The sequence below is a fragment of the Mytilus galloprovincialis genome, chromosome 6 (genome assembly GCF_965363235.1).
Source record: "Mytilus galloprovincialis chromosome 6, xbMytGall1.hap1.1, whole genome shotgun sequence".
NCBI classification, from domain to species: Eukaryota; Metazoa; Mollusca; class Bivalvia; order Mytilida; family Mytilidae; genus Mytilus; species Mytilus galloprovincialis.
Window position 1 is genome coordinate 71,016,428 of NC_134843.1, and position 72,089 is coordinate 71,088,516.

The following is a 72,089-nucleotide window of genomic DNA, read 5'->3' on the forward strand; positions in this document are numbered from 1 at the left end:
TTTGTGAAAATTTATCTATTATTTATAAATTTACAAATATCTCGAAGCTAATTTCGATAATTGAAGTAAAACCACATACATAAAGATCCATAAAACCATAAATTGGACACATTCATTTACTTTTAAAGCCCATACAAGTAGATGTGAACAATTCAAATTAACCAACTTCGCCTTGTTTACCTTTGTTAACAAAGAGTTTCATTTCTTTTGTTTGATTTCAACTGAGTGTTCGCTGTAATATCTTGCTCAATGTAAGTTTTAGTATTCATTGATGGTTTACTCTTTAATTACTCGTTCTTAGATTGGGGTATATTTGTTCGTAGAGTACTTGTGACTACAGTTCAGCAAACTCACTGAAATAGTTTGTTGAAATAATTTTCCAGTTTGCCCAAGTTTCTTCTCTAAGTCTTTAAACTGAATTTTCTTAGTCTTAGATATGGTTTCTTTGCACAGATTGTTCAGTCATCCAACATAATTTATAATAGGTAAACCCAGTGTTTTGAGAATAGTGACTTTGTCAATCATGCTTAATTGCTCTTTTTTTCCTAATCATCTATTAGTTTTGACAATTTTTCCGACTGTTTCTCTATATTCAGTTTATCCAATTATTTCCGGTCAGCTATGATTCCAAGGCTGTTTACGTAATATTTACAATTTTTACGTCAAATTGTCTGTGCAATGTTTGGTATAAAACAAGGAGATGAAGTATGATTGCAAATGAGACAGATTACCACCAAAGGTCAAATAAAGTGAATATAGTAAAACAACTATGGGCAACCGCGCGACCTTCAACAATGAGAACAAACCAATACCCCAAGGTTGGATATAAAATATCCCGACATTAAAAATATGAAACAATTCAAATGAGAAAATTAACAGCCTAATGTGTACGAATTTTTTTTTTACGAATTTACAAAATACTTATATAACAGAAAAGAACCAACGACTGGACTACATGCTCCTGACTTGGGACAGGCATATTCTATGGAGTCGGAGTTAAACATATTTATATGCTCTCAACCCTTCACAGTAATGTTATAGTAAAACATAAAACAGACACACAAACTAGTTGAAAAAAAGTTTACGTTTACCTAGCCATATGCCTTAATTTTGGTTCTATAGAGATAAACATTGCCATAAAAGCGCGAGGTGACTATGTTAAACGCATCTATCCCATCGAACTAGAGATAAAAGATACAACATATAAAGTTAAGTCGGCCTCATATCTTGACTCACATTTAGAAATAGACAATGAGGGTTAGTTATTTTCACGATAAAAGAGATGATTTCAGCTTCCCAATTGTAAATTTTCCATTTTTAAGAAGCAATATTCCAGCAGCGCCTGCATACGGAGTATATATTTCCCCATTGATACGGTACTCCCGTGCTTGTATATTCTATCATTATTTCTTTGATAGAGGGTTACTGCTCACAAGCTATTAAACCAAGAGTTACAAACGGTGTAGTTGAAATTATCTCTTCGTAAATTTTACGGACGCCATGACGAGTTGGTTGACTATTATGTAATAACCGTTTCACAGATGATATCGGATATGTTCTTATGTCGAAACTACCATCCCCTTCCCTTTTCATGAATGTGAACTTCCAAATGAGACTATTTACCGGGTTTGTAATAACACGAGCAACACGACGGGTGCAACAAGTGGAGCAGAATTTGATTACCCTACCGGAGCACCTGATATCGCCCCCAGATTTTGGTGGGACTCGTGTTGCTTAGTCTTTAGTTTTCTTTTTTGTGTCATGTATACTATTAATTGTCTGTTTGTCTTTTTCATTTTTAACCATGGCATTGTTAGTTTATTTTCGATATACGAGTTTGACTGTCCCTTTTTGCAAGCTACAAAAAACAACGTTTAACCCATCATGTTTTTTTTAAATGTCCTGAACCAAATCAGGAAAATGGCGATTGCTATCTTTTAGTTCGTTTCTGTGTGTTGTATTGTCGTATGTTTTTGTAGCATTTCAGTGGTTATGTTTTTTTCTTTATTTTCCTCTGATAGTTGATGTGTTTCCCTTGGTTAAGTTTGTTTTCTCTTAATCGATGTATGACTTTCGAACAGCGGTATACTACTGTTGGCTGTTTCGAAGTCGAGAGAAAGATTTAAAATGTTCAACTGCAATAAGTGCATGCTTTATTTCATCTTCGGAATTTAAAAAAAGAGTTTTTTTCGTTTTCTAGTTGTGAAATATTTAGACCATGAGGTGCTTTTTTAAAAAAATATTGTACTGCAAGCAATTAACTCAACAAATAAAACAAACAATAAAACGTTTATAGTCGAAGGTTTCAAAGATTTACAAATTATTTATAATGCTTCCTTTTAAGTCATGATTTAGGGTTTAGACCCACCTCTAAAATGAATCATTAATTCCACATTTCCACAATAAAATCTTATTCCAGTGAATCAAATGCTAAGGAAAGGCAAAAAAAAAATAAAATAAAGCTGCTTCAGTATAAAAAATTCAGAACAAATTATCATGTCTATACATTGACTTTTTATATATCAATTTTGGTCTTTAATGATTATTAATGATATGATTTTTTATGTCTTTGTACTAAGGTATATGTTATTAATTTCACATATGTATCTTATTAAGTTATTTTGCGGTAATTATCCAAGGACAAAGGTATTTTTTCCTAAAAACTACTGACATAATCCCGATTTTTTGAGTGTGACATAAAGAATATTTTTTATCATAACAAGTGTAAGAGACCTTCCAAAATATGTTCTTTAGTGATGACCTAAATTGTCGATAAAACTCAAATGTTTCCCAGCTGTATTAACTCTTGTATTGTTAATTAACCATCTACCTGTTTGCTCTCCGAATCTATAAAAAATGACATATATTTATATAGATTTCAAATAAATGTCTTTAAAATTTCAATTTCATGGTAAGAGCTTTTATACAGTTCCTTGTAATACTCTTTACTGACATTAGAATTTAAATTTGATTTACAGTAACCTCCCTATTTAAAGACGATAAGTTATCAATAATATTTTTAATTGCCTGCATTTTTCCAAAGATAGAAAATATTTTGTATTTTTTCAACTTCCGCCACCCATTTTTTTCTTCTAATTTGCCCTTTGCCCTTTACAAATATATATCATTGAGATCTGTTTCGAAGTGTTTTTGTATCTAGCATTTCATTTAAAGTTTTAAGTTTGTTTTTCAAATCATTTGTTTTGTATTTCCTTTCTTTTGCATTATTATTATATTTACACTATATAATAGGAGAGTCTCGTGTATCAGTTTTAAACAACTACTACTGAATAAGAAGATTGTCATTATTAAATTCATTCTCGTACCTATCAATTAACGCATTTACTATTTCTTGATATTGCAAGTAGGGGGCTGAAATGACACTGTACACAAATTTGGGTCCTGAATTTTAAAGTAAAGTAGTGATTTGGTCCAGCTAAAAAAGGTTGAAAATGAACACCTCGGAAGCTGTAAAATGATTTCAAGACTCTCTTAACATTAAATTGTCCATATTTTGAGTTAGAGCTGATAAATTTTTCTATAATTTTGATATATAATTTGTCCCAAAAGTAGTACAAAATACTGTAAAAATATTATTGAGAAAGCGCAAGTGGGATGTTTTTAATTTTCATTTATTGTCTTAAAAGAAATGCACAACGAAATAACTGTGTAATCGGACCATATCTATATAATTATATCTAATTTAAGAGATAGCTTGGTAGTCTCTACTTGAAATTTGAGCTGGCCTGATCATGCTTACTTGTGAGCTTTATATAAAAAAAATCAATTTATAAAATATTTTGTTTTTGATGTGCAATTTTGTTTTGTTTTGATAAACAGGTTCCAAATGTGTATCGGTTTATGTGTTTTTATAAAAAGTAAAATAACAAAAATATCGAAATCCGAGGAAAATTCAAAACGGAAAGTCCGTAATCAAATGGTAAAATCATAAACTCAAACACATCTTACGAATGTATATTAACTGTCATATTTCTGAGTTGGTACACGCATTTTCTGATGTTCTTATTATTAGATGTAGACAATGTTGGATTAAACCTGTTTTAGCTAGCTAAACCTCTCACTTGTATGACATTCCATAAAATTCCATTGTTTTGACAACGATGTGTGAACAAAAAATGATAGAGGGTACTGCAGTCAACATTGTGTTATAATCTTAATCCCTTTAAAAACAAACAAATATGTAACAAAATATTGATAAACTGTTTACGATTACTGATTAGTTTTTTAAAACCTTTTTGAAATGGTTTTTGATTTTTGTTTTTATATTAAAGAGAAGATTGTTCAAATGAGTCTTTGACCGTGCCCGCAAATTTAGAAACGATCCAAGTAAACGTATCGATCCTTTAAATAAACTAATTCTAAAAGGTTACCAATTCAACACTGTAATCACATCATTGCATGTTGTTTAATTGATTTTATTAGCAGTAAATTGAAAGCAAACTAAATATTATTAATATATACATATAGACATTCATGGATCTACAATCTGTCGATACATGTATGTTGGCATTGCACACGGTTTTGTTTTTTTCTGTGACTGTTTATGACGTCTTTACATTAAATTCTTTAGATGTTGGTTGTGTACTGATTGATAACTAAGTCTTAGATGCATGATTTTTTTATCAGCTGTTTGTGGCTTTGAAATAGCTGTCAGTAACTGCGAGTACTCTCAGATCAGTACTTAATGTATTTTTGTTGTTGGGATATACAAGTACGCTTCCACGTCCACTCTGTCTTTTTGTTAGATGTATTGTTATTTATATCCATCTGATTATTTAAGCCTTTTTCAACTGACTTTTATAGTTCGTTCTAATGTTGTACTGTTACACCACTGTACAAGGTTAGGGGAGGGTTGCGATCCCGGTTATATGTTTAACCCCGACACATTCTGTATGTATGTGCCTGTCCCGAGTCAGGAGCCTATAATTCAGTGGTTGTCGTTTGTTGATGTGTTACATGTTTGTTTTTCGTAATTTTTTGTACATATATTAGGCCGTTAGTTTGAATTGTTTTACATTTGTAATTGTGGGGTCTTTATAGCTTACTATGCTGTATGCAATTTGTTCATTGAAGGCTTTACGTTGACCTAGAGTTGTTCATTTCTATGTCATTTTGTGTCTTGCTCTTGTAGAGAGTTGTCTCATTGGCAATCATACCCCTTTTTATATTTAAACTTGAGAGAAGATCGTTCATTTACAAACACTGGGTCGATGCCACTGTTGTCGGAGTTTTAATTCCCCGAGGGTATAGCCAGCCCAAGAGTCAGCTGTATTTGGAAAAAACTTATATAGTAATTTTGGTCCTAAATGTTCTTCAACTTCGTACTTTATTTTGCCTTTTTAACTTTTTTGGATTTGAACGTCACTGATGAGTTTTTGTACGCGTCTGGCGTAAATAAAAAAAAAATCCTGGTATATATGATGTTTTTTTTTAAACCACTAGGTCATTGCAACTGTTGGTGGAGTTTTAATTCCCCGAGGGTATCACCAGCCTAGTAGTCAGCACGTCTGTATTGACATGAATTATCATTGATATGTTCATATTTATGAATTAATTGTTTACAAAACTTTAGAATTTTTGAAATAGTAATGCTTTTCTACCTCAGGAATAGATTATCTTAACTGTACTTGGCAAAACTTTTAGAAATTGTGGTCCTCAATGCTCTTCAACTTCGTACTTTATTTGGCCTTTTTAACTTTTTTGGATTCGAGCGTCACTGGTGAGTCGTTTGAACACGAAACACGCGTCTTGCGTAAATACAAAATTTAATCCTGGTATTTGCATGTATGATGACTTTATATTCAAATATCTTCATACTGTTAATGCACCAACGCTCTTCAATTAAAATATGTACTTGTTTAAAGAATGTGTTCCTTGTGTGCACTTTAGTTTAATAAAGTAAATATCTTATCTAGAATTTCCAAATTAATTATGAAGATTCTTCCTTCAATTTTCACAAAAGTCTTTTGTTAGCTCAAAAAGTAGTCGTTTTTTGTTTGTTTGTTAAAGAAACACCTCTGAGTTTGTCAAACCTAAACTATGGTGGTGTTTGCAAGGAAATTTATCATTATTTTTTTGTAATATCATTTTTTGAAAAATTCGTTTAAATTGTCACACTTTTGTTGTTGAAACCAAGTACACAGTCAGGAGCGTTTTCCCTTCCTTGCTTAACATCAACGATTTGATAAACAAATTGATTTCTTTAAATGTTCATATAATGTAGCAAATATGTGTAGTTTTCTTTTACAAATACGCAGTTCTGAAAATCCTTTCAAATGCCAAGGTCATAGACACATAAATAGCATTGTGGAAGTTAAATTCTATTTTAAGCTTTATTACTGATTTTTCGGAAATCTCTCGTAATAAGAAAATGAATTGTACAGGATGTAAGTTTTGATGTGTAGTTCTTTTAATTATAAAAGTGACACTTGTGATATTTATATAAAATGTACTGCATGACAAACATTAATTTCAGTGCCCACAGCAAATGTTAATAATTAGCTTATTATCATCGGTATTATTCAATTTTGATGCGTTGACCTAAAATGAAATTGACTACCTGACCTATTTTTACAATCAACTGGTGCAGGATATGAAAGGTAAAACAATTCAATATTTGATAGTCTAAGAATATTCATATTTGCATCGACATCATATACTTTACTTATGTGACAATATAGTGTAAATACAGCATCATTTTGTGAATTTAGTATTTCAAGTGATTTTATCCATCTACGGAAATTTGGGAGTTTATAAATCACGAGCATATCTATCCATTTCTCAAAAAGGGGGTTAAAATCATATGATCTCATTCAAATGCATTTATCGTCCTGTATCCGCCACCATTACGCTTTTATAGTTATAGGTTGCAATTATGTAAATTTAGACAATGCAATTTCACATAGGAACTCCCTTCGCGGCTTAAACTTTTATTATTTAGTTCCGTGAAAAATAATATCCCAGAACGGAAAGTTTATATGCACTTCTATTTTAATCAAAGGTCAAAGTATAGGGTTGTGCGGCATCTTTTCAACATTTATATGCCCTGAACTTTTAAGAGTTTATACTTAAACTAAAATTCTATACTATCATTACCTCTATTTATGGACTTCCTAAGAATTAAAATTTAGGCGCTACCATGTTTTTCTGTGCTGGTTACATTCTCAAGTGATGTCTCAATGAGATGAAACACAGAAGACATATCTAAGAACCAGTACGTTAACCATTTTACGTATCGATGAATATATTATATCTCCCCAAAAGAGGCGTGGTTTGAGAAACACCTGTATTTACAACGTGCATAGCTATAGAGTTAATGTATAACTTCAGAACCGATTGAGCTAAGATAGTTTTAGCTGAATTGAAAACCGTTTAAGGATGTGCTTTTGGCATATTTTCATTTGTTTTTATCTGCTGCGTTAAGCATTTTTCAACATTTTTTGTAGTTTGTTTTTATAATAGTCTGGTACACACGATTTTCCAAGGTTATTGGGAGGACTGGGATTCCGCTTACATGTTTAAAACCTCCTTATTCTGTATGATTGTGTCTGTCCCAAGTCAGCAGCCTGTAATTCAGTAGTTGTAGTTTGTTGCGGTGTAACATATTTGTGTTTCGTTAATTTTTTTGTACTTTTATAAGGCCGTTAAGATTAAATTGTTTTACATTTGTGATTTAGGGGTTTTTATAGCTGACTATACGATATGGGATTTGCTCATTGTTGAAGGCCGTTCGATAACCTATATCTGTTAAATTCTGTTTCATTTCGTATCTTGTGAAGAATTGTATAAATAAAGGCAACAGTAGTATACCGCTGTTCAAAACTCGTAAATCCATGGACAAAAAACAAAATCGGGGTAACAAACTAAAACTGAGGGAAACGCTAAAAATATAAGAGGAGAACAACGACACAACAAAAAAATGTAACACACACAGAAACAGACTAAGCATTAGACAGAATCCGATGAGAATAACAAATATAATATGTATAACATCAAAACCAAATACACGAATTAGGGATAGAAAAGTACCGTGACACGTCTTATAGTAATGTGAATTCATACTCAAACACAAGAGAAAACAAACGACACAACGAAAACACAACGTGTTCATTACCAATCATACCATATCCTGAACAAATTCTTAAAATGTGACATTGCTGCTTTTTAGGTGTATGAAAATGTAACGATTTCATTGTTTTTATTTTCAATCTTAATTCCTCTCTTTCATGAAGCTCTACAATGGATGTACTTGCATTTTATTGCGCGTTCATGTCTCATCGTTAAGTTTCTGAGATGGAGTCCAAAAGATTATTTTAAGAATTGTATCATGCCTTGCTGATCCTTTTTTTGAACTTGCCTCTTTCCATCAGTGGAATGTGTAGCAAATGCTTTCTCGTTTTGGCTTCATTGATTACACATGACTGTTTCTCGTCAGTTTTACTTATATGCTTTTGAATGTACACTGATTTTCTAATTTGGCAGATCTATTTTTTTGGGTTTATCATATTTTCCCTTTTCCTGGTAATTTTTAATATCAGGCCTAGGGTTACATTATTGTGCTGTCTGACCAAATTAAAAAAACGGACTTAACTCAAATAATTGTTTCAATATATACTTTGTAAAGCGCAAATGCGAATGTTAGGAAGAATTAAAAATGAAAACGATATTAATTGCTATGTTTATTAATATATTATACTGAGTAATATAAAGCATGATTTCATTTATAGTCTATAGTTCATTATGACATTAAATACATTATAATTGATGTGAACAAATATTTTGTACATACAGTTAACTGTATCAAAATAGCTGTTTAACAAAAAGTCGTATAATTTTCTTATGTTGTACTGTTTTACCACTGTCCCAGGTTAGGGGAGGGTTGGGGTCCTACTTACATGTTTAACCCCGCCACATTATTTATGTATGTGCCTGTCCCAAGTCAGGAGCCTGTAATTCAGTGGTTGTCGTTGTTTATGTGTTACATATTTGTTGTTCGTTCATTTTTTTACAAAAATAAGGCCGTTAGTTTTCTCGTTTGAATTGTTTTATATTGTCATATCGGGGCCTTTTAAAGCTGACTATGCGGTATGGGCTTTTCTCATTGTTGAAGGCCGTACGGTGACCTATAGTTGTTAATGTCTGGGTCATTTTGGACTCTTGTGGACAGTTGTCTCATTGACAATCATACCGCATCTTCTTTTTTATAGTTATAATTTAATTCAAACTTTTCGTAAAAATACACAAAATGTTGCCACTTTTAGAGTAGCGTAAGACTGATGGTCATTTGAGGTTCAACAAGCCATGGTAATTTTTACATTGAAAGTAAGCTACATGTATACGTATATAATAATATTTCAAATACATCTTGAACAAACTATTTTGAATAACAAGGAAATAAAATAGAAAAAAATATATGTTTGCGCTGATAGCATTTCATTCGTTTAACTTAAATTAAATTTACAGTAACCGGACAAGTAACCAGAAAAAGAAAAAAATAGAAAAATGAAAGGAAAAAAAAAATTAATTTAGGAGTTGGTTGAAGGGAGTATACAACATGTTAACTTAACTTGTGTAATCTGCAAGTTTCTACCTGTGGTCAAAAAATGATTTTAAATGAGCGGCCTCATGGAGGCCAAGTTCTACGCTCCATGTACGGCAAGGTACCCATACCATACGTGTTAAAGGGAACATTTTATATAACAATATCTGCCCCTATCAAACACTCATTTTTCCCCATTAAACTGTAAAAATGGCAGGCCCTTTAGTTTGGTTGAATTTCTATTAATAGCCTAATTGTGGGAATTAGAGATACATGTATTATCCTGAAAACGTCTCAAATCATCCAAATATGGCTCATGTGAAGTCAAAATATCTAAAAAATATTTTGCTGATGTGCTTTTTATTTAAAAGTTATTATAAAAGTCACACATAATTTATCAATCTACATTTATTAAATTTTGATTCATGTGATCTTGCAAATGTCAACAGTCTTTTTAAAAAAAAAAACATTGGCCTTAAATTAAAGACGTTCACATACTTTGAATATAGTTAAATGTATTGTAACAACATACCTGTTATCATAGAATTTATAAAAAAACCAACTTTGAGTTTTATCGATATTGGTTCTTAATCTTTTGTTCTTTAATTCGTTCTTTACAGTAATTCTAAGGAGGAAAATCACAGTATGATTCACATTTGAAAAAAATCATAATGATCATACCACATATTCAGAATTATGTGCAATTTCTAATAATTTTATAAACAATTGAGTTGAATCTAACAAAATTATTAAAAGGTAAAATAACAAAAGTACCGAACTCCTAGGAAAATTCAAAACAAAAAGTCCTTTATAGAATGATACAATTGAAAGCTCAAAAACTGTAATGAATCTTAACACTATAAAACACGCAATTATTACACAACAATGAAAACCAAAATGGCATATAGACACTCTATAGATAACGTATACTATATCAATGAAATGAAAATAAAATACTGTTAAGAACTTGTTAGATACAGTATAACAATGGCGTTATCTAATATTTGAACCACAATTGTACATAACTTAGATACTAAATAGTTATAGATATCATTTCTGTGAAAATTAATCCGATGTCAAAATTTATCACCGGTGAACGTATTTACTTTTAAAATTACTAGGAGATACCAGCAAAATCGCAGAAAGACGTCGGGTGTCTGTGTTCAAACATTAAAAGGGAGAGGGGTTCCGACTTCAGGTGCCTTTTTTACACATTAAAAAATGGGAGGAGCATTTCGACACGTTTAACGCCTATTTCATTTTTGAACAGTACTGCACCTGAGTAAAAAGGGTGTTATTCTAATGTTTTTTGAAGACTGAATATATGTCCCTATTTATTGCAACTTTGCTATTTGTGCAGTCAAATTGCATTGACTATATATCCATTTGCCTTGTTAATGGCGTTGACAATGCGTTTCCGTTGATTTTTATTTTTCACGTCAATAACAAATAAGGGGACGCGGAAATTTTACGTCGTCCGCTTTGATTTAACAAAATGATGGGTTTTACCCTAAATATTTCATTTGGAGCAGTTATAGGATGTGCAGTACTAGTATGTAAAGAAAACTATACATTGTCTCGAATTATAAATTTTAAATGTACTCGGTCTAAGACAGGTATGCAAAAAGTCACCTCTGGAAACACTAAAAACAATGTTTGTCTAATTCCGAAAGGACGTTATTTTAATTATTATAAATTAGCAAGAGAACGTTCTAATGAATTGAAAAAAAAAAAAACCACAAATGATTTAAAAGAAAAAAAGTAACCTTTTATAGTTTTATTTTTTCCCCCGTATATAGCCAACGAGAAGATAAACAGGTTATGAGAACTTAGTGTAAACTTAATTAAAATATTGTTCCGTCGTAAAGGATCTTTTGATTTTGTCACTGTTATTCAAAACTAAATTGTAGGGACTTTCCATTTTAAATTTTCCTCCGAGTTCAATATATATATATATGTGATCTTATTATTTCATAACTATTAATAACCGAAGAAAACACACAAGAAACACGATTGATAAAGCAAATCACAATGGTAGTCTTCCTCTAAGATTAAAGCTCATTATGTCAGTTCTTACTGTTATCGAAATTATACGTGAATTTTGAAGGTATATTTGTCTAAATTTGAAGGTAACGATATATAGAAATTGAACGTTCATTCTGAGTGATAATAAAATGGAAACTAACAGACGGATACATTGACAAAACCTGTCATAACAGTTATTACTAGTATTACGTAAAAAAATATTTTGGATATAACGCGTCTTCTGATTGGCTGACGTTGTTTTGTTTATCAGCTCATAGACATAATTTTGTCATCGACGTATTTTCATGTTTACTACGGTTTAAATTGGAATTTAGAATTCATTTATAAGAAATGATAGAATTTTTTTTCTGTCTATTCGAAATGACATTAAAATGTGGTGCACACTTTATTCAGTGTGCACCAGATTTTTGATGTTATTCCTTCATAGACAGAACAAATATTACAGTCATTCCTTAATTATTATAATTACTACATTATCAATCATTGGAATGACATTTTTTCAAATAATTTAAAAATCTATATACACTTTCAATAGATTATACATTGAAAATAACTACCTAAGCATATAAATACTTGTAAGTTCCAAACTATATACTATCTCTATATGGCCCTTCCTAAAAGGGAACTTTTTCAACTTGACCCTCACACTTCGCTGGATATTACGATCAAACTCTTTCTTCCAGTTACAAAGTAAACATTTTTTTACTATACGCAAAAACATCTTCAGATGTTATGTGAACTAGGTTTACTATATCTGTTCGCTTCCTTACTTTCTTCAATATGAAATTTGTAACAAATTAAAACAAAACATCAAGGCAATGTCACAGTGACCAACTTTATCACTGAGCGGTTTTCGACAACATGTAGATCTTCAGCTGCCCTGAAAAATAAAAGTTATGAAATCACATATCTGATTGATTAGATACATCGTTATTTTATATTAATATGGAGGGTTAAATAAATCAGTCAAAATCTAATAAAATTGTTCTGGATTGCGTATTTTAATGTTTTGTAATGGAATGTTCTGGAAAAATATCATTGGGTAGGATTTTGTTAACTCTATGACAATAAGAATATAATGTTTGATTGACAATGATATAACTCTCCATCAGAGATCAAATGACGTAGAAGTAGGCATTCTATCAACAACTTTATGGTAAACATTGAGAATGGAAATGGGGAATTGGGTGAATGTTTTTTTTTAAATTATTTGAATACTACCATCGAACATTTGATTTAAACAATAGCCCGTTTCACACAACAAATATTTATCTATTTATCACTTTTACTTGAGTATGTGATACATTAAATTCGTGTATTGGTGCCATTTTTATACCCCAACATACATATATTTGAAAAAATACATAATCTTTAGTTAATATGTTATATGATTTTTATTTCAAATCTTTAAATGATTGAAAAGAAGTTATAAATATAAAAAAAATGTGTTATGAAGCATTTCTTATTCTAATTACAACTAAAAAAAACAATATGGCTGCGGAAGTATATAGCTGATTTCGGAGCAGTTTAAAAGACACATAACATATCAAGGAATTACATCATATAAGTATAGCTTCTTTGAGTTTTACTGATGGAACAAATATATGGTGAGCTTTGAAGATTCCAAATTTTTTTTGGTGTATTTTAAGTATTATTTTAATGAAATACAAATTATTTTAACTGGCTATGCAGAGAAGACATTACACTATATAAAAAACTATACCCCCCACAAAAAAAGAATGAAAAAGATTATCAACATGTACAGCTATTTCTATTCATCATTTTATAGTGCAAAATGAAACAAATTTTGGACATTTTATTTGGTGTTAAGATTATATGTAGAATCTATATTACTTACAACAGTGATGTACCGTTTTTAACGCATTTTAATTAATTTATAACTCATATAATCTATGACCAAACATTTATATTCTAAAAATGCTAGAATTTGTATTTGGTTTTAAATTGCATTCCTAAACTTGGAGAACGTTACGGTTATTGCTAACTTATTGTTCATGTGACATACCTGAACTGTGACATTAAATACAGCCATGATTGTACTTAGAATATATTCGTACTTTATTTTGCCTTTTAAACATTTTTTTGATTCGAGCATAACTGATGAGTTTTTGTAGACGAAACGCACGTCTGTCGTAAATATAAAATTTTAATCCTGGTATCTATGGTGAGTTTTTTTGGCAATGGTTAGTAAGTCTGTAATAGTATTCCAGTGTCAGTATCGTTTTGTGAATGTTATGTTGTGTATTATAGTACACGAGTAAAACAAACAGTTTTTTTTTATTGAATTATTGGTGCAAATTTAAACCGACACTCAGTCAATACGTGTTATGCATGAAAGTGTTGCAGTGTGAATCTGTCCATTCATGTTTTGACACATTTTTTCTCTCCAAAAATAGTAAAGCAATTCATTTGTCTCTAAAGTCTCTTTTAATAGGTGCAACGGTGAGAGTTCTGAATTCGACTATTAGCATATCTTTCCGTTGCAATGTCATTGTACTTGATAAAAGAAAGTAATATGTATATAGTTATCAAAGGTACCAGGAATATAATTTAATTCGTCAGACGCGCGTTTCATCTACATTAAACTCACCAGTGACGCTCAGATCAAAATAACTATGTAAATTCAGATTTATCCTTGTTTGTTAGATCTATATGAAACTGAGTAATAATTACCTTCTATTCTGAAACGTTGTCTCTCTTGTATGGTTCTTGGCTAAAGTGAAATAATTATCTGAAAAAAAATAATAAATTACAGTCTATCAATCAATGATGTATTCATCATTGTTGATTGTTACTGTTTATCAGTTCCGAATGATACACGCTATTGATATTTGTTAAGATTTGAGAAAAGGAAGCGTTAAATGTCCATCTCACCTCCACATTTTCTCTGATAATCTGATGTTTGTGTGGAAAAATGATTATATCTTCGTCGTTTGAAATATTGTAGATGGTTGTCTAATTGTCAATCATCTAACATCTATTTTATGTTAGAGAAAGCAAGAAGTTGTATTGAGGTCACAGTTGCTTACATTGAGCATCGTAAAGCATGCAACGTAAACAGATTAATGTATTATAAACTATTCAATGTATATGACTGTGACCTCACTATTTATGAACTACTCTATTTATCTACATTTTTTTTGGGATATTTTTTACAATTTTAAAGGTGGTTGACAATAAGATTTTGTGTCTTGTAAAAGCTTCCCATATCCTGTTTTCATGGATTCTAGTTTGTTTATAGTACGTAAGGTGCGTGTGTTTTTCAATCAGGTTATCTTCTATTGTTTTGTTCGCATACATATTATTTGGTTTGTGTCTTTCGTTTAATGGCATCTGTATTTTGAAAGTCTGATTGCACCTATGTATATTGTCTTTGATATTTTCTACCCGTTCGTCAATTTTTCATTAAAATTTGATAAAGAACCATAGATACTTTGGATGCGCAAATAATAAAAATTGTAAATAAATACAAAATCTGTGCTTACAAACTGTATTACCATAAATTACTTATTAAATGTCTGAACATGACTATTGTATAAAATTTTCAAGCTAGTACTAAGTTTTGCTCACCATTTAAACAATCCGATTACAGAGTTGCTGCTTATTAACTTGCAATTCTGCCTTTGAAATAGAAAATTCATTCACATCGTATGGTTTGTATGTTAACAATAATAAATTAGATGAACAATATTTAACTTTCATCTTACAACAAATGTAGACATTATACATATAGAATAAAAAAAAAGATAATTTCATAAATTTAATACATAATACACATTAAAAAATGCGGTATATTTTCCTATTAAACATAAATATACTTAAGTCACTGTTTATATATATGTTATCATTTAAGAATGCAGAGGTTTTTGTACTATTATATGGTTAAAGGGAACTGAGGTGAAATTGAAAAATATGTAAAATTTAGAATTGATACTATAAGTCAGAAGAGCATAAGAAATAAGTTAAGCTAAATATATTATTAGTTTAAAGAGCTCCTTTTCGATATTTTTTTTTCAAATGGTGGGAAAAGGCTGACTCGGACTGTTACCTTATATTTGCATTGGTATTATTCGGGTCTCAAATCGAAATAAATAAATCTTAGTCTGCTTAAATCTTAGTAAATGAACTTGTATGAGCTATAGATGTCTTGTAAACAAGGACAACTGGGTTTTATGAGGTAAATATTTAACCCTGTTGCATAGCAGAAAATGAAATTAGTCCGAATATCTGACAAAAATTTCTAAACTTGACCTAAGTATATCATTAAGTTCTACAGTATCTAGTTGTAAAACTATTTTGTTACGACTCAAAAAAGGTCATCGACCTTTCTGACGAAGACGGCGTTTCATAATTAATTTATTCATCAGTCTTTTAAAAAGTGTACACCAACACTATAATGGACAAATTTTGATTTATGTTTATCTGGACATAAGTTGTTAATTAAATAGAACACTTACACAATAAAGAAATATATTAAATCAAAGCAATTGTAAAGTTGTTTGCAGCGACTAATAAGAACTACCATTTAAGACATAAGGCTTAAGTACGCTAGACGTGTGTTTTATCTTCACATTTTTAAGTGGCGTTTTGATTAAATAAGTGATTACTAAAAGGATGACATTATATCTTTAAAGAAAGATGCAAATATTTCACCACTTCAAATATCAATATCGTTACTCATATTTGTAGTACTTTAAGCTTGTATAAATGATAAAAACACTTAATAATATGAAACATAAATGACAAGGCTATATAAAAGTTCTGACAATACGTCATATTGGTAACACATATCCACAGAAATTGTACACAAACACTCAAACACACATATGAATATATATTTATAAATTTAAAAACAGATGAAGAAGAAAAACAAAACACCCAAAAATATAAAAAAATAATCTAAATGAACTTATCATTTATCTGAAACTTCAATAGCACGACGATATGATTTTGTAAAAAAAATATATCTTTTAGAGAAATGGTATTGATGATCAAACTTTTATGTTTTGTTCAAATCTTTTGAAATAAACATATTGCATACTAATCAAAGTCATGGAAGTTATTATTGTTACAATGCAGAGATGCAATGTCGGATTATTTGAATCAAATTCATTTAATCAAATTCATTTAACATTTTTTTTACAATAAACATTAAAATTTAGAGTGTTTCTGCTGCAAATTAATTCATGTGTTTTGATTTATTGTATAGTTAAATTGCGAGAGAATATAAATTAAAAAGAAAAACGAAAAATTTATGTGAAAAAAAATCAAACTGACTATTTATTTTGTATGAAAAAGGACTATAGTTTGTACAATATTTTTGTACAAATTATAACTTGTACAAAATGATAACTTGTACACAACATATACATCATGGATTATATGATTTGTTTTATATTTTAAATGATAACTTGATAAGCATGTACAACAGAACAGAGCTAGGCAAATTTAAAATAGCAAATGCAAAAATTGAAAAATCTTAATTGGACAGGTTAAACATCTTTTTAATGTCATATTTAACAACATGAAACCTTCCTTCACTATTAAAGCAATTTATCTACACAATATGCTCTCCAATTAACACATAGAGTAATCTTTTTATTTTTAAATACATTAACAAATTTACATAAAATTGGCATTGGTAAACTATCTTGATATAATTTAAAAACTTAAAAGGTATACCGTGGATTCATTATTATGCGTTGGATACCAATTTTCGTGGATGTCGTGGGTACAGGGGAAACACGAATTTAAATGCCTAACGCAATACACATTTTCAAAAGGAATGTATGCAAAATTTGCCATATAAACGAATTTAAATATCCACGAACATTGAAGTTTTCATCACTCCACAAACATTGGTTATAACTTATAAGAAAACAACACAATCATGTGAAATAATTTCAATTATAAATTGATGAACAAGTCAATTAATTGAACTACATGTAGGTGTTATTCACTATATTATTTACAAAAATTAAGAAATTTAGAATAACCAATATTAATTATAGTATCCTATTTATAGCAGTTAATATTATATCATAAGCATCCTGTCTTAAATATATAACAGCTAAAACATTAAGACGGACATTTATAATACATGAAATACAAAGCCACTATTAACAGTGAGACAACTGACATTATGCATTCATATTATTCAAAATACTTCACACACATATATACAAACGCATGGTAATTAACTAAATTCAAATGCTTTAATGATAGAATAAATATAATTATGTGTACAAAATGTGATTCAAACAAATACTTAATAATCATGTATATATACATATATAAATTGCTTAACAATACTATTTAGCATGGAAAGATACAATATTTACAATGCAATTAAAAATGAACGCAATATTTTGCAAGACAAACTAGACCCATCAAATCGAACTCCTTTCATTTATATTCTGTAAATACTAAACACTATAACCCCTTGACTTTATATATTTAAATGTATAAATTTCAAGAGAACATTTTTTGAAAAAAAACGCTGAATAGCAATATAACAAGTCATGTTTTTATCATGTGTAAAAAAGTATCATACATGAGCAACTGAACATCGTATTTTTTACAACTAATCTAATCAAACAAAAAATGAGAGTAATTTGATAGTATTTAATTCAATCTGCCTATACTTCTAAAAAATCTGTGAGACATCCTTCACAATCGGTAATTCTTTTTTTCACAATAGATGTTAAAACTCTAGATGGAGATACCTCAATAAATTGTTTAACATTACTTTCATAAGCAGATACTATCGTTTTTCTCCACTGTACAGGTTCAACTAGTTGTTTTTTAAGTTGTTCTTTTATATCATTAGCATCTTCTGAAAAACTCCCAGTAACATTCATAAGAACAGGTGTGCGAGGTTTTTGAAATTCAACTGAATCTATTAATGGGTCAACAACAACAGTCGCTTTCTTCATGTACATCGAATGGAAAGCTCCTGCAACACGTAATTTCCGAACGTCAATAACATTCATACTTTCTTTATCTTTTGATTTCAAATAATCAACAAAAGAATCTATGTCATCATTTGCCCCGGCAACTGTGTGTTGATTATCCCCTAAATATGTGGATATTTCTAACGATTTAAAATTGATCTTCAAGTAATGTTGAAGCTGATCCATGCGAGGACCGTAAATACTAGCCATGGACGTTGATGATCTATTCGCTTCCTCTTCCATTGATTGTCCTCGTTTCCTTACAATTTCAAGGGCATCTTCAAACTTTAAAACACCGGCGTATACAAGCGCACAAAACTCCCCAACGCTAAGACCAGCTACACAGTTGATATTTGTTAAAATGTGTGGATTTTCTACCTTAATCTGCTCTATTTTAGCCAAACATCCTACAAATAGGGCAACCTGCACGAACGCAGTTGATTTCAGCCTCTCGCTCAATTCTTCATCATTTTGAAGACAAACGTCAAGAATGTTATAACCAAGAATTTTCCCTGCTCTGTTGAAAACATATCTTGCTTCAGCACTATCCTTCATTGAACGACACATTCCGACTTTTTGTGACCCTTGACCTGGAAACATCAGCATTTTGCTTGACTTATTTTCTTTAAAGGAACAGGAATCTGTTTGCAAAACATTATCTTTTCCGCGTTCAGTAACAACATCATTATTGAGACTTTTGCCTAATTTTGGTTTTAGATTACAGAAAATAAAATTGGCTAAAGCAGCTAAACTTGGGTATCCAAACGTATCAGCTATCTCCAATTGGTAGCCTATGCGTTTCCGAACGAGTGTCATCATTTGAACTGCAATTAACGATTCACCACCAAGGGAATTAAAATCATCCTCAGGATTTATATCTTGTACTCCTAACAGTTCAGACCAAATCTGTTTTAATTCGTTTTGCACAATCTGTTCTGTAGACAAATTGGTATCAGTTAAGTCAACGTCAGCGTCATCTTCTAATTCTATTTTATTCTCAAAATCTGTATCAATATTTTCCCACCAACGTGCTCTGCGAGACTCGGATACATTCAATGGTTTGACACAACAAACAAACAAAAATTTTTCTACTTCATTTCGGTCTTCTTCGTCAAATGGACAAGATACAATAGATGCAAATCCAATATCTACAAAATAATGTGCTGTCAGAGCTTACATATCTAGAAGTATTTCATACTCTTTTCATATGCTTTTAAAGAATAAAACATTTATTTTTCGAAACGTACAATTTATTTAGTTATAAACATAATTTTACACCAATATTCCTAGGAATTCTGATGTATAATATATTCTATTGTATATTTCATATATTTCATTTTTAGCCTTTGCGATTTATTTTAAATGGTAAATAACACCCAAATGAGCGTTCTCGTTGTGTATGACGCATTAATTTTAATTGTTGGTATAATGTGGTATTGATGAATAGATTCCCTAAATACTGAGTTCCCAATAGCAAATAAAAAGGAACAACATAATTTGCCTTTCAACAATATCTACTTTTCATCAACAAGAAACGTTTCAACAAGCCTTGAATGTGCATCGATCATTTATTTGACTTTCGATAAAACCTTTTGTAATATGGAGGAAAGAATGAATTTAAAATCTATAACGAGTGTATTCATCAAGCGGTATCTAATTATAAAATACATTTTACACAAGAAAACGAGAGATGAATACAATCGATAACCATTCCACACTTGATATGGAATATTTTAATAGTTTAAGTAGTTTCCATTCAATTCAAACATGGAAGGTAAACATTTTTTCTTCAAATATTCCTATTATTAAAAAAAAAAAAAAAAATATGTACGAGACTGTCGAATGCATTAAAGTCACGATATCGGGCTTATCCACCAAAGCAATTGGCCGTTTCAGAATCTAAAGCATCATGGGTAATTTCATTGTTCGTACCCCAAAGTGAAAATAACGTTACGTCATTGGTTGAATTTCGATTGTTAAGGACGTTTTAAACCAATCAAAACGCTTTGGTGTACGCTTTTGAAAATATTACCCAGGATGCATGAGATTCTGAAACGGCGAATTGTTGGGTTCGTGTTGCTCAGTCTGTAGATATTGTGTTCTGTGTACCATTGTAGGTCTATTTGTCGTTTTTTGCTTTGTTTATAAACCTAACATTGTCCGATAGATTAGACTTATGAATTTGAATTTTCTTTTGGTTTCTTTTGCCTCTTTAAAAAAAATTATAATTGTCTCATTGCTTTTTTACAATTAATCATTAAAATAAAAAACAAATCCATAAACAATAATGAATATGAGCCCCGAACGGACATATAAACACTAAACATGGACATCAATCAACGATGTGTTTGACAATGGGACAACCAGAGTTCAAACGACAAACATTTAAGTTGCTGAACGCTCTTGTAAGACTCTCGTACAAGTTTCTATTTTATATGGATTCAAAAATATAATTTTGTTCAAAATCAAAAATATTGATTTATTGCATCGTTGATTAAATACACACACCAAAGTGTTATATTAGTGACAAAATATTCGTGAATCCTTTGTCAGACCGTGTGAAATAGCTGATCGAGGCTTATATTATTATAATTGTACATCAATTTTTCATATTTTCATAAAATTAAACAAAAAATAATACATACCAGACAGAATGTGTTCCCATTTCTCAGGTTCCATCATAGGCTCAAACGGTCTAAGATCATAGTCTTTGAAAAACCACCATCCATCTAGTACACCCCAGGCTAATGTTGCCCATGTTTCGTTCTTTGCACTTTCAATTATGAACAAGGTACCGTCTTCCCCTAAACATGACTTCAAATTCACAATAGAAGTTTTGATACTGTCAGTTGTGTGAATAACATTATAGGAAATCACAATGTCGAACGTACCGATAACGCCTTGTTCTAGAGCAGATTTTGTTATATCAAATGTACAAAATTTCATAGAGTGCGAATATATTTCAAATGTATTCTTTGCATTTTCAACGAAAGCTTTTCCGAGGTCGGTGAACCAATATTCAATGTTTCCTATGTCTGTAAACTTTGGAAGAAGCTGTCTTGTTACATGTCCCATACCGGCACCTACTTCTAGTATTCTTATTTTCTTCCCTCTTCCAGTTAGTTGGTCAGCGTACGATGCTATCGTCTGCATATATGTATTGTAGTAAACGTCTCCAAGTGGATCGCCAAGTTTATCAAATCGGAACATAAAATTTAAATCGCCTTGGGGATAAATTACTGACAATGGGCTCATGTTTCCCCATAAAACACTACGCAAGTGTTGTGAACAATATAACGGAAATCGAAAACAGTCTGCCCAAACAGGGTATTTTTTCATGGCATGATCAGCTACGTTTGTTGGATCAACATCAAGTATATCACTGCAGTTAAAAAAATATGAATCCAATTTCAATACTGTTTCGTCTTTTCCCGTTGCTCTTACAAATCCGTTGTTTAAAAGCTCCCTTATCATAACAAAAAATAATTTATCGTACTGTTCTAGCATGCCTGTGATTTCGAACGATTCTTTCAGAGATATGCTTCTGTTATTAAGTACATGAGTGGATAGGTTTGTAGTACGTAGAAGTTTTATAATAACAGATGAACAAAATCTGCCTTGAAGGTATGCTAGGTCGTCTGTGGCCATTAATGGTAAAGACCTTATAATTTCCTTGCTTTCTGATACCTTTCTGTCCAACAGATCATACAGGTTTTCGATTTGTACAAGTCTGGTTTTTCGATCCAGCCAATGTCGATTTTCTTCAAACAAAGCCAATGTTACACCAAATGCTGGGCACACATTATTAATCTCTTCTTCAAAAATATCGGAAATGTCAATCTGATTGTCATGTATAAAGGATCTAAAGTAGTTTATCTCCGAATTTACTATGCATGTGCCAGGAAATGAAACGTGCATGTCGCTGCGGATTTTACAAATCTGTATAAAATCTTCCGCTTTCGATGTCGATTGTACAATAGACAATAAGCGTATTACTTGTGGTGGTGTTTTTACATCAATTGCTAAACGAAATTGACCGTGACCAACATTCGCCATACACATTTGGTGAAACCTCTTGGCAACTACTAAACACATACCTTCGAGGGAATTCAGAGATGCCTTTTGCATTGTTTCTTTGATAAGGCAATCATACAGCCAGGCTTGTTTTTGTATATGATGGAAGGACTTGCCTCGGAAAAACAGCGGGAAGCTTTGCTGTTTTCTCACTTTTTTAATACTTTTTGCATCATGGTTTGAAATTATTGCATGGCAGTTCGTCCCAGTTAAGCCAAATGCGCTAATACCAGCAACTTGTTTTCCCGAACTGTTACATTCCCAATCTTGAATTTCGGTTACAACAGACAAAGCGGATTCTCTCAGTTCTGGATTCGGAATTCTAAAATTTGCAGATGGTGGTATCTTATTGAACATAAATGTTGCCAACACCTTCACTAGTCCAAGTAACCCAGCTGTCGTGTCTAAATGTCCAAACATACTCTTTGATGTACCAATAGCTACGTTCTCTTTAAATATTGATGATAAAGCTGATATTTCTACTTTATCCCCTAGCTTTGTGCCTGTGCCATGTGTTTCAATATAACCAATATCTGCGGCTTTTATACCGGCAGCCAGGAGTGCTTTATGTATGACATCAGTCTGTGAGGTCGAAGACGGAGCTGTGATTCCGTTCCCGTGTCCAACACTGTTTGATGCAACACTGTTAACAATACCATATATATGTTTGCCTTGCTTTATTGCTGAACTTAATCTTTCCACATATAAACATAAAACACCTTCACCAACGACAGTTCCGTTTGCATTTTCATCAAAAGGTCGACAGGTAAAATCTGGTGAAAGAATTCCTGCATTTCCAAAGACGCCGGTTCTTCCTGGATAAATCACAAGATTAGCACCTCCTACTAACGCCCCGTCACATTCGTTCTTTTTAATAGCTTGACATGCATGTTTTAATGCCATTAATGAAGATGAACAAGCTGTATCGACAAGCATACTTGGTCCTTTTAAATTCCACTGGTACACAATACGTGTAGCAACCATTCCTGGTAAAAGACCTGATACGCAGATTGCTTCATCTGGATAATTAAGCTGTGAATATCCAATATCAATAGTACTGAGAAAAACACCAATATTAGCCCCATTTACATTACTGATGTTTTCTCCTTCGAGTAAGGCCTCTGTTGCTACTTGCAGTAACAGTCTTTGTTCTGGAGACATGAACTTTGCTTCACCAGGAGGAATATGGAAAAAATCGTTATCGAATTGATCTATTCGATCTAAAAAGGACCCTCGATATGTATCTGTGGTTGGAATAGATTTAGAACAGTCTTTAAAATCTGAAATCCTTTCTTGCGGAAATTGTTGCACTAGGTCTTCTCCATTCTTAAGTTCCTCCCATAACTGCGGTAAAGACATAATGCCACCAGGTAGACGGAGTCCCAATCCAGTTATTACTATATCTTCAGAATCTGTTGAACAATCATCATTTGCTACTTTGTTTTCTGATTCCAATATTTGTTTGCCTTCAATTTGGTTAGCCAAAGTCAAGATAGATGGATACGAAAATAAATCAGCAATTCCTATTTTGAATTTTGTCTCCTTTTTAATAAGAGAACAAAATCGAACTAATGTTAAAGAATGACCTCCATTCTCCATGAATGTCAGATTAACATCTATAACATTTATATCTGTTATATCCATTGCTCTTGCGAATAAGGCTTTCAAAACATTAGCAGTGTCCGAATCTTTTCCATCATGTTCACATGTTATTCTCTTACATTTTAAGGCATTCATGTCTGATAAAGATGGCAGACTTTTCCTGTCAATTTTGCCATGTTTTGTAATTGGAAGTTTTTTCAAAAAGTGAACTAAATCAGGAACCATGTAGTAAGGTAACTCACTGGAAAGTATTTGCTTTATCTTATTAACGTTCATATCTACTGAATGATTTGGATACATCTCAACAAATGCACATAGGTACTGAGTGTTACTTGATTTGTTATCAATTAAAACGGAAACACATGCTTCTTTGATGTCTTTTATTTTGAGAATAATTCGTTTTTCAATTTCTAAAGTGCTTATGCGAAATCCTCTCAACTTCACCACGTCGTCTGACCTACCATATAGCTCTAGATTCCCAGACGGTAACCAGCAACAAATATCTCCGGTTTTCAATGCATATTTCTCTTTTCCAATTTCAACAATTTCAGTATCACCAGACGCAAGGACGTTTCCGCTAATATAGAGTTCCCCAATAGTTCCTATAGGAGATGGAAGTAAAGTGTTTGTATTTAGGACATGAAGTGATACTCCTGGTAATGGCTTTCCAATCGGAACTGTGCCACTCCTTGTACAATGTACATTATCACTGTCAAAATATGTAGAATCAATAGTAGCTTCCGTCATTCCATAACTATTAATAACACGCTGATCCGGTCTCAAGATTCCTTTTATATTTTCAAATATGTGACTGTGTGTAGCATCCGACCCCAGAACTAAAATTTTTAAACTTTCGAAATCGGAAGCATTACTGTCTTCTATCAAATGTGATGCAAAATGCGGTGTCACTTCTATGAAAGTTATATTATGGTATTTTATCTGATGTTGAATGTAAGAAACGTCCAATCGTCGTTCGTCTGGACAAAGAACAAGTTTGCCAGGCATGCAAATCAATGAACGCACGAGATCTCCAACAAACACGTCAAATGACACTGGTGCCCATTGAAAAACATTTACCTCATATTTATCCATATTATACACAGTCTTCCAAGCATGGGAAACAACATTGAGGTTGCAATGGGAAATTTTGCACATCTTTGGTACACCTGTAGATCCAGACGTTTGAATGGCATATGCTACAATGTCTGATTTTCTTGATGCTTCCTGACTCCAGAGGAAGCGGTTGTATGTATTTTCAATAAGAGTTTCAACATTCATAACTGGACAGGTGAAGGACGCTTCTATCACTGTTTTATAATCTTCATCGGTACAGTGATAAATAATTGCTGCTGGTGTAATTCGCGAACTTATATCTTTTAAAACTTTCTGGTTTGATATAGAAACTGGAAGAAAGTGTCCACCGGATTTCCAAACGCCCAATATCATTGCAACAGAATATATGTCCTTCTTTGTAAACAATAACACAGGATTTGACTCCAAAATGTCCGCATTTATTTCTGTACAAATACCCTCTGCGATTTGTGATGCCATCTTATTTAGATTTTGATATGAGATAACGTCCTCATCGCAAACGACAGCTGTATTATCTGGATGTTTTTCTGTGTTCATTTCAAACTGTATATGCATTTTCTTATCCGTAAACACTTGACTGTCGTTCGGAATTTCGTTTACAGAGAACATCTGCAGCAATTGTATCTCTGATGACGATAAAATGTCCATGACTTTTAGTTGTTGATCCAATGGTGTATCCCTGGAACAAAGTTCAGTCAAACTGTTACTTATTCGCTCAACTATAGTGCTGTCTAACACATCTTCTGCCCATTCAAACAAAACTGATGTCTGTTTGTTCCTTTCGTCAACAATTATATCTATACTTAACGACATCTTTGCATGTTTAGAGTATACCCTAATCTCGTCTTTCTCAGTGTTGGTTCTGCTGTAATTGAACATTAGAGAACAGAATGAACTAATGCTTTTCTTGTGAGTTGTCAATAACATTTGTGCTAATTTATCTAATGGGTATGCACGAGACTTTTGTGCTAACAGTAAGACTTCTTCAACATGTGCAATATATTGTCGCCATGTTAATGATGGGTTAAAATTTACCCGACAGAGCAAAGTATTGACAAACAATCCATCCGTTGATTGGTGCAAGTCGTCTCGTAGTGTAACAGGCACCACAAACGTCATATCATCAACACCAAGATATCGTTGTAGTACAATTGATGTGCAGGCGAAATAGTATACGAATTCGGTGGTTCCCAAATCTTTAGTAATTTTTGAAATGCGAGTTTTACTGCTATTTGTTATATAACTGTGTAAATGTTTTGCTTTGTATGGAATAGTTTCGTTCCAGATTGATTCTGACATTGGCAATAGTGACAAATTTACTTCTGGTGGTAGCGTTTCAAACTGATCTTTCCAAAATGACTCATCAGATAAGCATTCCCTACTTTTCAAATATTGCTCCTCCGCGGAAACATATGTCGAATACGATAATGATTTCGAACATTTGTCGGCGTCTTCACCATTCAGTATTTTTTTCAAATCATGTTTTAGACATCGTAAAGTTATCTCATCAGAAACAATATGATGTACATGCAAAACTAAACAATCTGAGGTTTGTGTTTGCAAGTATCGACACCTGATTAAAGAAGAAGATATGACTTCCATTTTTGGTATTGTATCTGAAATGTATTTTGCAATGTCATTATTCTGTTTTACAGTTTCATAGATGACTTTATGTTCACGTTTGGAATCAATACAACTTGTGTATTCTCTGTTGTTTTTGACCAATCGAATTTCTGTTTTTAACTCTGGGTGTAGTGATAAGATGTTCTTAAACACGTCGTCGATATTGATGCCTTTTCTTGTTTTCATCGCAATTGTTTCCACATAAGCCGTAGAATTGGGAGAATATTCCTGCATAATGAGCATCCTTTTCTGTGCAGTAGACAAATAACAGCTTTCTGTATTTTGTACTTGAATGTCGTGCAATTTTGGTGCATTTAAAACTATATTTACAAATTGTTTGTATATTGGATGTTTTAGTATATCAATGATACTAATTTCAGTATTACCTTCTCGTCTTAACTTTGATACTAAAAATACAGCTAAAAACGATGTTCCACCAGCTTGCAGAAAATCGTCACTTTCGGCTGGGGGTTGATGTGTGCATAAGACTTCCATCCAACTTTTTTAACAAGTTCTTGGAGATCTTCCGTGTTTTTCTGAAGGACTGGGGAAAACGCTGCACATATGTTTGATGTTTCAAATGGTATAATGGGAAACAAGTTGTGTTGTAAAGTATGTTCCTGTTGTAAACGTGTCCAAGTATTGGATATCCACTTCTGAACATCGGTAAGCGTACTTCCTTGAAGTGAAGATATATTTCTATGATGTTCTTTGTTTTCAGGAGTATGGTTATTTCTAAAAGAATCATTATTTATATCATCTGTAATGACCATAACGTGAAGGTTCTCACAATAACCGTCAAAATCAGGTTGATTAAGAGTTATCTTTATTCTTTTAACCTCTTCTGAGACGTTTTCAATACCAAAACCTGAGAGAAAATTCAAAATAGGTATATTTCGACCTGTGCTTTGCAATGCCATCGTAACTGCATTCTTCTTGTTAGTTTGTTTTCCCAGTTCATCAATTATCCTGTGCTCAACAAAGCGCCCTAGAGCTCTGCAACTAACAACCCACTGTTTAACAATAGCATCATAGTCTGAAATTTTGTCGATAATGCAAATGCTTATTGCGCCGTATGATCCAAAATTATCGGTCAGCGAAATCACCCAGATTTGTGTTTCATGACATTTGTCGTCTAAAGATATATGTATGTTGTTCAACTTAAACTGATTAGTCCGGAAAAGTAACTCATTACATCTGGAATAAAGTCCTGCATTTTGTAATAAATCTTTCTTGGTTGTTTTCATTATACACAGTTTCATTTTCCAAGAGAGAAGTAGCTCGGTCATCATCTCACTGCTTGATTTCGACTTTATGTCTACTTTTGAAATAGCGTGTTGTCTCTTAAATTCTTGTGTGTACATATCTGTTCTATCTGCTGTATCGATGGTATTGTCATGACCGTCCAAAAACCAGAAATTTTGTAGGTAAGCAGCAACAAGCTTTTCGTCATTTGGGAACTTAAGTGTCAGTACTTCCGGACAAGACAATATCATTTCCTCGCATTCAAGACTGTTGTCATCTATGAAAATAAAGGAGTCAAGTCCAAGATTCAACAAGGTGGCAAGATGCCTAATATTTTGTACTTTTGAATCCCAATTTGCTTGAATTGATACAAAATCGTTCAGTCTTAGAGACCAATCCGACTCCAAGTTTTGAAAAGCACGTTCGATGTCCTTGTGATAATTTTTACTAATAACAGCCAAAACCATTCCATATTTCTTTTGTTCAAGTAAGAACTGCTGTAAACACAAATTTCTTGTGTTTGATTGAACCCTTTCCTGGGCACACTCACCATGCCATAATGTATAATCTGCATCAACAACAATAACCTTATGTTTTCGTTTGAAGATAAGGCTATGAATAGCTCTAGCAATAAGTAATGCAAAGTGTCTATATCCTTCCTGAGTGAATGGCATACCATATCTTATATCTGATTCGCTGTCATAAAATATGGTTGTAAATTCCTCTGGCAGAATGATCTCTTTGATACCCTGTGACAACTGGTATGAATGTTTGCTTTTATTAAAAACGTTGTCTGTGTTTACTACAATAATTTTGTGAACAGCTTTTAAATCATTGCATAGGAGGCTAAATTGATCCCGCTCAATCTCATTTTGATGACGTGGGATAACCACTAATATTGTTGATGGAGCATTTTTGTGTCTTAAAAGCGACTGCATGAAGTTCTCTTGTTGATGAATAATCAACTCATCAAGACGTAAATTGCAATATTTCAAAGCTTCTAAAATCAAATGTTTGCAGCTTGGATCTATATTGATTGCTGATATTATTTCCACTTTACCACTTTGAACAGTTCTGTCATTAATGTATGGTTTTCTTACCTGAACACATGTTTCCTGTGATTCAGTAATTATGGCATCATTCATTGTCTTTAATTCGTCCTGCATATGTTGCATAAGGCTATCAACAAGAGATGAGCTTAATGCAGATGAATCGAAAAGGAATCCAACGGTCAAATATCCTCCGTGCATCCATGATATAATTTCTAAATCAAATTCCATAACTTCATCTAGTTGCCGGTGAAATCGTCCATCAAGCAGATGTGTTTTCATTACCTCAAGCCAAGGAATGTGCTCGAACTTGTACTTTCCTCCATCAAAAACTTGCTTTGTTGAAGCATCCAGTGACCCTTGGTACACAAACATTATGTTTGGATACGATAAAGATATATGTCCTCTTGACTTCAGCATGTCAAATCCTATCCCTCTGTTTGGAATATTATTCATATAATCCGAAATATTTCTCATTTGCGTATGAATTTGTTCCTTTAATGGTGTGTCTAAAACTATGGGATATTTGCTTGTGCACCAACCGACAGTGTCTGTAGAATCAACATCTTTAAGATTTCTTCCATGACTTTCCATACAAAGCGATGATCTATTGTTTCCATGCAATTTACACATACTCCGTCCAATTGCTGTTAACAAAATGTTTTGTTCGGAGCATCCACTTGAAATTGCCAAAGATCTGACATCTTTTGATTCAACCATGAACTCTATCCATTTTGCTGTTAAAAAGTTGTTTGACTTGTTGTTCGGTTTAAGCTGACCAGTTTTCTGACATTTTACTCCAATTTCTTTCCAATACAACACCTCTGATTCTGCAATTTCTATACTTTGATTATGAAAGGTAGTGCAAAACTTTTCAAATGGTAAAACACATCTTTTTAGAGCTGGTGGGTTAGTTGGGTTATTACTTAGACGATTAAAGGCGTCTGCTAAATCTTCTAAAACTTGCTGCCATGACACTATATCTATTGCAATGTGATGTATTACCACAAGACAAAAGTGTTCTGTTTTTCCTGATGGCTTTGCTATGTCAATTATGCCTGCATTTAACAGAATACCATCCGCTAGAGAATGACTTTTCTCTAATCTTTCAGAAAGTTCAATGAAGGTAGGTTCATTCCACATACTGGTATTATTTTGGTTCATTTCAATCTTTTCGATTCTCGGTTGATCTTCTCCCAGTGGAAGAATTTCCTGTAAGGTAACATTATTGTTTGTGTAGAATCTAGATCGTAGTGATCCATGTTTCATCATGATGCATCGTAGAGCTAACCGTAAAATGTTAATGCTTATTGGATTATCAAATCGCAATAAGGCTGGCATTGAAAACAAATCATGGTTCATACGATATCCCGATATATAGCTATGCACTATAGGTGTAGGCTTGAAAATCCTATGGTCTTCACAATAACTTTCCGTTTCTTGTGAAAAGGAAAGATTAATTGGAAGTACACTTTGCCAAATTTCTTTCATCTGTTTTTCTATCTCAGATTCATGGGGGTTAGTTTCACAGATATCATGTCTCTCGATGGTTGACTGTAGCTCATCAATACAGAGCCTCTGAATTAAAGGAGTATTTATTTTCCCGTTCGCATTCAGAGGGGCTTTGCTAACTTGGATAAAGACATTTGGAATAGCATGAATTGGAAGACAACTCCTCAGTGATGATTTAGCTTTACTAACCCATGATCGATGAGATTCATGCGTAAGTTGCTTATACAAAATTGCTGCTCCAAGGTAATGTTGACGTTTGTATAAAAATGAACATACCCATACTTTGTTAACAAGAGGCTCATTTTCTATGGAGTGTTGCACTTCTAATAAATCGACCCTGAATCCCTTGATTTTTAATGTCCTGTTGCTTTCCCGACCGAAGTACGCCAAATCTCCAGACATTGGAAGACATTCAACAATGTCGTCTGTTAGTAACATTACTTCCCCGGGTCTTCCGAAATCAGCCGAAACGAAAGATTCTTTAACCTGTGTTTGTTTGAGTATACCAATGCCGGTAAAGTCTATACAAAGACATTTACCTCCGATAGCGAGTGTACCGCTGCCTCCTATTGGCACTTGAAGGTTATCTTTTCTCACAACAACAGCAATCACATTTTGTATTGGTTTTCCTATTGTTACAAAATTCGACTGGTTAACTGGAATATCAGAGCTTTTGAAACATTTAAAAATGCATCCAACTGTTGCTTCTGTTGGTCCATATTCATTCCACACCTTAAATTCTTTACCACTCATGTTACATTTTAAATCTGAAAGAAGTTTCGGAGAAACTTCTTCACCTCCTAAAATGAAATCTGATATGCTGATTGATTGTCTAGCAGTAGCCAAAATGGTCTCTAACTGTAGAGGCGAAAATTTTGCAATTGTGAGATCATTTGACAAAGCAATTGCTTCGTACGAGTCATGAAAGTTCGGAAAAATTTTGATTTTACTTCCATTCAGCAATGGTGGGAAAATGCTTGTTACAGTGAAATCGAATGTTAGTGGCGAAAAGAAAGGAATCGTAGATTCGGTCGTAAAGTTGTATGTTTTTGCTGCCCAAAGAACGTAATTTAGTAAAGCTTCATGACTAATGATGACTCCTTTTGGTGTTCCAGTTGTTCCGGAAGTAAATAAAATGTACGCCTGATCAGAAAATGTTATCCCATCTATCCATTCGTCTTCAAATGCGTTTGGATTCTGAGAACGAATATTTCCTGCAGCATATGTGTTGACGTCATTCTTCTTGTTATGATGGTTACAAACATTTGTAAAAATTGCGTCAAATCGAAAATCGGTAAGTTCGTTTGATATGGTGTATATTTTTCTAGAAAATGTCACACTTTGTATCTTTTCAGAATTGTTGCAAATATTGCTCAAAAAGTCTTTCGAAAGGAAAAGCTCGTCGTTCCATTCGGTCTTTACTCTTAAATTCGGGTTTTTTTCCTTGAACAATTTTGTAGATGTTATCAAATTGGTTTGCAGATCTAAATCCATGATATCTCCGATAAAAATAACACCATTATCACTGAGTAGATTTTCGCATGCCGCAAATACTTTCTTGAAATAGTTATGACCAGGAAAACAATGCACGACACTATTTATGATAATAACATCGAAATTTTGATCTACCAGCTTGTGAACATCATGAGCTGAGACACAAATAGCTTGAAAATTACAATCATCTTTGTATTGTTTTGAAAGTTTGTTGACCATAATTTGTGAGATGTCAGTCGCTAAATAGAATCCTACAAGTGGCCTCACCTTTTTTGTCGTTATTCCTGATGCACAACCAATTTCCAATACTCTCGCATCTTTGAAGAGATAATCTTGCAGTTTCATGCGAACATTTTCTGCATACTCGTTCATCTCATTTTCGGTCATGTATTCCCCAGTATAAGAACTTTTCCAACCTCCTCCTTCAATATCATTTTTCGCTTCATCGGCTACAGAGTTCCATAGTTCCTTTTCCATCAAAGGTGAATCAAGGTTTTCATCAAGTCCCGCAAAGTTGTCGGCATCTAAGCATACTATGGTCTTAACTGCATGACATGCCCATTGCAAATGGTTTGCAATTGATAAATGTGAACGACCAAAGAGGATTATTTTACATTCTGCCTCAGTACAAACTTGCTGATTTTTGTTTTTGCCATTGTTCTTGTCCAATGGAACATAGGTTAATCCACTGATCATACAACTAATCATTGCCAAAATTGCATAATAGCTGTTATCTATCAAAAGTCCTACACGAGAACGCTGTGGAATGTCACAATGTTTTCTGATGAGTACTGTCAATTGTTTTGCATGTGTTAATAAAGAACCATACTTGTACCTAATCTCATTTTCAAAACATGCTACATCATCTTCGTTTTTGTTAAAGCTAGTGAATAACTTTTTTGATAGCGTTTGATTTTCTAGATTAACGGTTTCACCACAAAGAATTGACTTCGAACTGTAAGTTAGATCTATGGGCGAATCTGATGATATAACAGTCGCTAATTCCTGTAGCATGTTGGTAGATGGTTTACTAACACTTTCAAGTAAGCGACAAAAACTATTTGCAATGTTCTGTGCGTATACATCAGAAAACACATCGCTATAATATTCTAATGTAAATCGCATACCACTTCTTTCCTGAAGAAAGTCGAACTGCATATCCCATTTTGAAGTATCATTATGCAAAAGTCTTCTCTCTGTGTGAAGTCCTTCAGGCGGCGAGACGTGTTCGGATTTGTTTTCTGTATTGTGGTAACAGACATTAATGCTGAATATTGGTGTCTCACTTGTGTCCCGCGGTAAGTTTAATTGGCTCACAAGATAGTCAAAGGGTGCATCTATGTGATCGTATGCTTGCATGAATGTATTGGAAACTATTTGGACTATCTCCTCGAAAGACTGGTGACCTTCAAGCTGAACTCGAAGGACTAATGTGTTAATGAAACAACCGATAACGTTTCCTAGTTTTGAATTGTTTCGACCAGCAACAGGTGTTCCAATGATAAGATCGGATTCTCCACTATAAATTTTCAGTAATACAAAAACACATGACAGAAGGGTTGAAAATAAAGTGTGATTTCTCTGGACTAACTGAACATTTTTAACAACGGTATTATCAATAAAAGTTGTAATTCTTTTTCCTTTGTTTGTGAACATGTTGGGTCTTACTTTATCTCCTGGAAATGTGGTGCGTGGTAGTTCTCCTGCAAGCTTCTGTTTCCAGTATGACATATCTTTAGATGATTTCGGTAGACTGGTACTTTGTTGTTCCTCGTAAGCCCATTCGGCATACAACGGTTTCTGTATTGAGGTATCGTAGTCATCACCTTCGCACATCTTTTTGTATGTGGACCATAATTCATTGTAGAAAATAAAATGTGACCAACCATCAAAAATAATATGATGTATTACCATTGTGAAGTAATAGGAATTATTTGGCAAATGATAAAGTTTGCATCTAAAAAGAGGCCCTTTTGTCAGATCGAAGGGAGTTTTATAATCTTGTTTGTATAAATCCATGACCTCAATATCTGGATCCTGTACCCGAGTGTCTAACTTAATTTCTTGTATTGGAAAAGCCATATCTCTTTTTATAATCTGAACAGTACCATCACCCCTGTCTTCAAAAATGGTCGAAAATGCACAATGGCGGGCTAAAACTACATTAACAGCTTTCACAAAGGCTATTGAATGAAATTCACCACTGAGTTTTATACAGTTTGTTGCATTATAGAGACATTGATCTGCAGTGATTTGTTGCATTACCCAAAGTCGCCTCTGGGCAAATGAAATCGGATAACATAGATCATTGTTCTCTTGGCATTCGTTGGAATGAGAAGAATGATGTAGTGAACTTAAGTTATGGCAGTTATCACTGATCCTTTTAATCCATGTTTTGTCTAGATTTCTCTGTACTAAGTTTATTAGGCCATTATAAGAAGGATCTTCATGGAAATCAGTCATCAATATTTTACAACCAAATTTCTCTTGCAGCTGCATAGATACTTGCGCAAACATAAGAGAGTCCATTCCAAAAGAATATAAGTTATCTGATACAGTATCCCAGTTAACATTCACGTTCAAAGCTTTGTTTAAAGCACTTTGTAGGAAGGTTTCTGCAGATTGTAAACTGCTGTCATCTTGTGGTTCAAGATTTTTACTGGATTCTTTCGATACTTTTTTGACGTTCAGCGCTTGGTCTTCAAGTGTCAACAGTTCACTATTGATAGGACACTTTAAATCTGGCCAGAATCTTGTGCGATCAAAACAATAAGTTGGTAGGTCTGGAATTTTCTTGAATCTACCTGGTTGCGTGTACAGTATTGTCCAGTCCACACTACAACCTTTCAGAAAACTATTTATAACTTGCTTGTTAGCATTATTCAATTCTTCAAAACAAGCATTATCCTTCAAATCCTCATTCAAAATTGAAAATGTCAGATCTTTGGCGTGCAAATCATTAGTCTCTACTTTCAGCATTGCATCAAGTCCAGTTAAAGAGTTTTCCATTTCTTGCCATTCTGTTCCCCATGCAACCGCTCTTACTAACATTTTTTTTTGTGCTCGTCCAGTATTGATAGTGTAACATGCATTCATTAAATTCTCTGTACTTTTGTTTGAATTTGTCAAAAAATACTTTTTCATCTTTTCAACAAACAAAGAGAGGGATTGTTTTGTTTTTGCTGCCATTGCAAACAGCATGACTTCTTTATCCGTGACGGGGTTTTCGTTGTCTAAAGTTTGTGGAACATGATGGTATTCTTTAACAACTGCATGAATGTTCGTTCCTAGGAGTCCAAACGCGCTAACACTGGCAAATCGTGCAGACAGATCGGGTTTTGGTAACCAATCAAGTTTATTTGTATTGACATATACAGGTGACTTCGACCAGTTAATATGAGGATTCGGTTCTGAATAATTGATAGCTGCTGGAATCCTGTATTTTTGCATGCATATAATTGTTTTAATCAGGGAAACTATACCAGCTGCTCCATCTGCCAAATGTCCTATATTTGCTTTAACTGAACCTATAGGTATTTTCTTACATTCCACTGAAGGATCCTGTTGATGTTTAGTGAATGCCTTTGTAATGCCAGATATCTCGATCGGATCACCTAATTCTGTCCCGGTTCCATGTGCTTCGAAATAATCTATTTGATACGGGTTGATGTTTGCTAATGCATACGCTCTTTCAAGCATTTCAGATTGTGCCACTGGATGTGGTGCTGTAATACCGTTAGAATGACCATCCTGATTTGCAGTAGTTGCCTCTAAGATTGCCTCTATATAATCCCCATCTTGTATTGCCTTGCTTAAGGGTTTTAACAGAATAACCCCACACCCTTCCCCTTTAGCGATGCCTTTTGCAGAAGCATCAAAAGCTCTACACTTAACATGTTGCCCGGTGATACCAAGCTGATTCCATATATCAGTTTTGACACTAACAGGAAGTAGATCAAGAGTGATTCCTCCAGCAATGGCCATGTCACAATCGCCTGATAGAAGTGCTTGGCATGCTAAATGTACTGCTAAAAGAGACGATGAACATCCAGTGGCTACCATCATGGCAGGCCCATGTAGATCAAAGGTATATGACACTCTTGATGAAATGAAAGGAGAATGATTTCCGTGTGAAATACTGGGATGGTTTTCTGTAAGTATAAATTTATATTTGTTCACAGTGTTTCCAACATAGACGCCCGTGTTCGAGCCTTTTATTTTTGATGCGTACCCTGCATTTTCTATCAATTCCCAGACAGTTTCGAGAAATATTCTTTGCTCTGGCTCGATGAATAGCGCCTCTCTGGAATTAACTTGAAACATATCTGAATCAAACTTGTCCACTGATTCAAAGAACGATCCAGTAAAAAAAGGATTTTCTGTATCAAGTAACTGGTCCCCATACGCTGACAGTACATGTTTAATGTCGTTGGCTCGGGATGCTGGGAAATCTTTAACAGTATCAACACCATCATTCATCAATTGCCAGAATTCCTCGCAATTGGCGGCATGTGGTAGCCGCACTGTTTTTGCAATTACAGCAACTGGAAATGTGCTGCTTGCCATTTCGTCTATTACATCTGAAAAGGTACAGTTGTTCATTTGCATTTGCGGATGGTGTCAACAGTTTGATATTCACTAAATACAAAGAAGTGATCAAGCCTTGAATATCAGTTTTTAGTATTTAGTTTTGTCATGTACTATCACTAGTAACCAGCATTAAGTTTGAACAATTAAAAAGATATTAAAGGTTGCACTTTGTAAATACAGCTGTTTCTCAAACCAAGCCTCTTTTAGGGAGATGTATTATATTCATAGATAGTTTGATTTGTTGACATACTGGTTCCCAGATATTATCTCTATGTTCCATCTAATAAAGACATAACTTGGGACCGTTACCAGTATAAAAACATGCTATTGCGGTGAAAAATGAATTCTGAAGTAGGCAAAAAGTTAAGGCAGGGGTAGTACACAATTTTAGTATAAGTTTGAACTCTATAACAAGTTCGGTGTATATAAATGTTGACAATAAATCGCTTAGCCCTATGATTTGACCTTTGAATAAAATAGTAGTGCATATCAAAATTATATTCTAAGATATAATTTTTCACGAAACTTCATGATAAAAAAGTCAAAGTTTGTCTTTATTTACAGAAATGCAACCTATATTGGATTAAAAAAGAGAACACACAGAATATCTCAAAATATGGTTTATCACAGAGATTTTAAAGAAATTAACTCAAACATGAAGTTTCATAAATATTTCATGATGAATGAGAAAATCCTTGGCCTTAACTATGGTGAATCAGCATAAATGCACAGTTTACAGTATGCATGGTTTACTAAAAGCCCTGAATTAAGAATAGATTCATGATATATGCTTATTTGAAATTAAAATTGTTTAGAAATGCTTATATTCACTCTTCGTAGTCATTGCAACTCATTGATCCTTCCTAAATATTATTTGTGGGGCGTTTTTATCCTGTCTATTACCCAAAAGTTAGCGGTAACACCTAAATGTTCTCTTTTTGGTGACAGCTGCATAAACAAGTACAAGCTAGAATAACAAAAAGACCTCAATAAAACTTACAACAGTGTGAGCTATCCTAAATATGTACTAAATATTCAACATTGCTAGAAACAGAGGAAAAACTTCGAAAATGTGAGGCACCAGGGGGAAAATACAAGAAAATACCTACCCCTTGGTCATAAAACAGAAACGTTTACTTGTAAATGCTATTATTTTATAATTGTAAAGGTCTTTTGTATAGAAAACAATAACTGTGCTTAGATGTTATGCAAAAATTAGATGTAAGCAGTCATTTCTATCAAATTCATACACCGGACTGGTATCTTCATACATAATACTTGGCTTTGTTTAAACCGTTCTTCTAGTTCATAATAGCTAAATTATAATTAAATATATGGCTAGAGATGACAATAAATATAAACTGACCATTTTAGGCAGAATTGTAAACTTTCATTAGTAAATAGGAGATGTTGACTGGAGACAGAGGCAGGACTGTAATCTTGAATGTTGGAATGATTAACTACTAAACATTACATCTATAGTATTCTAAAATGCCTTCAATTTGTTATCAGAATAGTTTCAAACTGGCTATTATTCTGATGAATAAGTATTGTTGTGAGAAAAGTGTTTTAAGAGAGTTTTCTATTTGAATAAATGTGTGTATGGGTTGCACTTGCAAAATAAAGCTGTTTCTCAAAGCAAGCCTCTTTTTGGGAGATATATAATATTCATAGATAATTTGATTTGTTGACATACTGTTTCCCCGATATTATCTCTATGTTTCATTTCATAGAGACATAACTTGAAACTGCTACCAGTATAAAAACATATTTTTGTGGTGATAAATGAATTCTGAAGTAGACAAAAAGTAAAGGTTAGGGGTAGTACAAAATGTATGTTCGGGGCATATAAATATTGAAAATATGCATTTGAATCAAATAGAAGTGCATATCAACTTTCCATTCTAGATAATAACTTTTCAGACGAAAGTGTCAGAGTTTTGCCGAAAAGGGAGATCATATTGAAATTGCATTGTTTGAATTTACAGAAATGCAACCTTAAACATGGTTTCAGTAGGTTATATAGTTTTTAAGAAAGTTTTACAAGTCTTGGTTTAATACTGTCTTAAAACATATAAGACCACGCCTTGTTTTAAACTTGTCTAAAATTACTTGAAGTGTCTGCGTCGAAATAACTCTAAGCAAGCGTTACCGTAATTTATTAGATTAAACTATTTGCATTTTTTCCAACCTTTTTTTGGTTTTAATTATAAAAAAGAAGATGTAGTATGATTGCCAATGAGACAACTGTCCACAAGAGACCAGAATGACACAGCCATAAACAACTATAGGTCACCGTACGGCCTTCAACAATGAGCAAAGCCCATACCGCATAGTCAGCTATAAAAGTCCCCGATATGACAATGTAAAACAATACAAACGAGAAAACTAACGGCCTTATTTATATATAAATAAAAAAAAAAAAATGAACGAAAAACAAATATTTAACACATAAACAAACGACAACCACTGAATAACAGGCTTCTAAACTTGTTAGCGGGATCCCAACCCTCCCCTAACCTGGGACAGTGGTATAACAGTACTTCAAATGTTTTTTTATACCGATCCATACTTAACGAATCATTTTATTTACCCTACGAAGACTATTTACTATTTCGTAAATATATATTTGAAAATACAAATCAAAATTCAAATCATAGTGGGCCTCCGTAAATGATAGAACATTGTCATTAAAGGACCATAATTCCTATAACGAGTAGACTGAAGTTTTCGGCAATTATGGCTTATTAGTGGATTTTGTCATCAGTTATGCATTTAAAGTAATTATCTATGTATTGCAGTGTTCAAGATAATAGTGAATAAAAAATTGTTAGTAAGGGGCCATAGCTTTAAAAAAATAATAGCAGTCTTAAAATTTCGTTCAAGTTGAATTGTTTGCAGATCTGGTCTTGCTGATAATTTTTGCTGTTTAAAGTTTCTATTTATATAAAATAGTTTTAAGATATATGACAAAAACACAAAAAATGGTATAAATAGTCATTATAGGCTAAGAGCAATGACTCTAATAAGAGGTCGGCTGAAGATATCGGCAATGTTTACCTTGTCTTGATAGTCATTTTTATATTTCAAAGTTTCTGTCTATCTATTATAATTTTTAAAGATAAAAAGCAAAGATTTAAAAAAGAAAGGTAGGATCCCTTCTTTAAGGGCACTAACTCTTATTAGAAGTCGTATGAAAGCATGACATAAATAAACAATAAGAAGAGCTCAACATTGTAAAACGTTTTGTTACGGTCAGCTTTTCACTTTCAAAGTCATTTCCAAAATAATAGAAAAATTTGCATTTTAGCCCTTGTTCTATTTTAAGTCATGTCGGCCATCTTGGTAGGTAGGTGGGATCATCGGATACATTTTGCAAATAAGGAACACCAACGATGATTGATTTGACCCAGTAGTTTCAGAGGCGAAAAAATTGTAGAAATTAACAGTTGACAATTAACGAGAGTAAACCTCAAGTGATGAGGAAGCTCACTATAATATTTAGGCCATGTGAGCTAAAAAACAAAGGATATAAACTATACATCAATGACACAAATCGGTACATGCACAGCAAAACACTTCTTCATCTCAACGTCAAAGCGAGGTCTTAAAGAAAAAACCCAAAAACTCTCACCTAACTGCAAGTTTTAGACAGACAATTACACCTGTTAAAGCAAATTTTTTGCAAAATTTTTCGGATAGACTTTATTTAACGTCACACCATCGGGTCAAAACAGTATATACTTGACATAGTTCCTCCATATAGGGGTTAACAAAGGTGTCAAATGATAGGTGAGCGACTGATTATTCATTTGGAACACATAGTGAATAATAATTCTAAACGATAAAAAAATGAATTAAATTTGGAAAAAAATCGAAATACAGTACCTGTTTACACTTATGAAGAACCTTATTTTGGAGTTTCCAATGTTCCGGTAACCAGTACTACGGTAGTTTAATCAAAGGTATAATGTCCTCCTTCCCTCGAATAAGATTTACGGTTTTGGTATGTGAAAAGTTACGTAATAGGAATGAGGGCCAAATAAGAGTAGTGTGCGTTTATTAAACAGAACACATACTGGCCTACACTTCACAGTGTAAAGTCTGTTTGGTTATATTAAACCTTTTTTTTGGTAAACTACGAGACAAATGCTTTTGAAAAAGGAATAAAATGCGACACACACTTTTCTGCTAGATGTTATATTCTTAACTACATAGCATCCTATTTCTTTCACCGTTTATTGACGTGTATATTTCTTGTGCACGAGGCATATATAATTAAATACATAGTGATGATATCAAAATTCACAATGAATTATAACGAATTATTTCTTTACAACTTATTTTTGTCATACTCTTATTCCGGGGTTGTAAAACTTAGGGTCGTATCTGTGAGTGGTGACTAACTTTGAATAAAGAAGGAACAATTTCTATTTTCATCTCATTTTGACTGCGTCTATGACACATGTGGTCATTTTGAAATTTCAAAAAATTACCAGTTATATTTTCTGAAAATTTCATTCAATTTGGAACTTTTTATCGATTATTCACATTTGTGACATTTCAATGATAAAGGGGGCCATCTAGCAAATTTTAAACACAAAATGCAAATCTACATACGTGGATGCACACTATGGTGCAGTTTATAAATGATTGTGAATTCATCTACGATAACTATGCTCGATCTGGTGACATAATGATTCGTGTAATGTCTACGGTCACTTAAAAAGTGGTTGAATAGGTTTAGAAATAAATGTCATTCCCGGATTATTATTTTTTTTTACGTATAAGTTATATAACATATCTAACAAGAAGTCAAACGTCTGCAAAATGTAAATAAATATAAAAAATAGTGCAAGCACAAATATTGATGGGAATAAGAGAACACAACACTGATTTGGCAATCAAAGAGAACATTTGTGATGACTAGTGTTTATGGAACTTTTTCCCTTGAAAGATTTGCATATTTATATGAATTAAATCAGCTGATGATATCACTAGGTATATATGGGCGTTTACAAGGTCAATCAAGAGACGAATGGATAAAAATAGAATACTAAAACAAAGGTGTTTCAATTATTGAAAAGACAATTTTGTATTAAATTAGACAAAAACTAAATTTATATGAGATAGACTAATTTAACAATGCAAAGTTTAAATAATAATTGATTATTAGATTCAAAACAATCTTATCACTATTTATAATCACTAAACCCTTTTTCTACTTACATTATGATAGACATTTCTATATGATTTAAAGAACATCTTATGTTTGACAGAAAAAAGGAATAAAAATATTATTCATAAGACACTTTGTCATTTTTCTTTGTTTGCACCGAATAAATATTCTGATGACAGGGTCGTATAAATAACATTCTCGCCAGCAATACTAAGGAGTTTTCCTAAGGAATATATTACCTTTGCTATATTTGACCAAAACCTTCTAAAATTGCAGGTCCTCCCGCAATGATCCTCAACTCAGTACTTCGTTTCCCCCCTTTTTACTTAATATGGTTAAAGTTTCACTTATGAGTCTTTTGTTCAAGAAATCCTCAAAATTGTAAGCTTGGCATTGTTTATCAGTTAAAATTTTATAAAATAGATTTTTCAATCAAGGAGCTTTACCAACATGTATTCAAACAGGTAACTCTTAAACAATACCTTTTCTCACAATAATATTTATTAATCAGAATCATAGACTAAAAGAAATCAAAGCATATGCACTCACTTTTCTTTTACAGTTCATTTTATACCCTCAATCCATCCTATATCAATTGTTTGTTCAGAATTTGAAAGCAAGACTTAAACCAATGTCAGCTAAACCGATGTGCATGCTTTCTGACATTATATTCATAGAATCTCTATGAAAGAATTCTGATAACAAATTGAAACCATTTCAGAATACTATAAATATTAAGTTTAGTTAAATCCTTTAAAACTTCTTTTGATATTTTTAACAGTCTTAAAGATAAAAGGAATTTGATTGCACAATATAGCCACATTAAATCTTCGTTAACACCTCAACAAATTGACGTTTTAAAAAAAGACTCTATCATACAAAGTCATTCTGATAGACCTACAAAAATAACAAATTCTTGTCAATTTATAAAAAATGTAGTTGTCGTTGATGCCAAAAATACATGCCTTAAAGATAATAAATGCTTTTATGAGAATAAAACAGCTCCAAATAACCAGTTTAAGTGGAATTTACATTTTGGGAATGAACTACCATGGGAATACATTTGGGAAAATTTAAATAAGAATTTAGCTAACAGGAAAACTAAACAACTTCAATGGAAGTTACTACATAATATGATTTACACTGAAGAAAAAATACAAAAAATGAATTGCTCAAACGGGAAGTGTCACTTTTGCAATGAAAACGAATCACTTTTTCATCTTTTTATTTATTGTAAACTGGTGGAAGACAAATGGCGGGAAATTTTTTTAGAAAATATGGGAATTTTGTTTAAAATAAAATATCGCAAAATTACAAAAATCGGAAACAGGTATAATTTTTGGGGTCATTAATGCAGATGCATCTTATACCCAAATTTTAAATACGGTGCTTCTAATCACGAAATGGGTTATCTGGAAAACTAGAAATACCGCAAAATATCAAAAGAAAGGGATAAGTAAATCGGTGATTTTAAATATGATAAAACATGAAATGCAATTTTTGCTCAAATATCATAAACCAAATACGAAAAACGAAGCCTTTTCTACTATGTGTGACATTTTTTGTATATAAATATATATTTTGCGTGGTCAGGTCAGTGCAATGACCTCTTTGATACTGATTGAATAATAATATGTACACTGCTCGTAACTCCCTACATGTAATTTCTATTGTGTATGTAATTCATGTATATCATCTAATTGTAACAAGACATGTTGTATCTACGGGTTCATTTTATAAACAATTATTTACTCACCATATCTTTTAAAATAAATCGTTTTTGGAAAACAAAATCAATAATCCATTTTTGTTTATGGATGAACTACACATCCCTTTAGCAAATCGCATGTGTGGTAAATGATCACTCGACCAGATATTAAATGTAATTGAAATTAACATAACAAAAGACTTGATGTACGATAAAATTAAAACTGCTTAATAAATACAGGTAGCCTTTGTGAGAAATAAATAAAGATAAAAAACATACTTTATTCAAAAAATTATATATGGTGAGAGGTAAAGATATATATAGATCGATAATTATTGCAGGTACATGTACATTTTTACACGGATAGATAATATTTATAAAGGTTGGTGTTAATAATTCATAGCGGGAGTTTTTTTTCTCATTTGCTTTTTCCCCGACAAATGAGACTGTCAAAGTTGGGCCCTCTCAGCTGCTCCCCTGCGCAACTGAGGGTTTATGTAACAGGCGATTGTTAATAAAACATGTTTAATATGTAAGAGCATGTATACTGTTTAAGAAGAACTCAACAAACACATATTTATGAAAGGAATATATAATCAAGGATGCAATGTATGATAAGATTTTAAAGTGCATTTGTACATTAGTGCATTTATACCTGCACATTTTATTACTCTTTATATTCAATTGGATACGTACGTGAGGATTAGACTGTAGGCATATTGGAAAAATATTTCTCCATAATAAATTCAATACATAAACAATAAATGTTACTTTAGAGGTCATTCTGAATTACCATAGGTCTTATCTATTGCGCAAATTTTAAAGAAATATCGGTTTCAAATCGTTAACCAGGTTTAATCCATCATTTTCTTTAAGAAATTCAAATGCAAAGTCAGGATTATGACAGTTGTTTTCTGAATAATTGTCCAACATTTGTTTTTAGCTAGCTAAACCTCTCACAGTTTGACTGTTGTTTATAGTTATGTTGAAGTGTGTGAGAATACAATCAAACACAATAAGTCAACATAACAAAAATTCGGACCAAAAAGCCAACATTATGTAAAACTATTTCATCAATATAAAACGTAACTGATTTAAAAATCTATATAAATGTAAAAAGAAATATAACAAAGTCGCAAGAAAGGGTTTTGTAGTTAAATAATAAAAAAAGTATAACCAAAAATATTTTACTCCATTGTAAATTCAAACAAATTAAAAGAAACAAAGTTATAAAATCTGACAAAATTATATTTTATCAATAAACCAAACGAGTGAAAAACAATTTTCATATTCTTAAGCTTTCATTTGATACCAAAACTAACTAAATAGTTCACCTTTTGGCAAATATATTGCTACATTGTATGCTAAACATTTGGTTCAGTAGCTTCGTCTATCAAAGAAAATCATGATAGTAAATGTAAGCTCTGGAATAAACTATCAACTGTACGAGATACAATTTAAGTAATGAGATGCTGGAATGCTGCTACGTAGAAATTACACGTTCACAACTAGGAATTGTTTTTTACAAAGTCCTCTGGATATTTTTTTCTGCGTAGGCCATTTTTTTTGAAGAAACAAAGTTGCACTATTTGATTGATTGATGTGTTTCATACCAATTTCAACACTTTTGACTTTATTGTGGCGGTCAGTTTCATGGGTGGACATAGCTTGATTGCCAGCATAGAACCAACGACAAATGGAAGAACACAATTTAACAATTAAGCAAGGAGTCAATCACACCTCTCACTAACGGAGTTCAAACCCGCAACATTAGTGTTGCCAAGCTAGTATTGCTTTTTTAGTAGTTTTTGCTGTTTAAAATTTTTGAAGATTGCTTTTCATACCTTGTAATGTTTAATTGCTTAAAGTATATGATATGCAAAATGTATATGCTATGCATTATTGAAACCCAAAAATTGCAAGTAAGTTGAATTATGAATGCTATAACTTTTTGAATACTGATACGTAATTTGATTTTCCAAATAAACATTTGAATAATTTGTCACCATGACCTTTAAATCGTACGACTAAAAAGACACAAATGGGAACGCTACGAAAAAGAGACAACGTTCACGAGCTAATCACTATTATTTGTGAATTTACTACGGGTAAAACTAACTGTGGACAATAATACACGTATGTATCTCGTGTGTATAGTTTAGACAGTATAATGCAATAATTGAAACTAATTTTTAGTGTACCAGCGCTAACAATTTGTAGTCATTTCATAAAGCTTTTATCGTAAACACTTTAGTTTGAATGAAGGAACATGTAGATTTCAAAGGAAAAATGACAGACCAAGGAGTGGATTTCTCCTATATTTGCGTAATATATATATAATGTATTTGTCAACAAAAATATATCATCTAAATACATAATTTCTAAAAGAAAAAAAGCTGGGTGAGGATCTTCATATGTTTTTTTTTTAACCCCATCTTGAGTAGCAAACTTAAGTACTTAAATTGAAATCTATTCTTATGATGCCAGTGGAGCAGGGTTGTGCTGAGCTTACCCAAGGCGGAAAGATCGCGTGGTCAAATCTGCCGGTGGTTGAAAAATCATTTTCTATATCAAATGTAACTTAGCTTAACTTAACTTTCAATTTCAAAAAGAAAATCAGCGAAATATTTTTTAAGGAATTTGTGTGCCAAATTGCACCCTTTCTCATTTGCTCCATCGTGCTCGGTCCAGACTGCGCCACATCAAGTTATCATTGGTAAATCAATGAATCTCACCTTGTCAAATTTTTGTAGGTAACTGCTTGATTGAAAACGATTTAGACAAAACAAGTGTCCGAGTTTGAAATTGGACGAAAAGAGCTTCTGAAATCAGTTATTTTGAATTTTACGGACATCATCGAGATTTCAAGGCATATAGCACGTATTTCCTCTTTTAATACCAATATGATGACTTGGCTGTCTTTAACAGACTTGAGGCATTGTGTTTCCACCAAAACATCACCCTAATTGCGCAACAATATGTCTCTATACGATTTTTGGTCCATGTATTTCGTTTTTTTCCACATTTGTTTTCAAAAGTCACGTGACTATTGGAAACATAACACATGACTAAAATAGGACGAATTATCTTCAAACTCAATTTTCTGGTATGTTGACCAATTATCTTTCTTATGAGCCCAATATAGCATGTGCATAACCATTGGTGCGAATGCAGTATTCATTCATTTTCTTTTTTTCTTTTCGATAAGTAAAGGTCTTGAATGCCTGACAGGGAAAGGGTTGACTAATCACCATGGAATTGAGATTGTTCTTGTAGTTAAACATTGTTTACTATAAATCATGTATACTTATTCACATATTTCACATGTAAACTGTAGAAATGATAACAATGGATAAGGTTTAGTATAAAAATTAATAACTGAAAATTAGATTTTCTCCTTTTTTTGGGTTTTGTTTGTATATGTATACGAAATGATATGATGTTGTCAAATAAGAAAGAGACAGTTTTGAACGGTAGAGTCATTAAATGTACCAGATATATTGATATAATTATTTACTCTGTCAATATACTAATTTTGAATAAAAATATTTGTTTTGGTGTTTTTTTTTATCGATACACCGGAACAGCTTATGGTGACTGACAAAACACATTCATACAGTGGTATGAATAACGAGATTGTGTCACAAATTTCCTTCATAATTATTAAGTCCATTTAAACTAACAAAATCTACGATCGGAAAAGAACAGTCATATTCATGATTAATTGGATGTTTATTTTGTTTTTACTGTGTTTTATATCTTTGCCCTGAGACAAAATAAGACGTTTTTTTTTTTATCAACAATATATGCGATTTTTTGTAAATGGTTTGAACATTGTTTTTTTATTAAGTAAAAAATATCGTGATGATTAAATTGTCTTTGAAGTCAAACACATTTCATCTGTTTATACTTTGGATCCAGTATTATGGAATATCTAGGAAAAACCTGAAATGTGAATTGTGTTATGATAATTCTGACTGATATACGCGGGATATAGATGCTATACTTAGTTTTAGGAATAAAATGATGTGGTATGATTGCCAATGAGACACTTCTCCCCAAGATACAAACAGACACAGAAATTAACAACTTTTGGATACCGTATGGTCTGAAACAATGATGAGTCTTTTGTAGACGAAACGTGCGTCTGGCGTAAATATAAAATTTCAATCCTGGTATCAGTGATGAGTGTATTTAAAAGATATTACAAGAATAGTCATCCTATAATGATCAGCTGGGTACAGATGCGCATTAGTTTTTCCATAGGCCGTAATGGTAACGTTTTCTTCTGTTGCTCAGTTCATATTGTTAACTTGGATATGTGTGATGGCTCGTTTCGAAGCTGAGACATTTTGACATATGTGGTTAAATTTTCGGGGTACGAAGTGAGATTACTTTTTCCGTAAATTAGCAAACCCCGAGTATCCTTTTGTGATGCGGCTCCTCATGGTAAATAATCCCATTTTTAACACAAAAAGTTCTTTGAAAATTTAATACTTTGAACACATTTAATAGCTCCATAGATTTTACACATTTATTCTGTGTTCCCCTACTTTCTAAATTAACTCAAATGGTTAAGCTCAGTCACTTGTTTATCATAGAAAAGTGTCAGACATCACTACACAGAGAATTTTTGTTTACACGTGACTTTTGAGTTCCTCATTTCAAGGCGCATTAGGGATCTTGTCCCATATTGAAATCCATACTTCTGATTTTTCCAAATATTTCTATGTGATCTTCATCGGTATAACATTCTGAATAAATCTGTGTATTTTTGTCCATTTCTGAAAAAAAATAAAGTTGTTTTAGCACTATAAGGCAATGACACTTTCGTCGCTATATTCATTTATTTTGAATACAATGAGTATGTATAAGTAATTTCTTCCAGAATACCTTCACTAGTCAAAACAAGGACAAAACTTCTGATTATAACCTCTTATTACAATACACAGACCCTGTTAAAGCATTCTACAAAATTTTCTTGTGCCTTAAAGTGCATTTTGACAGAGAAATATGCAAAAATGAAGGTTGTATAAAAAAACAACACCAAAATAATTATTCTTACTAGTGGAAATCTGGTATTTAATACTGTTAAAACCACTCTAAACTACTTGGAAATCATCCATATCATATAATTAGAGTACAATATAGTGCAAATTTTCAAAACTTGTCCTTTCACATAATTCTATTTGAGAAAAAAATGTTTTTTACATGTATTTCAGTGAAAACCTTTTATCAGTGAGAAATCCACAAGAGGTCTTAACGGAAACATTGTGACATCACATGTATATTGGCGTCATTAAATAACGACAGATCAAAGTAGTGCTAAATATAGTTTGCAGTGTTACATGAGAAACAGTTGCCGCAAGATTTAACTCGAAATATTGAGTCGTAACGATCTGTAACTAAGCCTTTTCATTTAATACCAAGACCATAGCAACAGTTTTCATATTAGCATATTTTTAACATACCGACTGTAATTTCAATTGCATAAATATCATAAAAAACAATTTAGAGCTTGCCTAATAAAACAAAATGCTTACCAGTTATTCAGGATTTTTTAAAACTTCTAGTTTGCCATCTCAGGTTGAAAATAATGATACGTCTGGAACTGAAATAAGACAAAAAAAAAAAAAAAAATACCCAGGCTTTGTTATCATTTGATTTAAATACATAAGTATTATTGAGAGAGAAAAATCTTATTCTTGAAAGTTTAATCACAAAGAAAGACAAATGCTTCTCCCTTGTGGCTTAGCCACCTTCATTCAAACCTTTAGTATTAGAAGCAATGGGTAGTAGCTAAATAGCTTAATAATTGAATAGGTGCAGAAATATTGTTTTCAAAAAAGTTTGACCCTCCCCCTTTTTCAGTGCTGAGAAATGACAATATCTTTTGTTTTGCTCATGTGCATTAAAAATAATAATTCATGATTTTTTTTAAAGCATGTAAATGTTTTTTCTGTTTTTTCTGCATATGATATCTACTGACCTGGGGTCAAATCATTGGTTAAAAGTACATGCGATGATGTATCTCACTTTACTCGTATGAAGTGTGTTATCTCCCTTGATTATCAGGTATTCCTGTAGACCAGAGTGATAATTACATAACAAAGACTATATTGTGTCATGTTTACTTACAATTTAATAATATTTAAAAGTTATTTCTTGCCTTTTCAATGTAGCTAACAAATTCCTTTCGGATCTCTCGGAAGTAAACAAAGTTATGATTGTGCCTAAAAAAAAGTGTTCAGCCCCGTGCCAGTAATGTATTTTAAAAGCGAAAATTTCCTTGAGTTTTTGCTGATCTTTATCAATAATATTTATCTTAAACCATTTATGATAACTAGGTATAAATAAAAAAATACTAACCATCATTTTCGGTGGTGTACAGGTGAAATCATCCATAAATCAGTCCGACAACTTCTGGAATTGAGCTTCTAAATTGGGTACAGATGCGCATTAGTTTTTCCATAGGCCGTAATGGTAACGTTTTCTTCTGTTGCTCAGTTCATATCGTTAACTTGGATATGTGTGATGGCTCGTTTCGAAGCTGAGACATTTTGACATATGTGGTTAAATTTTCGGGGTACGAAGTGAGATTACTTTTTCCGTAAATTAGCAAACCCCGAGTATCCTTTTGTGATGCGGCTCCTCATGGTAAATAATCCCATTTTTAACACAAAAAGTTCTTTGAAAATTTAATACTTTGAACACATTTAATAGCTCCATAGATTTTACACATTTATTCTGTGTTCCCCTACTTTCTAAATTAACTCAAATGGTTAAGCTCAGTCACTTGTTTATCATAGAAAAGTGTCAAACATCACTACACAGAGAATTTTTGTTTACACGTGACTTTTGAGTTCCTCATTTCAAGGCGCATTAGGGATCTTGTCCCAGCTGACAAAAGGTGTTTCGGTTTCATGTTGGTATACGGCCGTATAGCGGGTTATTTTCGTGGGTGTAAAATATCACCATTCAGGGGCAACAGCGTATACGAACATTTTTCGTTTTTTTTTATTTTGGCACATTCTGGAATCCCAATTAAATATTATGACGGATACGTAATTGGTTGCAGTTTAAAAGTTGTAAAACTGACAAACTAGTGTCAATTGTTATGGTTCAATGATTGTTTTACTTGCATGAAGTTTTATTCGTTGATTATATTTTCATACTGTTAATCAATAAAATACCAGTGCTTAGATATTTGTCACAGTTGTACAATCTTCTTGTAAATGTTACGGTGGGTTAGTAACAAAATTGACCGCACCCATGACATGTGTGATGTACTAATTAGAATAATTATCATGAGTGACTTGTAACTGTTATATAATTTGACCCTAATTAATAATTATAACAGACCTGACAAAGTACCTTACACTCTTCAACTTTTAATTATTTTATTATTAACTAATAACTGCCAGCCAGTGATCAACCAGTGCATTTATTAATCTTTTAATGATCCGAAGATCGAGTAAAATAGATAGTTTAAAAAACGCTTTAGTTATTAGAAAGAACCGAACGTATGCATAAATGTTTGCATAATCGTGATTTCTTCTTACCCGTCAAAATAAACGATATATGATAACATACGGCAGATTTTTTATTCCTAATGGAACAAACTGTGCCGATATCTTTTTATTGTCATATGATTTAAAGTTCCTTTAAACTAGGGGTCAAAGAATTGAACACATTTAATTTCACATTTAGATCTGTTGAAAGTGTTTAGTCCATTACCAATCCAAATTTTTCTGATAGATTCCATTGATATATCCCCATGAACAAGAAATCATAGAAACAACTAACACAGGTTCCTCTGCCTCATTATTTGTCTGATACATCGACGTTGTACGCAGTCATCTCAGTACCAGAATCTATGACAAAAGAGACGATTTACATTTTGAAATTATTATTTCCCCCACCGTAGTTGCAGCTGCTAGTCAGGCTAATCCTATGTGCTCTGACTGTATGTCCGTTTGAGTTTCTTTGTTACATATGACGTGGATCTGTACTCCCCGTCATTGTGTTATTGTGCGATGGCATTTATTTTTGGCTTTCACTTTGCTAATGTGCTTTTTCTAAATGCCCTTTTGTTTTTCTTTTAGGAATACCAAGTCGGTGAATATTTACTAATTGAGTACTCGTTACATGTACCGAGCGATGTACCGAGCGATACTCGAGTATTCGCTCGGTAAAACATTTAGAAAATGAAAAAACATAAGTATACTAATGTTATTTATTGTAAGTCGTTGACTTATGGACGTAAATGTTCTCAACATTATTACCTAGGAGTAGATGGAATTTTACACCTCAATTGATAGCTCGTGTGATACATGTACTTATTATGTAAACTGGCAATAATCTACTCAAGTATTCTCGTTCATTTATCATATCTCTGTTTGGAAGAATTTTGAATGACACCATTAGAATCGTATTTTGATTGACTTGGGATGAAGGCGATATCAATATCAATAATGTTTGTTCAACCTTAAGAGAGCAAACACATTCTATTAGGAAACCGATTAGTTGGCATATTTTTTTGTAATCGATACACGGTACTACCGAGCGATACTCGTTGACATCCCTATATGCCACTTGATTTAGGACTTTCCGTTTTAATATTCCACGGAGTTAGATATTTTTGTTATTTAGATAACAAACATACCGAACTCCGAGGAAAATTAACATTGATATTTTGGCTCCCCATTTTTTTCAATGTTAATAATTTCCGCAGAATACATGTAGTGCATGCACGACTGTAAACAATTTTTGCTTATGAAAATTTAAAGTTTATTAAAATAATGAACATATATAAATATGACAATTGTTATCCGTTCGAGCTTTTGATTTTGCCATTTGATTATGGACTTTCAGTTTGAAAGTTTCCACGGAGTTCAGTATTTTTTGCTTTTCCTATTGAATTGTATAATATTAAATATTGCTCTAGTCCAATTGGTGTTTGATTTTCCTTCCTTTTCAAAAAGATCACAAGATCTACCGGTATACTACTGTTGCCTTTATTAAATTGACTATTTATCGTATTTCTATCTTTCTTTATAGATACGGTTGTAAGAACAAATGTTAAATCTGTAGTGTCATGACACAATTATTGTGCCAAACACTATTGCAATGAAAACAAATCATACCACTCTACAGCAACTTTTGTATACATTGTACACGAGTTCTTAACAAGGTTGTTCTTCCACTAGTTACGTCTGTCAACAGCAGCGTGGTGTCAGTTAAACGAAAAATTGCTGTGAATGTAAGATATGATAGTACCTTCGACCTGTATGACTGTATCATTTAAATTGATAAATTGATAAATTAACTATTCATAATTGTCTTTATTAGAAAGGCTTTTTTGGTTCAAATTGGCTGAACAGGTGTTTTTTTTTAATTCTAATTTAGAAAACGTATCTTTAAACTGTTGAAACTGTGAAATTTGTGTTTCCCATAATATGTATGTCTTAATTCTAATTCTGTTTTCAAACGAAATGTTATTATGTCCGGATGTATATTTTGTTCTGACGTAATGTGTAAGTATTGCTATAGAAGGCAGATTTGTAACAACAAACTCAATCATTTAAATAATTGAATGACACGCACACGTGGCATACACATATATATATCTCGATTTCAAGCATTATTTTTTTCAATGCAGTGTAATACTTTGATCATAAATCAATGGAATTTTGATTAACAAATCATTTGAATATTGAGCCGTCAAAACTATGTTTATCCAAATAGGTGCAGAAGATTTTGTTTAGACGGGAAATTACTAAATGTTTGATAAAATTAGATAAAAATATTACACATTTGTCATATAGGACACTATTGAAGGTCTCTTCATTGGTGTATAATAAGTCATTTTAAAAAGACACCATCAAGATAAAAGAACAATAAAGTATAAAAAAATATGTCAGTCAATTATGCTCTGTATTGTGCTAGGAGTGTTTCTTACATCTCTTTATTAACCGAATGAATTTAAACGTAGATTGATATCAGATTCTAAATCTAAAACAATTAAAACAACAATGTTATAAAAACACGTTTAAAATTGCACTGATATAATATTCTCTGTTTAACCGATTTTCTTTAAAAATGGTACGCTGAAATTTGAAACTCAGCTATGTTAAACGTTGTTACTAAGCTTTGTAGACTGGAAACAATAAGAATTACTAAATCAATTAAACGATACGCCTTCTTTGGCACAACCGTATAGATTATTTCACGTACTTAAAGCGGTTTTTCCCAAAGATTATAGTAGAACTTCCTTGTTGCTATAATTTAAACGTTAAGGATTGCACATGACTACTCACATTGTCATCGTCATCATCATCTTCTGAACACCATAACACCAACTGTATACACATTAAACATTTTAATAACAATGTATCATGTTATAAATTATTTTCGTCTTAATACAGCGTATAGTGGGCTTGAATTTAAAGTAGGGAGGAGTGGAGTAGAATGTTGTCTTGAATTGGAATAATGGAAGGTACTCGTTGATCGGAGTTTTCATGTAGTGTCATAAAAAGTGTATACAAGGATTAGGGTTAAATATATATATAGTTTGTATTTTGATTTGTTTCATCGCGATATATAACGGCTATGTAGCTTTGTAATGTCAGTCTTGACATTTGACATCTAAATAAATATATCATATATATCAGGTTAAATACAATTGTACGAAAGACGCTAAATGAACAAATAGCTGTGGATGAAAACCCTTTATTCATCCCCCAATCGCTTTCTTTGTCGAATTTTAAGTAGTCCACAATTTAAATAAAAAGACAGTCGGTGTCTGTCATAGCAACATAACAACACCTGTTGGTGTCTTGCACTGAAATAAACAACAAATTTTGCATAAGATGCTAGTTTCAGTATTTAAAAAGTACCTAAAGCGTATTTTTGAGATCTTAGAAACGAGCAATATGTATTCCTTGATTTATATTTTTTCATTATTCAAATTTTAAGGACAAAAGTGCTCTTTATTAACCAACTAAGTACATTATTGCCAAAATGACTATTTATTAAAAATTACATATTTTCTGTAATGGCCCTGTTTTTTTCTTCAATGGCCCTGTTTTTTTTTCTTTAATGACCCTGTTTTTCTGTAATGGCCTTGTTTTTTCTGTAATGGCCCTGTGTTTCTGTAATGGCCCGTTTTTTTCTGTAATGGCCCTGTTTTTCTGTAATGGCCCTGTATTAATGCCCAGTTTGTCTGTATTAAGCCCAGTTAGTTTTTTTTAATAAAGTTAATAAATTAAGTTGTAAAGAGTATAATACCTTTTTGTATTTTATTTTATTTTGTAACCAGCAACTAACATTAAAGAGCCATATAAAGGGATCACTGTTCATCCTGTTTTTCAACACATAACTTCTTTCAACTTTATTCGGATATATGGTATATTTAAAGCTTTATCATGATGAAGAACAAATTATTTTTTTCAAACTAAATTGTCATTAAAAGAGTAAGAGAGTAAATCAAGTTGGTAGCAACACATATACTTCTGTTCAGTTGGTTAATAAATGTATTAAGAAATGGTTGTTTTTATAATGGTCCTGTTATATGTCCTCGGTCAGTAATAATGTCCTTAGATGTCTGTAATAGCCCTCGGCGTTACCTCGGGCCATTACAGACTCCCTCGACCATTATTACAGACCTTGTACATATAACAGGGCCATTATAAAAACACTCATTCATTAATACTATAATAATGATCACCAGGCATTTAGATTTCATTTGACACACATATCACTAAAAGATATTACATGTTTTGAACGTAACATCAATGTGTAGGAACAACATTTGTTATACACATGTACTTGATTCTTTTATGCTCTTTCGTACATGGCCCGCAATTTACACTTTATTTTATTGCAAGGTAAATGTTAAAGCCTTTACAAAGCACACAAAACCTATGAAGTTGGTGTTTAGATTCATTCATTGGTTTATGCATCTATCTTCTAACTTTATGTGGTCTCTTGTGAGTTTTATAATGAGTTTGTTATTAGGCAGACCACTGATGATATCAAGAACTAAAATAATAGAATGACCAACTATTTGCTTAAAATGAAACGGTTTTTTAAAACTTTTGTTTAGGATAATGTGTCATCATGGTCATAACAATGATAATAAGTTTCAATTTTAACAATCACTAGTAAACCGAATTTAACTTGATCGGACAAAAACGTATTAACGCTATTTGAATAAGATTAATCGTCATTTGATAAAGATTGACAATAATTAAAAAATATTTTTAATTTATTTCAATGCATATCAAATCATTTTAATGCCAGTCAAATAGATTCGCTTGCAGTCGTTCAATTTAATTCAAGACGGTGGTAAGTTACGTCAAACAAATAGGCCACGCCCCCGTTAAACTATTTCAAACTGGTATTAATTCGTTATAAAGGGGCACTAGCTGTCAAATTCATGGTCACCGATTTAGAACAATGTAAAACTTTTGTCCAAACTATCAAAAGTCTAAAATAAACAGTTTACAGAGCATGGGGTAGATAATATATAGATTCGTTTCGTGTGTCAATAATCACTCAAGTAAAACATCATCGATGTATCTATCGTTTATTTGTTTCAAACTTTATCGACTACTCTGACTCGCTTTTATCTATACGGGGGTTTTAGCTTCTTTCTAAGAAATCTGGGGGAATACTAGCTCGCTCATATTCAGGTCTATGTTATGCCTTCTTCTGGCGTGTCCCTCATCTCGGACACTTGTACTTTCGAGGCCTGGCGCTGGTGAATAAAATACAATGATGTTTCAATTATTTATTCCAACAGCTATCTACATGTAAGTGTGATATGTGATCTGTGATCTATTGATCTTAATAGAAAACTTTGTTTTAACTTACTTATGTTAATGAAAATCTTTTATAAATTTATGTTTAGTTTTAAATATCAAAGTTATTGAAAATTAATCAGATCAGAAGATAAATTCTTACTTTTAAAATTCAATTGAAAATAGTTTACACTTAAACAATTTACATACCTGGTGAATAAAATACAATGATGTTTCAATTATTTATTCCAACAGCTATCTACATGTAAGTGTGATATGTGATGTTGGGAGGTTGCAGTCTTCCCTTTTTAACCCCAACATCACGTGCTGATTGGAATTATTTTATTCACCTATGAAATTTAAGCGTGAATTTTGAATTTTCTAAAGTTACTTTTTTTTGGTCAATTATTCTCTTTTTATGTTATAGATTTATATGATTGACATACATTTTATTTAGTTAAGTAAAAGCAATTAAAGGATTATCAAAATCTTACTTACTTTATAGAATTATTAAGTAGACAATAGAAATACTTTTAGAGTTATTTTCCTACGGCAAATTAGAAACATTTTTATTCTTTTTAAGATGATAGTTTATTTAATTTATTTCTCAACGTCAGATTAATAGCTATGATCAAAAGAACTCTAGAAATGAGATTAACTATATTATTTACAAAAAGACGAAACTATTTATAACTTAATCTTACGTCACCTACTTAGTCTTAGAGCTTAAGCAATGCAATATAATTCCATTTTATTCTATTCATTAGTTTATTTATGAAAGTTCACTTTATTTTATTTTCCTTTTCCAACATACAATTTTCCATCATTATAGTCGTACAAATAAAATATTTCATCTAGGTGCTCTCGTTGAAGTTCGCGTTATATAGTAAAGTGAATTTCAATGGTCGGAACGTTCGCAAACTTTCAATCCAGGTTTTCTTATCGAGGTCCGCGTTCATGTTTCAATTCAATACACAATATGAAGTCAAATATGGTAAAAAAAAAACAATTTTAAACTCTACGTCCGAGTAAATCGATTAAGTATCTTAAAACATATATCTGTCGAAAAATACTACTTAAAACAGGTTAATTTCAAGTCAAAGTCGGTCAAATATCGATTTAAATAATGGAATATTTCGGGATTTTTCAAAATGGCGGATGATGAATATCCCATGAAATGGAAATGTTGCATCAAATCAAGGATTTGTATAGTAAGACTTTCCTAGATTATATTAATATTTTCATGCAGAATCTCTGATTTTCCGTTCTTTTCTTTGGTGATATTTCGATATGATTGATTTTAAAATTTCTTGATAAAAAAATTTATTTTAAGTGTGACACGGGAACATTTATTTGACAGATATCCAGAATATACTGTTACCAGAAAATAGTTGACAATAAAATTAAAATTAAATTTTTTCTCTTTTTTTTAAAGGTGTTTTTTCTGTATATTTTATCTTTCTTTAGAAATATATTTATACATCCCTTTTAGAACAAAAAATGTTTTCATCCAATGAGAAAAAAAAACCAATGCCCGAAAATTAATATAGATAAATATTCTCTACCTTTAAAATTTCATCCCTTTACAGAACAGGTGAACTCTGACTTTGGTTGTAATGTTACATAACAATATAGTGTGAGGTAGACGTGCAAACCAAAATCAACCAGGTGACATTAAACATCCTGTGTGTACATGTATTACCAGAGTTTAAATTTGTAATATACAAAAGTTTTCATCAATGTACAAATAAACTTTTTTTTAATTTCCCGTTTCAAATCAGAAGAAGTATCTATCATACTAAACTTTTAAGAGAATATGAAAATTATGAAAATGTCTTTAAAAAAATAATTTTTTGCTTAAAATATTTTTATTTTTCCATAATTATTTTAAAGAAATATTATGATTCAAATTTTAATTCAAATTGATTTTTTTTTATTTTATAGGAAATTCAACGAGATTTCATTGCATATGATTAAATATATATTTTTTAATTCAATGTTTTAAGCTAAATCCAGGCATTCAATGAATCGATATAAAGTTTAACATTTGTAAAAAATATTTTATTGTTTACATTTCAACAGAGACCTATAATACGATTGCTCCGATTTCAACAATATTGTATACCCTATAATATCTATCGACAAAGTTATCGATCCTGAAAAGGACTGATATAGTTGGGTATGTCAAATTAATCTACACAATTTTTTAAAAACACGAATATTTTTTGAAATAAATAAAGTGCCGAATTTCAAAACATTTACTCGGCTTACATAGTAAGGTTTAAGAAAAGCTCTTCTACTTTCTGTTACAGCTGTGCAGTTGAGAATATAGTGAAATACATCACCTATCTCTAGAGAGTTACAAAGTATACAGTACCTTTCCTGTCTAATAATTATACGCCATCTACCGGTTTCTATAGGTTACCGATGATTTCCAGTTGTAAACCTACATAACGTTATTTTATCTTTATAAGGTAGTAAGTCTAAATATTTTTCAAATTCAAAGTTTTCTTAAACAGTTTTTAACACAATTTTTTTGGAGAATTTTCCGTTTCTGATTTCATAGTCTGCTGACATTGGTAAATAAATCTCTGTTTAATGCTCAACTTAACCATTTTGGACTAAAACTATAGTTACTTTGATTAAACCAAATATTTAAAAATCCATATTTATTCAAGATATTTTTTTACACAAATCAACCAATCGAAAGTAAATCAACCATCTACGTTGAGTTTATAAATATATCTATATAATACATATGTCCTTTTACTATCGGAAATGTTTACAATGTTAGACAAAAAAGATTCCATACGGTGTTCCACATATGTGACCCACCATGACATGTGTAGGCTTATGGAGGTAGAACGTCATTGTTAGAAAAATTATAAACATTATAAATATCGAGATTCAATAAAAAAAAGAATTTGTGAAGAAGAAATAAACACTTTCCTTGGCTTCTTTTTTGCGGACGCCGAACTATACATCATATATAAGTTTTGAAGAAGTTTTACTTTATCGTTTGAAGTGAAAAATATTTGAATCTACATTTTAAATTGATACAAAAAAATCAAATTTCTGCTCTATAGATTTCCTTTCATAAATGAAGTCTGAAATATATCCATAATAAATGCACCGTATCAAATGCATATAAGAGAACACCTACTTATAAACTGTTACGCGTCGCATACTATGTATAGAGACATGCATAATAAATCTAAATTAAAAAAAAGGAATTCTAAAAGCTTACTTTGACAAATTTTAAACTAATTTCATTTCAACAAGTTTAAATTACATGTAATAAAATAGAGCTACAAACAAACAAAGAATACTCTGCTCTAGAGTTTTTTCTTTCATAAATGAAGTTTGAAATATATCCATAATAAATTCACCGTATCAAATTAATATATGAGAACACCTACTTATAAACTGTTACGCGTCGCATACTATGTATACAGACATGCATAATAAATCTAATTTAAAAAAAGGAATTCTTAAAGTGTACATGTACTTCGACAAATTTTAAACTAACTTCATTTCAACAAGTTTAAATCCACCATTTTCTACATTGCCTGTACCAAGTCAGGAATATGACAATTCTTGTCCATTCGTTTTTGATGTGTTTTGTTATTTGATTTTGCCATGTGATTATGGACTTTCCGAATAGATTTTCCTCTAAGTTCAGTATTTTTGTGATTTTACTTTTTACATGTTCTAAAATAGAGCTAAGAATTGTTTGCATTGTAGTAAATTTAAGTCTTTGAAATTTTATTCAAATACGCTATTGAACATCACTAAGAGCCAATAAATACAATAATGTTGTGTTTTATAAATTAGTGCCTTCAATAAATAAAAGTCTTCATAGAACAGTCTCATTTTCATACCGGTATTCGAAATGACTCGTTTCATTGCTATTACAACAAATATGTCATAATACCATGACAGAGAGTTTTGTTTCGGAATATTCTAGGTAAATATACAAAAAGCAAATTTTAGACAATGTACCCTCTTAAGCCTGGAAGTGGCTTGTCACATATAGTTAACGGCGTTTTTCTCACAATGACGTTCTACCTCCATAAGCCTGGATATGGCTGGTCACATATAAAATACAAGAAAGTGGATTTTTTAGTAAATCTATTAGAAATATACTGTTATAAGTAAATAAAAAAACTTTGATACCAGTAACAATAAATGATTGACTGAAAGGGAACCGTTATTTGTCACACTAGGGGAACAGACCAAAAACTCAAGTTACACATAAGGGCTTATAGAAACTTCCGTGTAGACTGTTAACATTTATAGAGACAGTTCTTTCAGCTAAAACACTTTAATTATTGATTTAACATAACATTTATTTCATTTTTTGGGGGAAAATAATCACATTTGTTTTACTTTTTAGACAAAAGATATCAAGGTGTGATGAAAAAGAAGAAAGAAGAAAAATGGACCAAAACTGACCAAATAAGACCTTCAAATGAACTCTAAAAGTGGCAATAAAATTGTTTATCATCTTAAAGTTGTCTTTTATATCCTATTTAATTGTTTGAATGCATAGATCATGGGTATATGCTCAGATATTAGTCAACATTGCATTTTATAATGATACAGTGAAATTAGGATTTTTCGAAGAAATTAGACTGAAATCGCCGTAGGATATGGCCTTACATTATAAAGATTTTATCTGAAACTATAGCTCTGACTGAGAAAAAAACTTGACAGTTATGCTTGAAATTAAAATTAAAAATTACATTAAGTGTATTTGACATTTAGGTGTTCTTTAGGTGTAATACCACCAAATCATGGCATGTCACATCCGGTTGTATACGAAAGTAGGTCTAAACAAATATTCATTTGAATTTGACAGTTGTAGAAAATTAACCCTGCATTTCAATGCACTTAAATTTTTCTGAGTCATAAACATGTATGTTGGGTGTCTGAAAGCATCATTCCTTTTTTATTTGATGGTCTTATAAAATATTTTGGAAAGTTAAGGTTACATAGTTACTAAAGCAGGTAACCAGTAAAAAACATTGTAAAAATTGGGTTGTTTTCTTCCGGTGATGGTTACTTTCGTACATGCAATGAAATGAAGTGTGAAATTTTCACTGTAGCACTGGAAAGGATTAAACTTTATACGTGCAAAGTATTTATTTGGTTGAATTAAAGGTAAATACTGTACAATTTTTTTAAAGTGCCAATTTAATAAAGAAAATCAATGGTGGTATTACACCTATTTATAACATGATGATAAATTGTTGTTTTAAAGGGGCACTAGCTGTCATATGCATGGTCACTGATTTGACTAAAATTCTCATATCTTATGTATAACAATGTAACTCAAACTTTGAAAAGGCTGAAGCAAACAATTTACAGAGCATAGGGTCGATAATATGTAGTTTCGTTTCGTGTGTATTTTAGTTTAGACGCCATGTAATTAACTATCGAGTTGACCTCAGATGACCATATAAACGATGTAAACATCAAAATAGATATAAATAGATCCAAATCGTGCAATTAGAAGGTCTTTTTATTTTATTTTATAGATTAATAATATTTGTTTCTCATCGTTTTTACCTCTATAAGAAAGATGTTTTGTGGATCAAATCAGTCATCAAACGATTAACCTTTTTTCACTTTTAATGTTGACATTCTTTTCCTTTAATTAACCAGTACACGTACAATGCATGCCTTTTCCATTTCTAGTTACGAGGTTAAATTGAAGTTCACATGAATACGGATTTAAGGAGGTCGAATTATTCACTTGCAAGTGAATAAATCATTATTAATGTTATTTAGCTTAATTTGACAAAATTGAACCATTTTGGCTGCTAAAAGCGAATTATTATTTCACTTTTTCGCATTCACTATTGATTGAACAAAAACAGATAATATAATGTTCTCTATATCTCGTAGCTATTGCCCCTTTAAAATGTTTGATGTGTATAACGTTGGTGTTATGATGTTCAAATGATGATGATGATGATGATGATGATGATGATGATAATGATGACGATGACGAAGAGAGTAGTCAGGTTCAATTCTTAACGTTGAAAGTTAAGCCTTGATACACATTTCAGAAAATCCATATATATGTCTTATAGAAACAGGTAAGTTCTACCATAATCTTTGGGAAACACCGCTTTAAGTACGTGAAATGATCTATACGGTTGTGCCAAAAAAGGCGTATCGTTTAATTGATTAAGTAATTCTTATTGTTTCCAGTCTACAAAGCTTAGTAACAACGTTTAACATAGATGAGTTTCAAATTTCAGTGTACCATATTTAAAGACAACCGATTCAACAGAGCATATTATATCAGTGCAATTTTGAACGTGTTTTTATAACATTGTTGTTTTAGTTTTAGATTTCGAATCTGATATCAACCTTCGTTTAAATTCATTCGGTTAATACAGAGATTAAAGAAACACTCCTAGAATGATAAAGAGCATAATTGACTGACATATTTTTATACTGCCGGCATTTTTTGTATGCGAATTTTTTTTAAATGACCTATTACACCCCAATGGAGACACTTTCAAAAGTGTCTTATACAGTATGACAAATATAAAATATTTTTCTCGTATTTTATCAAACATTAAGTAATTTCCTGTCTTAACGAAAACTTCTGCAGCTATACACATATAACTTGTTTTGACGGTTCCATATTCAAATGATTTGATAATCACAAATCCATTGATATATGATCAAAATATTACACTGCATTAAAAATAATAATGCTTGAAATCGAGATAAATGTATGTATGCCACGTGTGCGTGTCATTCAATTATTGAACAAAATAAACATCCGGACATAATAATATTTCGTTTGAAAACAAGTTAAAATTTAATCATACACATTATGGGAAAAACAAATTTCACAGTTTCAACAGTTTAGAGATACGTATTCTAAATAAGAAATAAATATACCTGTTCAGCCAATTTGAACTAAAAAAGCCTTTCTAATAAAGAAAATTATAAATAGTTAATTTATCAATTCAAATATTACAGTCATAAAGGTCGAAGGCACTAATTATCATATCTTTCATTCCCATCAGTTTGGCGTAGAAACGATAACACTTAATCTTTCACACATGTATTGCCTGGATTTCCTACTGGCTCACTTGCTACTGAATTCGTGATTTTTTTTCAAATAGTAAACTTATTCAATAAATTGATGCAAAAAAAAAATCATGTATGAGAATGAGGGAAATATGATGTCAGTTTTGGAATTTGCGGTCTGTTTTATCGATCATCAAGCATAAACTATCTCCAGGAGCTTCAGATGTGAACAATAAGTTAAACAGAAACATAAAATTCTCTTATTTTATTTCTAAAATAACTATTTGAACCACTATAAGTTATCTACACCACTGTAACAACGAATGATTCATATGAACGAAGGTTTTGTCTGTTTGTCTTTTTATTGTTTAGCCATGGCGTTTCCAAATTATTTTTGATCTGTGAGTTTGACTATCCCTCTGGTATCTTTCGCCCCTCTTTTAGTTATATATACACCTTGGCTTTGTAAAGTTTTGTCTGAGAATTTCCAGAAAGATGATTTTATTGCAAAAAATAAGAAAAAATGTACATTGTAATCCATGAATGAGTACATGTATACCATTCAGTTATCGCAATACAACATGCACCAGAGAAGAAGCATACTACCAACCACAAGAAATGCAAATCAAATACTGACACATTTTAAGTCAAATTTAAAAAGTAGGAATGTCATAAGCCATTTGCTCGACTTTGTCAAACTATGGAGCGGTTGGAAAAGTAACTTCAATAATCGATACACGTGTAAAAATTTAAAAAAGGTAATTTGTATTCAAAGTAACTATCCGTTTTCGGACAGCATCTCATACTATTTTTTTTTCATGTAAAACGATTTGCAACAGAACCCGTTATAACCAAATTTACAATGATTTCTTGCAAGTATGGGGTGTGTTTTCGTTTACATTTTGATTCACACAAATCTTGTACCTACTTCGTGAAGTGTTTTTAAAAGATGTTTTAACTACACTTACTTTGTGCTGTTAATGATACAATATCCTGGAGGTTATTTGTTTTTTAACGGCTCCCACGTGATGTTCACTTTTAGGGGAGGAACCGGAGGAGATAAAACAATTTTTATATTACGCAGATGATATTAAGTTTTTATATAATACAAGCAACTGAGTGGTACATACATTGTATTACGACTGAAGTAACCAGGAGTTGTTTCCCTGACAAAAAGTCTTATTTCGTATTGAATCAAGTGAAATCTATCGTCTTGATTCCGTGTCAGCAATACTTGTCTTCATAGCTACCATTCATCATAATATAGCTCGAGAGAAACTAGAAGGTCGAAAAATATTCACATATTAAGTTCAAAGAGCACTATTCTCGGTTGTATTTGATAAACTGTAAAATTTGAACATGAATATACATTAGCTCATCAAGCAGCTTATATTTTTAATATTTGGCGCTTGACTACATTGTACCTGGCTAAACCTTACATAAATTCACCTGGGTGTGCCTTTTATTTGGGGAATCTAGGAAACAATTATCAGATATTCTCATCCATGCACAAAAAAATTAAGATATTGTTTGTTAAATAGAACAAAGAGGGTAAAACTACAGTTTTTGATTTATATCAAAAAACTATATTGAAATTACAGCTCGGCTGCATATTGGTCGAAAATCAATGATAGAGTTATCTCTTTCTTGCCAGTTATCGTCATTGAGACGTTTTTCGTCAGCGGGTTTCATTTTATATTGTTTATCAATTTTGTGTACTAATAACTTAAAAATAAAAAAAGGAATATCAAACCCAGGTCTACTAAAATTTCAACAAATCAAAATTGACATTTTACTTTAAAATGGAGTTTTCAGATTTGATAGAAATACATGTGAGGTATATTTAACAAATCGTTTTGTTCAAAACAGAATGTTAAAAGACATATAAAAAGAAAGTGATGATCAATTTAAGTTTGTAAGCCTTAATTAGTTGAAATAGTAAATTATTACAAAAATGTATATGTACAATAAATTTGTCAAATTGGATACTCCTTGTGAAGGGCATGCCATATTGTCATAATCATTCGGCTCAAAGTAAAGAAATCAAAATTATGATTGAATATGTTTATAATAAAATTGTGTGTGTGTTAATGACAGTGCTAGTGGGATGAGTATCACCAGCACAATAGTCAGAACTTCTGCCATAGTGGAGGGGCATAAAGTGTAACCCTAGTCCGTCCGTCCCGAACGTCCCAACAAATGGGTTCCGAACGTTCTCCTAACTTTAGTTTGCCTCAATCAAATACTACAAAACTTATACACAATATAAAAAAGAAGATGTGGCATGACTGCCAATGAGAACTCTCCACAAGAGACCAAATGACACAGAAATTAACAACTATAGGTCACCATACAATGAGCAAAGTCCATACCGCATAGTCAGCTATGAAAGGCATCAAAATGACAAGGAGAAACAATTCAAATGAGAAAACTAACGGCCTAGTTTATGTACAAAAATGCACGAAAAACAAATATGTAACACATAAACAAACGACAATCACTGAGTTCTAGGCTCCTGACTTGGGACAGGCACATACATACGGAATACGGGGGTTTAAACATGTTAATGTGACCCCCACCCTCCACCTAATTTGGCATGAGTCACGGCAAATGAGAACTCTCCACAAGAGACCTGATGACACAGAAATTAACAACTATGTCACCATACGGTCATCAACAATGAGCAAAGTCCATACCGCATAGTCAGCTATAAATGGCACCGAAATGACAATGTAAAACATTTCAAACAAATTGTTGGATGTGAGAAGATTTGGTACGAGTACCAATGATATAAATGTCAACACGGAGCCTTAAGATAGGAAAAATGCTAAATCTGTTGTTTGGAATTCCGTTCGTTAACTTAATTTGCTGCAACCAAATGTTTTGGAACTTATACACCATGCTTATGGTCACAAAATAGTTGAAACTACGTGAATCCTGCATCTATATGTGGAAGTTTACTCATGTTTTTTTCACAAGCAGGGGTATCTGTGGCAAATCGACATATTCTACATTTATTTCAGTAAACAAATTATTTACTTCCTTTGAATTCTACTTCTAATAGAATTATTAGTAACTTGCATATTGTTTTCAGGATCTCGGTGCGGTTTGGTAACAGACTGTGATATTTCAAGTTACATGTGACCAGCATAACAAAGTGTTTCACTAGATTGAGCTCTCTGTCCAAGTGTACTTTAAAGGTTCTTTGCACTGAGTTCAGTTAATTGATATGCGTATACCTTCTGTGTGAGTTTTTAAGATGTAAAACAGACTATCCATACCTACATGTCCATGAAATTTAATCTAAGGTAAAATAATTGAAACATTTTGCATTATCTATCACAACTGGCAGCACATGGTGCTACTGAAACAGTAAATTTTCTCTCTTACCGTTTTCACGGATATTAAAGGATTTAGTTAAAAAAAAAAATGAACTTACAATTAAAAATATAAAAGACTCCTGACTTGACTTTAAGGAAATCATACCAAGAGACACACCCAATATGCATAGGTCAAAAGGTTATAGTCTGATTAAGAGCTCCTTGTCAAAAAACACATAGCAGATTTTTAGGAAATGGTCATCGTGGTACACAAAACTAACGAAATCCAATATAGATATAAGAAGATGTGGTATGGGTGTCAACCATAAGTTTTACATTGAGGGCAAAGGTCAAGCTCACATGAAGTTTCTCGTGCCACTAGACGCACCATCTTATGACATATTCAGAAGCAAGGTCAATTGCAAATTATATTTTGAGATCAAGGTAATATACCAAGGAACACACTGCATGTATCATGAGAACAAACACACCGTGCATAGGTCAAGAGTCAAAAAGTCATAGTCTGGTCAAGAGTTCCATGTCCAAAATATACACAGCAGTAGTGCACGACAGTTCATCATGGAACACGTAAATGTCATGTCATGATGGACTACACATGCCAAATATAGAAAACCTAGGTCAGAGACAGAAACACAAGACATATAACTAAACTCAATGGGACGGTACTTGTATTGCAGGTCACTATACAATTGCCTTCAACATATAACATAAACTCTCGCATCAGTGCAAAGTTATAAAAACCGTCTTTTACAGAAGTTTGAGCAGGATTCTTTGCAACAATTATCTTACCACTGTAAATTGAGAATCGAGTCGTGCAGTTGTGTCAATAAATTAAAACGGTAAGATTAGACATTAAAACACTAAAAACAAGGGTTTACCATTAATTTCTAACCTAATCACGTGATAGTACTATGCATTGTAAACTGATGGAAACACATGATACAGTCATGAAAATGTTTGAAATAGTAAGACCAGAACAATACAAGACAGAGTTGTAAACAAAACATACGAATTTTTAATCACAATGCACAAATAAGGAACCGTAGTTTTCATTTAATTTATTTATCTAAAATGTACGCTTGCGTTAAACCATGGAAATAAACACTGTATATTTATATAAACGATCAATCTTGTAAATAAATAAATAAACTATTTTACAGAGATAATAAATGATGATAAGAAATTTTTAAACATTTAGTTAAAAGACCACAGAAAAGAGACAATATAAGCTGGTCATTTTTGTTTTGCTTGTTCGAAACTAAGTTAATATTTATCATGCAGTGTTATGGTTAATTGAAGTTTCTGAGATGGAGCCCAAAAGATTATTTAAAGAATTGTTTCATGCCTTGTTGATCCTTTTTTGAACTTGCCTCTTTCCATTAGTGGAATGGGTAGCAAATGCTTTCTCATTTTGGCTTCATTGATTACACATGACTGTCTTGTTTCTCGTCAGTTTTAGTTATATGCTTTTGAATGTACACTGATTTTCTAATTTGGCAGATCTAATTATTTGGGTTTATCATATTTTTCCTTTTCCTTGTAATTTTTAATATCAGGCCTAGGGTAACATTATTGTGCTGTCTGACCAAATTAAAAAAACGGACTTAACCCAAATAATTGTTTCAATTTTATACTTTGTAAAGCGCAAATGCGAATGTTAGGAAGAATTAAAAATGAAAACAATATTAAGGTGGTACCTTACACTACAGGGAGATAACTCTGTAAAATCAGCTAAACGTTTTGATTACGTAGTGTTGTTTAGGGTATTTCAAGCTTCTCGATGATCAAAATAAGTGCTTGTCAAACTGCCCTATAACCAGTGTAATTTTTCTGATAGAACGGTTTTATTTTTGTCAAAGGGTCAAAGTGAATACCTTAAATAATCTTATGAAAATTAAACGAGCCAAATTAATTCTAGTTAAGGTGTTGGTTACCACCTTAATTGCTATGTTTATTAATATATTATACTGAGTTATATAAAGCATGATTTCATTTATAGTCTATAGTTCATTATAACCTAAATTAAATTTACAGTAACCGAACAAGTAACCGGAAAAAAAAATTAGAAAAATGAAAAGAAAAAAATAAATTAATTTAGGAGTTGGTTGAAGGGAGTATACAATATGTTAACTTAACTTGTGTAATCTGTAAGTTTCTACCTGTGGTCAAAAAATGATTTTAAATGAGCGGCCTCATTGAGGTCAAGTTCTACGCTCCATGTACGGGAAGGAACCCATACCATACGTGTTAAAGGGACATTTTATATAACAATATCTGCCCCTGTCAAACACTATTTTTTCCCCCATTAAACTGTAAAAATGGCAGGCACTTTAGTTTGGTTGAATTTCTATTAATAGCCTACTTGTGGGAATTAGCGATACATGTATTATCCTGAAAACGTCTCAAATCATCCAAAGATGGCTCATTAGGTGAAGTCAAAATATCTGAAAATATTTTGATGATGTGCTTTTTATTTAAAAGTTATTATGAAAGTCACACATAATTTATCAATAAACATTTATTAAATTTTGATTCATGTGATCTTGCAAATGTCAACAGTCTTTTTTTTTAAATAAAAACGTTGGCCTTAAATTAAAGACGTTCACATACTTTGAAAATAGTTAAATGTATTGTAACAACATACCTGTTATCATAGAATTTAAAAAGAAGAAAACTTTGAGTTTTATCGATATTGTTTCTTAATCTTTTGTTCTTTAATTCGTTCTTTACAGTAATTCAAAGGAGGAAAATCACAGTATGATTCACATTTGAAAAAAATCATAATGACCATACCACATATTCAGAGTTATGTGCAATTTCTAATAATTTTATAAACAATTGTGTTGAATCTAACAATATTATTAAAAGGTAAAATAACAAAAGTACCGAACTCCTAGGAAAATTCAAAACAAAAAGTCCTTTATAGAATGATAAAATCGAAAGCTCAAAAACTGTGATCTGATCTTAACACTATAAAACACGCAATTATTTTACAACAATGAAAACCAAAATGGCATATAGGCACTCTATAGATAGCGTATACGATATCAATGAAATGAAAATAAAATACTGTTAAGAACTTGTTAGATATGGCGTCATCCAATACTTGGACCACAATTGTAAATAACTTAGATACTAAATAGTTATAGATATCATTTCTGTGAAAATTAATCCGATGTCAAAATTTATCACCGGTAAAGGTATTTATTTTTAAAACTACTAGGAGATACCAGAAAAATCGCAGAAAGACGTCGGGTGTCTGTGTTCAAACATTAAAAGGGAGAGGGTTTCCGACTTCAGGTGCCTTTTTTACACATTAAAAAAGGGGAGGATCATTTCGACATGTTTAAATAAAAAAAACTTTGCTATTTGTGCAGTCAAATTGCATTGACTATATATCCATTTGCCTTGTTAATGGCGTTGACAATGCATTTCCGTTGAGTTTTATTTTTCCCGTCAATAAAAAATAAAGGGACGCGGAAATTTTACGTCATTCGCTTTGATTTAACATAATGATGGTTTTTACCCTAAATATTTCATTTTGGGCAGTTATAGGATGTGCAGTACTAGTATGTAAAGAAAACTATACATTGTCTCGAATTATAAATTTTAAATGTACTCGGTCTTAGACAGGTATGCAAAAAGCCACCTCTGGAAACACTGAAAACAATGTTTGTCTAATTCCGAAAAGACGTTATTTTAATTATTATAAATTAGCAAGAGAACCCACAAATGAAATCCATTTTCCTCCGAGTTCAATATATATGTGATCTTACTATTTCATAACTATTAAAATAACAGAAGAAAACACACAAGAAACACGATTGATAAAGCAGTCATTAAGGTAGTCTTCCTCTAAGATTAAAGCTCAGATTGTCAGTTCTTACTGTTATCGAAATTATACGTGAACTTTGAAGGTATACTTGTCTTAGTTTGAAGGTAACGATCTATAGAAATTGAACGTTCATTCTGAGTGATAATAAAATGGAAACTAACAGACGGATAAATTGACAAAACCTGTCATAACAGTTATAACTAGTATTACGTAAAAAAATAATTTTGGATATAACGCGTCTTCTGATTGGCTTACGTTGTTTTGTTTTTCCGCTCATAGACATAATTTTGTCATGTGACCGTGACGTCATCGACGTATTTTCATGTTTACTACGGTTTAAATTGGAATATAGAATTCAATTATAAGAAATGAGTGTAATTTTTTCCTGTCTATTCGAAAAAACATAAAAATGTGGTGCACACTTTAAAATAAGCCACTGCGCGGGTTATTCAGTGTGCACCATATTTTTGATGTTATTCCTTCATAGACAGCACAAATATTACAGTCATTCCTTAATTATTATAATTACTACATTATCAATAATTGGAAGGACAGTTTTTCAAATAATTTAAAAATCTACATACACTTTCAATAGATTATACATGAAAAATCACTACCTAAGCATATAAATACTTGTAAGTTCCAAACTATGTACTATCTCTATATGGCCCTTCCTTAAAGGGAACTTTTTCAACTTGACTCTCACACTTCGCTGGATATTACCACCAAACTCTTTCTTCCAGTTAAAAAGTAAACATTTTTTTACTATATGCAAAAACATCTTAAGCTGTTATGTGAACTAGGTTTACTATATCTGTTCGTTTCCTTACTTTCTTTAATATGAAATTTAGATTTTTAACAAATTAAAACAAAACATCAAGGCAATGTCACAGTGACCAACTTTATCACTGAGGGGTTTTCGACAACATGTAGATCTTCAGCTGCCCTGAAACATAAAAGTTATGAAATCACATATCTGATTGATTAGATACATCGTTATTTTATATTCTTATGGAGGGATAAATAAATCAGTCAAAATCTAATAAATTTGTTCTGGATTGTGTATTCTAATATTTTGTAATGGAATGTTCTGGAAAAATATCATTGTGTATGATTTTGTTAACTCTTTGACAATAAGTATAGCTTGCTAAACCTCTCACTCGTATGATAGTTGCATCAAATTCCATCATATTGACAACGATGCGTGAACAAAACAAAAAGCTGATGAGTCTTTGTAGACGAAACGCGTTTCTGGCGTACAAACAAATTTAGTCCTGGTATCTATGATGAGTTTATAGACTGAGTTG

General features: G+C 31.9%; 2 protein-coding genes and 1 long non-coding RNA gene across 3 annotated transcripts; all 3 read right to left on the minus strand.

Moving 5' to 3' along the window:
• Positions 1 to 10,122: 10,122 nt before the first annotated feature.
• Positions 10,123 to 27,371, minus strand: LOC143080229 (polyketide synthase PksJ-like). The gene is made up of 4 exons (XM_076255958.1): positions 21,225 to 27,371; positions 15,197 to 19,727; positions 14,300 to 14,357; positions 10,123 to 12,485 (listed from the first exon to the last, which is right to left on the minus strand). The coding sequence occupies exons 1-2, from the start codon at positions 27,211 to 27,213 to the stop codon at positions 18,265 to 18,267; spliced, it is 7,452 nt and encodes a 2,483-aa protein (XP_076112073.1). The 5' UTR covers positions 27,214 to 27,371; the 3' UTR covers positions 10,123 to 12,485; positions 14,300 to 14,357; positions 15,197 to 18,264.
• LOC143080228 (uncharacterized) lies at positions 26,119 to 36,914 on the minus strand. The gene has a single exon (XM_076255957.1). The coding sequence runs from the start codon at positions 36,876 to 36,878 to the stop codon at positions 27,390 to 27,392; it is 9,489 nt and encodes a 3,162-aa protein (XP_076112072.1). The 5' UTR covers positions 36,879 to 36,914; the 3' UTR covers positions 26,119 to 27,389.
• An 11,068-nt stretch (positions 36,915 to 47,982) lies between these two features.
• Positions 47,983 to 50,627, minus strand: LOC143080230 (uncharacterized). The gene is made up of 3 exons (XR_012979665.1): positions 50,117 to 50,627; positions 49,291 to 49,358; positions 47,983 to 48,531 (listed from the first exon to the last, which is right to left on the minus strand). It is a non-coding gene; the product is annotated as an uncharacterized LOC143080230 (long non-coding RNA).
• Between the last annotated feature and the right edge of the window lie 21,462 nt (positions 50,628 to 72,089).

Bases quoted from the DNA above. Each gene is read 5' to 3' on its own strand.
- LOC143080229 (XM_076255958.1), bottom strand. From the start codon at position 27,213: ATGCTCATTATGCAGGAATATTCTCCCAATTCTACGGCTTATGTGGAA. The intron at 19,728-21,224 runs GTATGTATTATT...ATTATTTTGTAG, and splicing joins ATGGGAACACATTCTGTCTG to ATATTGGATTTGCATCTATT.
- LOC143080228 (XM_076255957.1), bottom strand. From the start codon at position 36,878: ATGCAAATGAACAACTGTACCTTTTCAGATGTAATAGACGAAATGGCA.